At 33.2% G+C, this 72089-nt stretch overlaps 4 protein-coding genes and 2 long non-coding RNA genes across 7 annotated transcripts; 2 read left to right on the plus strand and 4 right to left on the minus strand.

Moving 5' to 3' along the window:
* The first annotated feature begins 6589 nt into the window (after positions 1–6589).
* LOC145572434 (uncharacterized) lies at positions 6590–10732 on the plus strand. 2 transcript variants are annotated; one of them, XR_014096849.1, is made up of 4 exons: positions 6590–6748; positions 7400–7455; positions 8188–8419; positions 10513–10732. It is a non-coding gene; the product is annotated as an uncharacterized LOC145572434 (long non-coding RNA). The 2 variants fall into 2 exon arrangements; XR_014096848.1 differs by lacking the exon at positions 7400–7455.
* Positions 10733–20273: 9541 nt separating this feature from the next.
* On the minus strand, positions 20274–21588 carry LOC145572435 (uncharacterized). The gene is made up of 3 exons (XR_014096850.1): positions 21271–21588; positions 20768–20883; positions 20274–20466 (listed from the first exon to the last, which is right to left on the minus strand). It is a non-coding gene; the product is annotated as an uncharacterized LOC145572435 (long non-coding RNA).
* Positions 21589–24703: 3115 nt separating this feature from the next.
* On the minus strand, positions 24704–25387 carry LOC145571208 (protein FAR1-RELATED SEQUENCE 1-like). The gene is made up of 2 exons (XM_081630278.1): positions 25166–25387; positions 24704–24988 (listed from the first exon to the last, which is right to left on the minus strand). Exons 1-2 carry the CDS (start codon positions 25385–25387, stop codon positions 24704–24706), a joined length of 507 nt encoding a protein of 168 aa, XP_081486404.1.
* A 1288-nt stretch (positions 25388–26675) lies between these two features.
* LOC145570545 (uncharacterized) lies at positions 26676–33507 on the plus strand. Its single transcript, XM_081629668.1, has 12 exons — positions 26676–27037; positions 27542–27757; positions 27915–29066; positions 29346–29468; positions 29700–29881; positions 29976–30207; positions 30305–30514; positions 30771–30899; positions 31041–31109; positions 31826–31948; positions 32634–32684; positions 32788–33507. The coding sequence occupies exons 1-12, from the start codon at positions 26801–26803 to the stop codon at positions 32962–32964; spliced, it is 2901 nt and encodes a 966-aa protein (XP_081485794.1). The 5' UTR covers positions 26676–26800; the 3' UTR covers positions 32965–33507.
* Positions 33508–33635: 128 nt separating this feature from the next.
* LOC145571209 (expansin-A32-like) lies at positions 33636–35830 on the minus strand. Its single transcript, XM_081630279.1, has 3 exons — positions 35677–35830; positions 34319–34625; positions 33636–33965 (listed from the first exon to the last, which is right to left on the minus strand). The coding sequence occupies exons 1-3, from the start codon at positions 35828–35830 to the stop codon at positions 33650–33652; spliced, it is 777 nt and encodes a 258-aa protein (XP_081486405.1). The 3' UTR covers positions 33636–33649.
* Positions 35831–44845: 9015 nt separating this feature from the next.
* Positions 44846–46159, minus strand: LOC145572437 (zinc finger protein ZAT5-like). The gene has a single exon (XM_081631411.1). It carries the CDS (start codon positions 45918–45920, stop codon positions 44934–44936), a length of 987 nt encoding a protein of 328 aa, XP_081487537.1. The 5' UTR covers positions 45921–46159; the 3' UTR covers positions 44846–44933.
* Between the last annotated feature and the right edge of the window lie 25930 nt (positions 46160–72089).

Raw genomic sequence — 72089 nt, forward strand, 5'->3', positions numbered from 1 at the left:
CATGTCATGGAGGTACATGATGAGGTGAAGATGGTCATTGTGAATGTCTTCGCTTGTAAGTCTGGGAAGAAGAAGGTGAGGTACCACCGGGTATCTATCTACGGTAGCCAGGGGGATACCCTGCCCCTAACATCTAATTTTCCCCTTGGATCCATTATAATTGTGTGGAATGCTCTTTTTGTTCATCGACCATCCTTTTCGGAGACTTTTGAAAAGATTTTCACCCCTGACATTATTGTAGTCACAGAGGCTCGAGCTGATACGTCGATGATCTACTACATAAAGGAGCGACTTTAAGGTCTGTACGAGGTCGACACCTTCGGAACATAGCTTACACCCCTGACATTGTTGTAGCTACGGAGGCTCGGCTGATACGTTGATGATCTACTACATAAAGGAACGACTTCAAGGTCTGTACGAGGTCGACACCTTCGGAACCTACAATGGGTATAGTGTTGTTCTGCTAATCTGGGACAAGCAGGAAGTATACCCATAGGTGAATCAAAGGGGTAACCACGGTTATGGTCACCAGCTTGGGGTTGGCATTCAGGTAAGTCCTACTCTTTAACATACATTTGTATCTAATTTTTGAATTCAATTTTCAATGGAGTTTAAGATTATTTGTTTTTTTTTTAAAAAAACAAATTATATAATTATTTGTTATTTTTTTCCTCTTAAGTCAACACTATTTAATTATTTGTTTTTTTTAAACAAATTATTTGATTGGTTTTTTATTATTTTTTTTATTTTTCTGTTTTCCTAGTATAAACGAATTCGAGATCCAAATTAGTATTTAAGGCTTTAACTTAAATTTAGTGGCAAGATTTTAGATTCAATTTAGTTTAGTCACATGCTCTACCCCTGTTTCCATTTTTGGTTTTTGAAATCACATGCTTAAATTTGGTAGCAAGGTATTATTTATATATAAGTATTTGTAATTAATTGTTATCTAATCAGGCTGGTGCTAAATCCTGTACTCCTCCACAGTATTGCCTCTTGTTCCACCTGGTATTCCGACAAGGGCTTGGATGAAGACCCCTCTTCTCATTCTTGAAACGAGGACATCTCCGATGGCAGTGGCAGTTCGGCGGAGATCTAAGCGTGTTGGATTGGACTTGTTGACTGCTGTGGGCTGGATTTCCACTCGGCTTATTATAAGTTCATGTTATGGGTTTTCTTTGCTTGTTATAAATTAAACTTTATTTGTGCTTCACTAGTATTATGAACTTATGTTTTTACTATGTTTTATTAAGAATGTTATGTTATCATGGTTGTAAGAACTACTTAATGGCTATGTTTGTGAATGTTATTGGTGTTTGTTATGTTATTGGGGAGTGAATTATTATTATTATCATGTTTGTGCATTAAAGTCTTAATGATCAAAATACGGTGTCTCATTATCATGTAGTGATTAAATTGCAAATTCATTATCTCAATGGTACCCTTTATATTCACAGTGGTACCCTTTATCTTAATAGTGGTACAATTACCATTCCAATGGTACCCTTTATCTTAACAGTGCTACCCTTTTTCTTATGTGCTACGATTACCATTCCAGTTGCACCCTTTTATCTTCACAGTGCTACCCTTTACTATTATTGTGGTACCCTTTACCATAACACAAGTACACTTACCATTCCATGTAATACTCCGTACACTACTACATTTTCAATTAAATGCAACGGTTATAGAACATCTAATGCAACGACGATTTTATTTCCGTCGCATTATATAGGCCTTATGCAACGGTTTATACTGATGTATGTTTATTGCAACGGATAATGTAACGGCTGTAATATGCCGTCGCATTAGGTAGTCTAATGCAACGGCTATAAAAGCTAATACAACGGTAGAAAAGCTTTACAGGTTAGCGCTCAAAGTTTTAAGGTTTCCGCCTCTTTTTTTCCGAAAATTTTGAAACCCCGCTCCAATCTAAATCTGTAAAAATAAAAGAATGAAAAGAAAAGAAAAGGAAAAAAAGCCATATATGCTCTTTCTTCTTCTTTAACAAACAAAACCCCATTTCTGCTCATTTACACAAATTGATGAGAAATGCGGATGAATAGCTAGAGCTTTTTATTAATCCCAATTTCTTCAATTGCTTTACATAATTATTTAATCATCTTCTTTTAAGAATTGTTTCCAATTTTTCTTCTATTTCCACTTAATAGGTTCAAAAATTAACCCTAAGTTGTTCAATTTTTTGCAATTAATTTTGAACAGCCACGGCACAGCGACGAAGATCGGCCAACTTCTTGTTTCTATCACCCTTAATTCTATGTTGCTGGTTGGAATCCTCTCTCGCTGCACTCAATTCTATGTTGCCTCCATCTACACTTCCGACCCACCGCCGTCAACCCACGGTATGTTGAGAAATTATCCAATTTACAAAGTGTGTGTATTTCTAGATTATAGTTTAATTTTTCTGGTTTTTGTTAGTTTTGTTTGGATAATTAAAGTTGCCTTATTTGAAAATTATTTATTTGTGGCTGGTGATTATTATTAATTTGTTCCTATTCAAAATTTGACAATTTGGGGATTTTGGGAAACTAATTATAAAACAAAAAAGAAAAATAGAGTGGGTTCATCCTATTTAGTTCTTTGGCAATTATAATTTGATGGGTTTCTATTGAATTTTGACAATATGAGTTTAATTAGTGCTTAGAAAAAGATAATTTGAACTACTAAAACTTAGTTTGGTCTTTTACCCTCTGACTATTTTTGTGCTTGTCGTTTGATGATGGAGTTAAGGCCTTTAGAGTAGTTGCAATCATCTAAATACCAAGGATTATTCCATTGTTTAATGCTTTATTTGAGTATTCCATTGTTTAATGCTTGATTTGTTTAGTTGGTTTAAAGGTATATGAGTATTGTTGATGTTTTAATTGGATCTTTTGTTATGGTTAGATATATATATGCATCAAAAATGCATTTTGGATTTTTGTCATTTAGAGATCGTATTTCGATATATTTTGTGTACAAGGTACAACACGAGGGTCCTTTGTTGCCATCACATTTAACGCAGATGTTAAATTGACATTGACTTAAACTCGACTCATTTCTCGTTTTTGTGGTATTAAAACTTGACTGCAATTGACTATTTCTTTGTTTAGACTTGGTGCTTGTATTCCTTAATTTGACAATTTATTTGGATATAATAATATGATAACTTAACTTTCTAACTTGTCACTCACGTCAAGAAAGATTAAAGTATCTACAGTGTGACATGCTATGCACCAATACAAGAGATGATAATGTTACACCAAACACTTTAAAAATTAGGAAAACATGCCTCTATAAGCTAGATAAATAGGAGCATCAACACGACAACACCTTGATGAAATAAAGATATAATTTCACAACACTTGAAACCATATCAAAACGAAAATATCTATCCTTTTTTATTTCTTTTTTTGGAATGAATTGAAACTTTAAATACAAGGGGAATATTTTGTACTTGTGGTTGAATATTAACAATCTTTGTATGAATTTTTGTTGATAATGGAGGTTTGATATCTAATGAATCCATAGTTCCATATGAAAATTATTGTAGGTAAAGGTTAGACATCTTATCATTTGCATTGCCTTAGCTTGTTTATACAGAATATGTATCTGCATGCATGTCAAGTCTGTAAGCTGTCTATAGATTTTTTTGTATAATAAATCAACTGGTCCGACAAAAAACTCATGCCCTTGAACAATCATAGAGCGATTTTCCTACAAAATTAAGAAAAGGTCATAATGCTTAGAACAATTAGTACTTGCTAGAAGATACTTGAATTTCTGAATAAGTAATCTTTAGCTTGTAATGATTATAGATACCTAATGCCAAAATCTTAGATTTATGACCAACTAACCTGTTGCATTTTTTTCCTATGTCTGTTACTAACTTAATATACTTTTTACTGTTAACAATTTCAAATTTTGTTTGGCAAGGGAGTAAATCTTTCTTAGATGTTTAGCAAGGGATTAAATGCAGATAATGTTGTTCCAATGGCAGTACAAGCATTTCATACCGAAGCTATGATGTAATAAACGCTGCTGCCATCCTTGGAATGGTCTTTAACTCAAATGAGATTAAAAGAAAAAATTTTGATACGTTTTTTGCGTGTTTTTAAGTGACTATTATTCTGAATCTATTAATTTTATATCCCTTTCAAATTCAAGCTTAGACTAGCATTCAGGAAGTAGTTTACCTAACACCTAATCTATTTATGTTATACCTCTTTCACATTCAAGCTTTGGCTAGCATTCAGGAAGTAACTTACCTCACATTCACAAAGCCTGCACTAGTGCTCTTCAATAAGTATTTCTCTACAATGTATTTTGTTATCTCATTTTGTAATTGTTTTAATTAGTTCTCAGATCTTAAGTTTGTTACATAACCAAAAAGTGGTAAAGATTAGAGATCGTGCAGTGGTACACAAGTTTAGACAGCAAGGGTCGCATTTATGAGCTGTAGTATATCAGGTAACATTCTGGCCTTGTTCTTCTGTTGAGACTTGTACCAATTTCTTGGTTAAGCTCTGTGAAACTATACATGAAGTTACTGATGGGATGAAGGATCTGGGGCTGGAAGTTAACTAGAATCATTCCACTTTTCGATACTCCCAACGAAATAGTAACGGGATTTGATCTTGGTATTATAGCATCAAAATGCTAGCAGGTTATCCATATTCAGAGTACATTTAATTGCGTTCATATGTACAAATAATTTAATATATAGAGGTAATATAGGCAAAGTTTTAGATTTTATTCTGAACTTGATAATTTTCTGATATGACATGTGAGTAATGCTAAACTCTGCAAAATCCTAAAAAGTAAGGAAACAAATTTGTGGAAATTGGAGTAGTGTCAACAATGAAGGAAGCTCAGATGAAGGAGTTGGCTGACATAACTATTGAGAGTGAGCTGACATAAGTATTGTGATAGTTTTGGACCTTTTGGTTCACCTATTTGTCACTTGTTCTAATCAAATGGAATCCAACTCTTGAAAGTGTACAAGAATACAACTCATAAATATGCATGAAAAAATAGGGAGTATTATAATATTCTCATTCTTGCTAGCATTATCATTGTGGATACTCAATATGCATTCATGTGCTCCATTTTTGTATGATTTGTGTTCCCTTCAAAATTTGATGCTTATTAAATATGGTAATTTATCAATTCTTTTATAACTTCATTAGTGTAAAAGTCAATGTTCTAGTTATGTCAGATCACCTCATTCATTTATCAAAATTATTATGGCGGTTCCTAACTTATATTGATATATAGTGTCTATCTATCTTATGTATGTATATATGTTATACCTATTTGATAATCTCTGATTGTTAATGACATTTATTTTAATATGCTTCAGAGACCAAGTATGAAATTATCCAATAATTGCAAGTCAAGAAACGCCTATGTGGAGTAGTGACATATACAGCTTCAGATCTTATCTTCTCAAGGCCTCTTTTTAATGTCATTGTGAGAGCTGTGCTAATATGTCAAGAGATCTTAATATCTTATTTCTTCTTGTGTTTTTGTCATACTATCATCCCTAAACTATTGTTAGAGTTATGTTTTGATGCAATAAACATGTAGTTTTAAGTGATGTTTACTTGTAATTTATTTTTCTACGTACGAATTTTGTATATACTCTTACTTTTTAATGAAAATTCTCTTTATTGTCATATTTTTATAAATTCATGTATGTATATATATACAAAATATGTAGGTTCATATGTAAAAATAATAATAATAATAATAATAATAATAAAACTAATAATAATAATAATAATAATATATGAATTGTTGTTGCATTAGGTGGTAATTATATATGAGACATATACCGTTGTATTAGTTTCATCGGTTGCATTAGGTGTCAATTTTATCATAATTATTAGTCAGTAATCTATTGGCACGGATAATTAATGTTGTTGTTTCAGGCATTGAGCTAATGCAACAGATCACAGATGCCGTGGCATTAGGTGTCACATACCGTTGCAGTAGACCTACTGCAACGCCAGTAGATGCCGCGGTACATGGCCGTTGCATTAGGTCTAATGCCACGGATTTTGACGCCTAATGTAATGGATTTGGGGGTTGCAATAGGTCAAAAATGTAGTAGTGGTATTATTATGCATTTTTGTAAAGTATTTAATCATTACAAAATGTAATTTAAGGGCTCGATTATTTAAATCAAATATTTTAAAGGGCTAAAGTATTTTATTTATAAAGTTTTATAAAAGCAAATTATATTTTGGGTCAAATGTTTATTAATTATTTGGGCTCACTTAAAATATCGTATGTAAACTAGTCCTACATACTCTTATTGGAATAACTCATTTCATTTAAATAAGTCCAACCCTTTATTTGAACTCTTGTGGTAAAATATTTTATAATTCAAGCCTATTTATTTATTGAGCCCAAACTTATACCCTACTCTCTATTCTATAAATACCTCTCAAAACCCTATAATTTTCCCACACAAAGAGGCTTAAGAATCAAATTGGGGTAAGTATCATATTTTCTTTTTTCTTTATTTTTTTTTTTTTACCTTTTTCTTTTTCTCCTTTTCTTTCCTTTCCTCCTTCCCTTAACTTTTCTTTTGTTTTTCTTCTTACGTGAAACCATGTTCACGCATGGTCCTTCACGCAGCCCACCTTGCTGCCACGTCACCCAAGGATGCCGACGCCGGCCACCTTCGCTTCCCAGCCACCGCCGACAACCCGCAACCAGCCGTCGACCAACCCCTCCGGTGGTTGTTTCTCTCTCCTCCTTGTTTTTAATTTAATTTTTGTATTATATATATATTTTTGGGTATTGATTTTGATTGTTAAATTATGATCAATATGTTTTAAAATTGTGTTTTAATCATTAAAGAGTATAAATTTAAGATTTTATATTGTTTTAAATTATGATTTTATAAAGTATTAAAAGTTAGGGTTTTAATTATTAAAGTGTTGATTTTTAGGGATCTAACTTGTAATTGATTTGGGGGTTTTATATACCCATTGATAGTAAGTGATAATAAAGCTTAAATATTGTATCTTTATGGAGTTTTGATGAGTTTTTAATTAAATTATATTGCTGGAATTTCTATTTAAGCACTACTTTTGTGTGGTAATAAAAAGGGTTTAATTACCCATAAGTAGAGAAGGTTTTAATTGGTTTTAATGAAATTTCATATTTATTTGAGGGGTTTAAACCTTAAAAAGTGTGCTGGAACTTTTATATAAGCACTATTATTATGTTTTTAGTTTGTGGTTTTAATTACCCACTTAAAGGAAGAGTTTTAAAGGTTTTTAAACCAAAATTTCAGCTTGTTAGAGTGGTTTTAAAGTGCTTAAAAGTTGCTGGAAATTTGAGTAATCAAGGGAGTAATTGAGGGTTTATATACTTGGTATTGTAGGAGACTTTAAATTGAGTAATTTCTAGCATCTTTGCTAGTTGGAAAGATGATTTGAGGTACGTATGCGCGTAGGATATTTTAATTGTGCATAGTACCATGTTAGGAAGTTAAATTGGAATCAAGTATGAGATTAGTATCATGTTAAGTTGTGTTGTGATACTTGAATTGATTGATTGGTTATCCATGTCTTATATGTAAGCATGTGAATATATTGTAATAATTATTATGAACTTGATACAAGTTGAAAGTAATTGAATCATGTTATATTATTTATTATTTATTATCAAGAAGGCATGATTTTAGTAAGCAAGACTTATACATGTTTAAAAGAGCTAAAGTTATATTTATTAAGCATGATTCATGATTTTATTCTCTCCTATTTATTATTGGAGTTGAATCAAGAAAGTTAGTTTATTTATTTACTCACCCACATAGTTGAGGTCGAGTCAAGAAGTTAGTTTATTACTCACTCAAGTAAGTTGAGATTGAGTCAAGGAAGTTATTAGTGCATTTTATGCATCTAGGTAGTAATCGTGCAAAACTAGGCAAGGAACCTTAATTAAAATAAATAGTATGTGCTCACTAATTAATTCAAGAATTAATTGGAAGTATGTGTTGATTATTATTATGTTTATTCTTGATTGATTGGTTGGAGTCTTCACATGTTAAATTGGTAAATCACGTAAAGTGTAAGGGGATACGCACCAAAACTCTTGGAACGTATTTACCTCGAGTATGAACATATGGGGGGAGTTATGGGGTTTTATATTTAACCATAGCTTCTACAGGGGTACAGGACGCTGTAGGGAATATTTCAAGCATCTCACACTTGAGCCCCACTGTGATCACACACTTAAGCATGGTGGCGTCCAAAGGGAAGGAAGCTAGAGCAAAAGAGTCGCCAACAAGTTTTAGGAACTTGTAAACCGTTCACAGGGTGAAGGTTACACCTCTTCATGATCCATGAGATCGCTAACTCCATAGTGATCTGGAACCATGACTGGATATTCAGGGATGAAGGTACAAATCCAACCTAAAAGAGATTGAACCTACCCCTAAAAATAGGCCTGTACTTTATTCTTCTCATATTCATGTGCGCTTTCTGATTAACATACAATCAATATATTAACCATAAGCCTGTTTAATCTATGTTGGTTGAATATTAATGCACAAACAAAATTATTATTGGCGATCACTTGAATTAAAATCACATTAGCCTAAATAAAATTATTAATTATCTTATTAAGCGTGATTACAAGTACAAATTCCCTTTAAACCTGCAAGAGAGGGCGTGATCAAGCAATAACAATAATATGAAGCAACATAATAATAATGACACAACAATCATCATCACAAAAAATAATATTCTTATCAAAGCATAATAATATTAATAGCAAGATCCTAGGCATGATACTAACAAGATTAATAACAAACCCTAGTATGTCATTAAGCAATAAAAATCAAAGCTTTAGCCCTAACATAATACTAACATGATAGAAGAAAATAAGAAGAAACCTAAACATGACACTAGAAAGCAATAAATAACATCCTAACATGATAGAAGAAAATAGGAAGCAACCTAAACATGACACTAGAAAGCAATAAATAACATCCTAACATGATACTAGGAATTAATATAATTTAAGCATGCTCCCTAAAGATATATAACAGTAAAACAACTTACTTTGTTACCTCGTATCTCTTTCTATCAAAACAATACACACGTTAGTTACTTCAAGGAAGATATTAAATCAAACAATTAATTTAAATAATTGAAATAGGCATTTGGGACCAAGCCCTCAGAAATTATCAACCTTTCACGTGTAGGGCGAATGCAACTTTGAATTGGCTAGGTGTATCTAGAACTCGTGAATGCGGTATTGTGTTTGTAAAAGGGTTAGGCTAGAAAGAGGGAGAGAGAATAATCTATTGCTTGAGAAAGATAAGAGAATTAGATTGTTGATGATTGTGAATGAATAAAAACGGGGAAGTACGACCCTATTTATAAGGAAAAAGGGAACCGAAACGATCAGATTAAGATCGAATTCGATTCGGAGTAAAACTACTCCCATCGCAGCGCGACAGGGTCCATCACGGCGCGACAGCACCATCGCGACGCGATGGCTCTGTTGCTTCGCGATGGTTCACGCGCTAACTCAAAGCCGTACAAAGTCCTTAATCTAGTTAAATTAGATTAATTAACATCCGTACTTATCTTTTAAAATCAGATTTAATCTTTCAAAACACTTGTTTTATTCCAAATAAAATCTTTATTTTTCTAAAAGATATAATTATTAATCCTAATTCCACTAGAATTCAAAACAACCTTCTAGATTATTCTAGAAAATTAAAATCAATCCTAATGATTTAGGAATAATAATTAATGGGCCCTCCACTTGATCATTGAGCCGTATATAAAATTCATTTCGGGCCCAATTTAGTATTTTGGCCATAACTTCCTCATTATTCATCGGAATTGGGCTTATAATATATCATTGGGAAGCTCTTTTCGAACCCAATCCAACTACACTATTATTGGACCCTTATCATGGACCAAACTAAACTAGACTAGACATTTTCCATAAATAGAGTACAAAAAGAAATATTTTCGAAAACAAAAAGAAGTATTTTTATTAAAACAACCGCATCATAAAACTTTTCACATTTCACCTTGTTCGATAATCAATGACGTGAAAGATATTCATCACTGGGTTTGGTTTTTGGGGAGACACAATCAGGTGTCTACAGACGCTGTATTTTCTTTTATTATTATTTATGTGCTGGAATTCCGTCACCAAGGTGTGACATAGTAGTTGCCAATTGGGGGTGGCTCCCTGATTGGAAGCTCCATTTTTAATGGGCTCTTTTTAAGGAAGGAAACCCGTTCAATGCGTAATTCAAAGCTATATATTAATAAATTAAAGTAGAGTCATGAGTCAAAGGTAAGTTGACTTTGTGTTGTATGACAAGCATGTTTTATTTATTTACTTATTGTCTATTGCTAGGTTATTCATGTTAGTGTGATTATTCCTATTGGTGCATATGTACTCAGCTTTTGCTGATTCGTACTTTTGTGTTTGTGTTTGGCTTTTCTTTGTATTGGCCCTACTAAGACCCATTTTATATGGCGAGTAGTGAGGTTGAAATAAAGAGAAGTATAGGTAGAAGGAGCATATCAAGCATGATGGGATTGAGCGAAGAGGGTTATATGTTTCTTTGTTTATTATTTATTGTAATGGATTATTTATGTAATTGTGACACTAATATTAATTATTGTTTTAACATTTTAGTTTGGTTTTTAAAGGCCTTTAAAGGTATCAAGTTAATGATTTAATGTAAGTTGGTTTTAAAGTTGAGTTTGGTTTTATTAAACTTTATTTTATTTGAGTTTTTAAAAGTTAGTCTTCCGCTGTGTGACTTTGAAAATAGCCTTAGCCGTTATCACGGTGGCGGTAATACTTTAGATATTTCCTAAAAATGAGTTTTACGTAGAGTTAGAAGGTATTTTAAAGAAAGGGAATTTCCAATGTATTACATTCCAGTTATACCCTTTATCATTACAGTGGTACCCTTCATCATTTCAATGGTGTCCTTTATACATTCAGTGGTACCCTTTATCATATCAGTGGTACCCTGAAACTTTTATGATATAGTGAATTGAATTAACCATAAATGTTTAATGCTACGATATTCATCAACCTTTCAACTAATACTAACAACGGCACACTTGTTAAACATTTACTTGGAATTACTTACAAGGGTAGAAGGGCAATGATTAAGTCATTAACCTTCAACTTATTACTTATTAAACAATTACTAAGAATTACTTTGAAGGGTAGAAGGGTAGAAGGGTAATGATTGTGTCATTAACATTCAACTATTACTTGAGAACGGCACAACTGTTAAACAATTACTAAGAATTACTTTCAAGGGTAGAAAGGTAATGATTGTAATTTAACATCCAACTATTACTGAGAATGACACAACTGTTAAACAATCACTAAGAATTACTTTCAAGGGTAGAAAGGTAATGATTGTAATTTCACATTCAACTATTACTGAGAACGACACAACTGTTAAACAATTACTAAGATCAACAAATATTGCGATGACCTTAAAAATAATTATTACTAATATTGGAATAATTAATTTGAATCCCTATTAAACTACAAAATCACTACAACCCTTCTGTATCTAAATGGTACCGTTTATTGCTAAAATGGAACCATTTACTATTTTAACGGTACCCTTGATCAATAATAGTAATTACTTGAATCCTTATTAGACTTTATCATCAGTAGTACCCTTCGATATCTATCAGTAGTACCCTTCGGTATCTAAATGATACCCTTTATTATTACAGTGGTACCCTAGACGAATAGTAATAATTTCTTAAATCCATAATATACTTCATAATCAGTAGAACCGTTTATTATTAAAGTGATACCATTGATTATTTCAGTGGCACCATTTATTATTCCACTGGTACCCTATATTAATTCAACAGTACCCCTTGGTTTCCAAATGGTACCCTTTACTATTTTTGTGGTAATATTTATCATTTCAATGGTACCCTTCAACTTCAGAGATATAGTGAATTAACCATAAATGTTTAATGCAACGATATTCATCAACCTTTGAACTATTACTTAGAATGGCACAATTGTTAAACATTTACTTGGAATTACTTACAAGGATAGAAGGGGAATGATTGTGTCATTAACCTTCAACCTATTACTTAGAACGGCACAATTGTTAAACATTTACTTAGAATTAATTACAAGGATAGAAGGGTAATGATTGTAATTAACCTTCAACTCTTACTTATTAAACAATTACTAAGAATTACTTACAAGGGTAGAAGGGTAATGATTGTATCATTAACCTTCAACCTATTACTTAGAATGGCACAACTGTTAAACATTTACTTAGAATTACTTACAAGGATAGAAGGGTAATGATTGTAATTAACCTTCAACTCTTACTTATTAAACAATGACTAAGAATTACTTACAAGGGTAGAAGGGTAATGATTGTGTCATTAACCTTTAACCTATTACTTAGAACGGCACAACTGTTAAACATTTACTTAGAATTACTTACAAGGATAGAAGGGTAATGATTGTAATTAACCTTCAACTCTTACTTATTAAACAATGACTAAGAATTACTTACAAGGGTAGAAGGGTAATGATTGTGTCATTACCTTCAACCTATTACTTAGAACGACACAATTGTTAAACATTTACTTAGAATTACTTACAAGGATAGAAGGGTAATGATTGTAATTAACCTTCAACTCTTACTTATTAAACAATGACTAAGAATTACTTACAAGGGTAGAAGGGTAATGATTGTGTCATTACCTTCAACCTATTACTTAGAACGACACAATTGTTAAACATTGATTTAGAATTATTTACAAGGACAGAAGGGTAATGATTGTAATTAACCTTCAACTCTTACTTATTAAACAATTACTAAGAATTACTTACAAGGGTAGAAGGGTAATGATTGTGTCATTAACATCAACTGTTAAACAATTACTAAGAGTTACTTTCAAGGGTACGAATGTTGTGATGACCTTAAAAATAACTATTACTAAAATTGGAATAATAATTACTTGAATCCATAATATACTTCATCATCAGTAGTACCCTTTATTATTAAAGTGGTACCCTTTATTATTTCGGTGGTACACTTTCTTATTTGGGTAGTAACCTTTGGTCTCAAAATGGTACCCTTTATTATTTCAGTGGTACCCTTGACCAAAATAGTAATTACTTGAATCCCTATTATACTTCATCATCAGTAGTACCCTTCGATATCAAAATGGTACTATTTATTGTTTTAATGGTACCCATTAGTATTTCACTAGTACCCTTTAGTATTGCAGTGGTACCCTTTATTATTTCACTAGTACCCTTCGGTATTAAAATGGTACCCTTTCCCATTTCAATGGTTTTGTTGACCAATAATAGTAATTACTTGAATCTCTATTATACTTCATCATTCAGTATACCCGTCGGTATCAAAATGATACCCTTTATTATTACAATGGTACCCTTTCAACAATAATATTATACTTGTCAGATAAATGCTACACATGTTTATTAGGAAATACAATTATCTTTTGATAAGAACACCTTAATAGCATTGCATAAATATGCAAATAGTAGTTTGGAAATTACATTATCGCATACATAAGGAAATACTAAATAGTTTCTTAGGAATACAAACCATACTTAGGGATTAGTAATCTGTGACATTGGAATTTCTACTATCCTAATAGTAAGCTACCAAAAGTCACTATCATCAGTGTCCCATCCATCTGCTGACTCGTCCCCCGTTTTCATTTCGAACAACTGCTTAGCGTACTCTAACTTCTGAACATACTCAAATGGGTAATCACTATAGTTGAATGGCGCAGCAGTAACTAGTTGAAGTTGAGTCGTCTTATCCCACCCATTTTCAGCTAGCATTTTGGATCTGAAGTACCTTCTTTGATCTGGATCAGTTGCTATATATCATCTCAATCGGGTCTTCATGAGAAAACTGCAGCCACTCGAATGTCAACTCGTACTTTTTTTTCTTCTAAATAAATACATTTCCGTCCCAATAGAAGAAGTCTATATTTCTCTCCGTCGGTGCAGTTGAATTTAAGGGCATGATCGGCAATGGAATACCAACACCCAAGGCAGTCAAACAATATAAAGAAGCGTTTCAAATATACACAATAATTGGGAAAGTTGTGACACTCGTTCAGCCTTTTTTTCAATTGTCTCAAGTCAAAACTTAAACAAATTTTTGAGACATGGAGCAAATACCACATAAAACAGTAAGCCTCTTTGCGAAAGTGTCTTGGCTTGCCAATACTAAATATTGTGAAGAAAGGGTAGTTCGGGTGAAAGTTAATACCTTTGATAGGATCAAGTACTCTTCTGTAACACCCCCAAATCTCCCTCTACGGAAATACTAGTATCATACGTATGATTATACCGTAGAGATAGACTTAGGAGTGTTACCGCCGCGTGATTACGCAAGGCTACTCAAAATACTTAACTCAATAACAAAACTTGCAGCGGAAACTCAACTTTCATTTATTAATACTTATAAAAAGTGTAACATTGAGTACTCAAAATAAAGACGAGACCAACATTCCTAAACTAGGTGAAGCAAATCCCGGGACTCTCATATGCTCATTCATGACTCCACTTGAAAATAGTCAACACTGCTTATCATTACTAGAAATAAGGCGAATCAAAACAAATAGGAAATACGGATTAGCAAAATATGCTAAGTACGATAAATGCAAGATAATGTAAACTCAATTTATTTGCAAACATGCTTTCAAAACTAATCCAATAGTAATCCAATAATTCCAAACTCATTATTCCAAAATCAATTCCAATGATTTAATAATCAAAATAATTAATAAAACCAATTCCTTTTAAATCCAATTCCTCACCCAAGTGTGCACACCCCCCAAGCTAGTCTCCTTATATTACAAGACTATTCTTGAGGAAAGACCCGATCATACAAAGTCTAAGGCCTTATCAAACCAAATCTGCATAGTGGGATTACTAACATGCTTGTAAAGCTTTAATTCAATAATAATCCAATAATTCCTCCTTAAATAAAATAAACCTTTATAATAGGTTAAATCAAAACTCCTTTTTATCCAATCAAATCATGCTTTCAAAATCAACCTTTTAATAAATACTTGAGGATAAAATCTCATATTAATAACTTTTCAAAATCAATAACTCTTCCTTTGAAAACCCTTTTATTTAATTCAACAAACTTTTCAAATCAATTCCTTTATTTAAACATGATAAGTAATTCAAAACAAGATTTAAAACTCAATTATACAAAATACTTTTATTAAAACAAATATTAAAATCAATACCTCTAAACATAATTTATTTCATAAATCATAATTCAAATCAATTTAATTCAATCATCATAAAATCATTCAAAACATGTTATTCAAACCAATCACTTTCAAAGGTATCTAGCCACCTAAACGTACCTTGATTCCGAATATCAATCAACACTTTGCATTTTCAAAGTTCAATCATGAATACACATTGCAAATAACATAACCATAAGGCTATCACAACATAAACTCAAATCTAATGTGCATGGACTATAAAACTCGTTTAAAATAATACTTTAATAAAAAAAATTATAACTTTGAAATAGGTATTTATATTTTAGAAAACTAACCATGAACAAGATAAAGGAATAGGATTAAAGAGAATTGAATTTTTGTTGGAAAGAATAGGCAGAACTAGGGGTGTGCAGAAATGGACCTGGACCGGAAAACCGACAGGGATCGGATCGGAATTGGACCGGACCGGCTGATTCCAGTCCGGTCTTCGGTCCTCACAAATTGGGGATTTCGGGTTTCCGGTCCAGTCCGGGTAAAAACCGAAATGGACCGGAAAGTGTATTTTTTTAAATTTTTGGGTGAAAATTTTAAATTTTATGTTTAAATTTCTAAAAAATTTAAGTACAAAACTTGTAATTTATATATTCTAGGTGCAAAATAGGAAAGCACGCAAACAAAAACAAGACGTTAAAAATGTATGTATATATTTAAGATACTAAAATGAAAAAAAAAAATTAAAAAAAATAATGTAACCAACCGGTCCATTCCGGTCCAAAATCGGACCGGACCGGAATAAACAGGTCTGGACCGGAACCCGGACCGGTTGATTACGGTCCAGTCCCGGTCCCCAAAAAATTCGATTCCGGGTTCCGGTCCATTTCGATCCCGGTCCGGTCCGGTTTTGGACCGTTGCAAAGCCCTAGGAAGAACTTCCAGAGGCCATAACTCCTTCAATATAAATTTGAATTGGGTGATTCTTGAGCCTAACCGCAAGGATTTTTCGAGAGGAACAATCTTCCGTGAAACATTAATACCCCAAAAACTGGCCAAAAGTGCCCGAAAATTGGTTTCAAAGGTACACGGGATAATATTTGTATGAAAAGAGGAGAAAAAAAGTATGAAAAGGTTTAGGGAAAAGAAGAATAAGAGAGAAGAATAAGAGAGAAGAAGATAATTGAGTTTTGGTGTGAAGAATATGAGAGGTATGAAGGGGGTATTTATAGGCTCATGAATGAAAGAATTATGGTAGGAGAATGTAGAAAGAATTATGGTAAAAAGAATTAAGGAAATTACTTTGAGAAAATAGTTAAAGAATTATGGAAAGTTTAATATTAAGGTGACTAAGAATAATTAATTTAAGGAAGGTGTGTTGTCATGAAATATAATATGGAAAAAGAGATTACTTGGAGAATAATCAAGGAAGATATAGGGTAGAAAAATAAGATGATCAAATCTTTGTGAGATGGAAAATAAGAATTAAGGACATAAGGAATTTGAGAAAGATAATTAAAATACAAAACTAACAAAATAATTAACCCAAAATTAGCATATGGTGGCCGAAAATATTGAGCATATCTATGCTCATATTTTCGGACCTCCACTTATAGTTTCAGGGAAATATTTGCTAGATTTTAAGGATGAAAAATGATTGCGTAAATAATATATTTTGTATAAAATAATTAATTAGGAAAATACCAATTATTCACTATTTAATTTCACTAAGAAAATCAGATTTTCTTTACCAAGAAAATCCGAAACTTCCTAGATAATTATTTAGGAAATTCGGCTCTTTTAATTAAAATATAATTTTGTTAATATTTGAAATATATATAAATAATCCGGTTTTTAAATATAATAAATCTTATCCAAAATCCATAATTGAGTTTTAAAATACTTTTGGCGCCAAAATTCAAATATCATTTTGGCTCTAAAATTAAATAGTAAAATAAATTACTAAAATACCCTTTTTAAGAGAATACTAATTAATTTCAAAAAAAAAAAACATTTCAAAAATACGGGGTATTACATCCTCCCCTTGCAATAGTTGCTAGTTGATAGCCGGTCATCAAACTCTTGTAATGTATTGGCATGCGGATGTTCCGGATGACATTATTGAGATCGTTAAGACCGTTATTCTTCAACTTCCCTACCATTCGCAAAAGCCTCTTCCTCTTCTTCTCAGCGCGGCTGTTAGCTGCACCCCAAGCATAAAATACATGTTAGTATCAACGTTACAATTAAGATTAGTGGTTTATTTGGAAAAAAAAAAATTACCTTTGTTCCCCATTTGGTCCCTTTCACAGCTCAACACCCAAGTAATGTCACTCCGTATTTGTATCCTACCACTACAGTGAAAAATCCTGCCATTGCATATATATATATATATATATATATATATATATATATATATATATATATATATATATATATATATATATATATATATATATATATATATATATATATCCTCTATAAAAGGTGGATTGGGAAGTAATTGTGATAAATGCCGTTTCACCTACCCTGTGTACCCTATCTTGTTATATTATTTGAATTTTTCAGATTTTGGAGAAGAATTGTTACTGGCTTTGTTTTTATTTTGCTGTCCATTTTTAATCACCCAAATTTAATGGAGCTTGCCTAGAGCCAAATGCTGAAGTGTTGCTGTTTGCCAGTTCAGATTTGTTTTCATCAAACTATAAACACCAGTTAAACATTAAATGATTCCAACTATATTCTTTTTTATATTCGTGTGTTCCTTTAAAAATGAAGATAGATATCCATAAACACATTGGCCTTCTTATAGGTACTCTTGACAATAACATGTTGCTTTATGAATACAGATTTTAAGGGATTCTCTTACATTGATAGGTTTACTTTATAACATGTGTGTCAGTAGTACGATTCACACTTTCAATCCATTAAAAAATTATGTCAGCGGTGTCAACTATTCAGATTTGATGGGATTCTTAATTCATTACTTTTAGACTAGAAGTGGTATTACGTGTAAGTATGGTCTAGGAACACGAATTTGTCATTTTATCACGAATGAAATATATTCACAATCCAATGGTGTTAATAATGGTAATAAGTGGTATGCACTATATACACACTAAAGTCAACTATCCACATACTAAAGTCCACTTATAAGCATTAGTGGAAGGCCTTGTTCACACCCTAAAATCTACGTTTAGCCATGATTTTTGGAATGCCATGAACACTAAATTCAACTTGTTGTTTACTATTTACATTCAGAATTCAAAGATAGATTAAGTGTTCGGATGACTTTTTGCGCTAAGAATTAGTCATGGCTCGCTATAAAAACCCACATTTCAGTTCGTTAATTATTTCATCATAACATTCTTCATCTTTTCTTTATTTCATCACACCGTTCTTTTTCTTTTCATTAAGTTAGCATAACTTGTGTTCACAAAAAATGGAGTATGAAGGTCTTCTATGCACTATAATAACATTCAAGAACAACATGAACAACCGACTGGTAAGTTATAATATGAACATTCATCGGTATACTAACATTCATTCCTATACTAAAATGCCAATTTCGTTTTTTTTTTAAAAAGTGATTATGTTACGATTGTCATTGTATAGGCACTTATTGCAGAGTGGAGACCGTTAGTTCGTCAATCTTCCGATACCGTAAGAGTTATGCGAGGTAATCGCGGGCGTGCGTGGGATGTAACTATCCTTAGGGTTGATGTTCCATCTACTTGACCAATGATTCTTCAAGGAGGAAGGGATACATTTGTTGTGGATAATGCCATTGTTGCCGGTGAGATTTTGAAGTTCTATTATGCTGCAGGCGGGTTATTTTACGTTCGCATTTATACAGCAGAGAATGAGGAAATGCTTACAAATGCAAGTGCCCTATAGACTTACAAATCGTTCGCGTTATATTGATCTTGTATTCTCGAATAATGTTTGTTAAGGGGAGAATAATGCTTGTTGAGGGGAACTTGTTTTATTATCCTGTTTATATTTCACATAATAACAACGTTGTTTGATGTTTAACTCGAAATATAGTTGTATGTTTCCGCACAATGTCTCTATGTTACTAGTGGTACCCTATCTAGTTTCAATTGAAATATAATTGTATGTTTTCGCACAATGTCTCTATGTTACTAGTGGTACCCTATCTAGTTTCAATAGTACCCTACATTATTCCAATGGTACCCTTTATGGGAGCAATGGTACCCTGCAATGGTTCCAATGGTCTAACCCTTGTGAGTAACCCTTCATGCTTTTAGCAATACCCTTTAACTTGATAATGGTACCCTATACTTTTGTAGTGGTACTCTTGATTTTTATAGTGGCACCCTTAACTTGTTAGTGGTACCCTTTACCTTTGTAGTGGTACCCAGTAATTTGATAGTGGTATCCTTGAACTTTGTAGTGGTACCCCTTGAACTTCCCTTTAACTTGTTAGTGGTACCCTTTATCTTTTAGTGGTACCCTTTAACTGGAATTTTAAAGTGGTTCCCTTGAATTGATTAAATGGTTCCCTTAATTTGATTTATTGTTACACTCACTCTTTAATTGGAGTGTCATCTCTTAGTTTGATTTATTGGAAAACCCTTTACACTCTTTAATCGAATTTTAATTGGAGAGCTCACTACTACAAAATTGGCCAAAGAGACCATATCAAAATGGCCAAAGAGAATACCTTAGTGGTGGTCTCTAGCTCACAAGTCTCTTTGACCTAAGAAACCACTTCATCGACCACATATTTAAAATAGATGGTCTCAATTTTTGAAAATTTGAGATCACTTATTTAAAATAGGTGGTCTTAGTTTTTGGCACCTTTTTCAAATGGATGAAAACTGAGACCACCTATTTCAATTAAATGGTCTCTTTCTTCTTTTTTTTTTTTAAAAAAAAAAATTTATTTTTATTTTAATATATACTCCGCTTATGATTTCAGTCAAACAAAAATACAATTCATTAATACGAAAATTATACACATAGTTTAAACAAAACCAATCCTAAAAACTCATTAATAAGTATTTGAGTACAATCAATATTCTATCCAAATTTATACAAAAATCATACTTAAAAAAACTCAATAGCGCTATAATCAAGGCCTTCTAGTATCTTGTGCAGCAACCTCATGCCAACCAAATAATTCAACAAGCAAAATAATTAATCTTCACTTTTTATCCTGAAAAATTTTCAAAGAGATTAAAAATTAGCACACAATTATTAAAAAAAATTATACAAACTTGTAAGTAAAATTACACTAACCTAGAAAATAAAATCAAAATTTAACGCCTCATTGTATATGATGAAAAATTCGATTTTAAGAACAGTAGAATATAGAACTAACATATTCTGTCAAAAGCGTGAAATTAAGACTTAAGTAAAAAATAAAAATAAAATAAAAATAAAAATAAAACCCTGATTTGAACACTCCCAGAAATTAAAACAGATCCAAAATCAAACCAACAATAAATTGAACTTACCAAAAACTAGCACCAAATTGACGACGAATCTTCAACAAAAACTATCTAAAGCAGTATGTATTCAAGTTGAAAATTCAAGCAAAATTGTCCACCACTTTCTCATTCTCCTCCATTTCCTACAAAATCAATCAAACCCCATAAATATTAACACAAACCCAGATTCCAAAATCAAGGAAATTGAAAAAAAAAAAAAATCACCAAAACATCAAGATTGTTTCTCAGATGTGTCGAGGTCATCGGAGAGACAGTTGAGGTTTCCGGCGGACCACCGTAGAGTGACGGTGACGGTGAAAATCGACCAGAAAACAAGCAATTAAATGGAGACTACATATATCGACATGCAGAAACCCTTAAAACTCAAAATAAAATTACCCAACAAAAATTCGAAAAAAACTTAAATTCGCATCGAATTATATATACAAACACCAATTAAACCTCAACAAAGACGCTCGAACCTCAACAAATTCAAATCAAACCAATCGGAATACAAAAAAGGTACTTACTTGGAAGAAAATTTCTCGCTTGGTGAAACAAAAGGGAATTAACAATAAAAACCCTAAAATTTTGATAATTTCGAAAAATTGGGGGAAATTAAACTTTGCCCTTGCTTTGCCGAAAACAATCACATCAGAGCTAAGGTTTATTTCTTGGTTGATGAAGCTGTTGAGAGAAGAAATAATAGAGATGAGAAAGATAAGGGGCAGATTTGAGAGGAGAAAGGGGCTGAATAATACGAATTGAAGTATCTATCTGTGTATTTTAGGGTTTGAGCCTTTGAGGGAGGGAGGAGAGAGAAGGAATCCGTGTAATACAATTTTATTTTATTTTTTAAAGAAAAAAAAGACCATATATACAAGAGAAGTGGTCTCTCCTCTTTTTTTAATTAAATAAACAAATAAAAAGAGAGACCATTTATATAAGAGAAGTGGTCTCTCATTTAATTAATTAAATAAACAAATAAAAAAAGAGACCATTTATTCAAGAGAAGTGGTCTCTCGTTCTTTTAATTAAATCAACCAATAAAAAGAGAGACCATTTATTTAAGAGAATTGGTCTCTCCTTTTTTTAAGAGACCATTTATTTGAAATATTTGGTCTCTTGAAACCAAGAGACCACATATTTAATTAATGGGTCTCTTACTTAAGGTCTCTTTGGCCAATTTTGTAGTAGTGGTTTATCGTAATTCTATTAAAAGGTTCCCTAGATAAATTAAATTAGTAAATAGTTGTAAATTTTTGATGGCCCTTAAAATTTGGGATTTCTTACAGTTTGTATGAAAAAAATCAGGGTTTTGCAATGTAATGTCAAAAGATGGCCCTTACAATTTGGGCTTACAATAAATGACCCTTTCTCTAAATTTGTATGACAGACAATGGGGTTTGCAATTTGACCTTACAATTACAAAACATGACATCAAAATTAGTCACTTAGCATAGTAGTCTATTTATGTGATGCATGAGAGGGTGGAGTCACCGGCGGCCGAGGTCGAGGTAGTATAGGAACGTGGCCACCTTGTCTAGATGAGGCAGCTGATAATGGAGAAACAGGGGTTTGCCATCCATAAGTTCCTGAAGGGTACTGACCCATGGGAAATTGAGGATATGGAACATAGTATCCCTGACGAGGAGAGATTTGGGATCCTTGAAAGTTTTGACCACCACCGACAGCCGTAAAGTACCTTATAGAGCCGTCCCCATCCTGCAATTGAATGCCACCAACACATTGAGGACTGTGAGGAACCATATTATTCATCATCTGCATATATATCTGCATATATGGTGCCTGCATGTAACAACATATTAAAGAAATTTATGTATTCTCCAAGTGCAAATGACATACCAGAGAAGACAATGTTCTATAAGGATAATTGAAAACAAAGACGGATAATTAAAGGCCCCGCAGTTTAGTGATTACAGCATCACCCTCAACGGTGTCAAGAAATGGAAAAGTCAATGACCGCACTATTTTGGACAGTTAAACTATAATAAGAAGACCACAAATAGCAAGCAATAGATGAACCGAAGACGTACTGTTGCAATTGGATGGAAACAAGAACACTAGTACACCACCATCTTAGTCCAACCAGTTGAAACAAGAACACCACCAACGGTCGGCAACAAGCAAATATGTAAACAATTAAGGCAATACTATTCAGAATATGTAAAAAGCCTACACAATACCAACATAGACACACCAATATGATGACAGACTGACAAGTATAAAAAATAAGGCTACTCATATTCAGAATATGCCTTATTAGTAATAAGGATTGAAGGACTTGAAGGAATACTTACCCCATTTGAGGAAGTTTGAGTTGTTTGGGCTTCTAAACCAGCCATGTCATTGCGTTGTGTGTTCTTGCCTTATGTGTTCTTCGTTGTCTTGGCCTTCTTCTTTGGTTTCTTGAGAAATGACTTTTACCTCAAATCAGTGGTGCGATGAGCAGGCCTCTTTGGTAAGGGTGGGTATTTCACATGAACATCTTGCTCTTTAGCAGCTACCCTATTACCATCATTGCCATCACCATGACCCTCACAGCTACCTTATCTTAGAGTGATGGGGTTGAGTCCTTTTCTTTCTCCATACAAACCGAAGATGGTGTTCCTACATCTTGACCACTTTTTTTCGCAAGCATTGCTAACTTCTCCTCCACTTGCAATTCAACTAACTATAGTGCTTGCATCACCACTGCAGTAGTTTGAATGGAACTCGAAGCTTTCGAACACACCATACCAAACCTGACCATCATTTTGTTGTACCTACACACTTCCTCAATTTTGCTTGGGTCATGATAGCATAATTTCACCCTTGTGTGCTTCCGTATCACATCTTTCCTCCACCTCCGGAGAATATATTTTTCTGGTATCTCATAGTAATTATTAATCTCATAAACCCTTATGATGTGACGATAAATAATCCGATGACACTTAAAGTGGCGACAATCACTAGTTACGTGCTTGGTTGAATTGTCAAATGAGAGCTTGTACTTTCTCTTTCTCTTAGACGGCTTTTCTTTACACGAATTTTTTGGCTTGTACCACACTCTATCCTCCACAATGTGCTCAGTTACTATGTCAGAAACCCGATTTCGATGGATCTCGCTTACATAAATTATACGGCTGCACTCTCGTTGCACCTCCTTAAGTTTTGCATCCGTATAAATCTTCTAAAATATCAACTCAGCCGGGAAATCAGTGTAAGCTTGCCTCAAATACCTATCATTATTATCATCCGCCCTTTTCTCACTTGTGCACCTAACTTCCAAGGCATCACAATATCTTTCCATAAACTCAGACAACATAGTATGCTTGCTCAAATACCCATCAAAAAACCTGTGAATACTCTCAAACCGTTGAGTTGTTTTCATGTCGGCCCAAAATAAATGTTTCACAAAAGCAGGCACCTACATATTGCGTTCTTCATACAACCCTGAATAAATTTAAATACAACAACTGAATAGGGTTTACACAGTTCACAAAATCTAGGATAAGCTAGGTATTTTATGCACCAGTTAAGGGAATTATGAACCAACTAACCAAAGATCTACATTTGCCAGCTAAACAAGCACCAGAAGCATATGAACATTCTTTCGTTCAACTCAGTTTTAATTACATGGAAAACCAAGACCCTCCAACTCAAAGCTACATAATTCAGATATCCACAAAGCATCACAATTTCCACAGAGCATCAACATCATACTCACAGACTAGTTCAGATAGTACCAGCATAGTCACAGAACATCATAATTAATATTACAACAAGAATATAAACATCAAAATATAAGCAATAGCACATCATACAACCACAATATAAGCATCATAATATAAGAATCATCACATGTAATCTCATAACACACCATCATAATATACAAGGATCATAATTTATCAGAATCAAAATTAGCAACTACAATATAACAACAGTAGAACAACTGTGATTCTATTTATAACGAATAAAGAAGATGCCTTCAAGCCATTCATCATCTTCAATTTCATGCTTCTTGATTACTTTAGGCCAATTAGCCTCAAACTTTTCACAATCAAGACTATCATAAATTGCATTCTCGAGATCATCATGAATTTCAGTGTAATTACTTAGCTTCCCAAGCTTCTTGGCAAATTTTTGGGTGATGTGCCGAATACACCATCGATGAATGGTTCCTTTCATAGTCACTTTCAATGCTTTCCTCATTGCCGGATTTTGATCCGTTAAGATCTCAACAGGCTGTTTTTCACCCATACACCCCAACCAATTGGAGAATACCCATTCAAACATTTCTGCAGTCTCACGGGACACCAGAGCACATCCGAACAAGACGGTTTGACCGTGATGGTTCACCCCCACAAAATTACAAAATAGGAGCTTATACTCATTGGTCAAGTAAGTTTAATCAAAACATACGACATCTCCAAACTCCTTGTATGCAACTTGGCTCCTAGCATCAACCCACAATACATCTTGGAGCCTACACATATCATCCACACGATGGGTATGGAAAAATAGTGGGTTATCATCCACCATTCTTTTGAAGTAAGAAAACATTGCCTTTGCATCACCTTCCTCAAATAATATTTTCCTTTGCTTTGCAACCTCATCATGCAAATCCTTTTGAGTAAATTGCATCTCCTCTCAGCCATTCCTTTGACGGGCCATACAATTGTATATCTTTGCAATGGGAACACCCGCCTTGCGGTCATTGAATACTTGTTTAAGAATGTGCGAGTTGTTGGTTTAGAACTTCTTCCTAAACTTAGTGATGTTCTTGGACTTCCCCGGTGTTGGCAAGTGACCTTTATGTTCTAGAATGACTGAATCAATTACCTAATCACCACCTTCGTTCAAATTTGCGCATAATTTCACCAGGCATTGCACTTTTTTGCTTTTTCGTTTTACGCAAACTTCGTCACATATTTGTGAATTTGGAACAAAGCGTGACATCAGTTTTCTTGCTTCTCCTACCAGGTATACCATAATATTCACAAGTCCATGTCACACTCCGCTTGTCCTTGGCATTAGATCCTTTCCCTATTGTGGCTCCACTTGAACGCACTACACCGAAACCTTCTTGTTTCTCATAATCCCTAAAATATGAGTCTATATTTTTCCAACTATCAAAGATCATTCCTGGTTTAGGTGGAGAAGGGAAGCCTCTACATTTGCAAACTCTTCGATCTCGAAGCTTGTAGCCACACGACTCTTTCTTTTGGTTGGAGTCTTGTATGACTCTTCACCAACATTAATCTTCAACGAGTAAATTAATTCAAATATTTATTCAAACAAATAAAAACTACAGCCACTACCATGAAACAAGAGTTTGGTTGAGAGAGTGTTTGTAACAAAGCAACAACACATAAGCCAAACATGCAAAAGTTAATTAATACTTATATCCCTCCCCACAATGCCCCTACACAGCCCACTAACACACACAGACACACAAACACACACTACCCTGCCCTACCATATAAAAAACACACACCTTGCATAGCCATCTGCCCTACCATCTAAATCATACACATATTGCATGCCCTAACATCTACCACACAGAGCACAGAGCACAGAGCACTGCCTACTAGTTAACACACACAAAAAGCACTACCATATTCAAAACCTAAACTTTGAATACATTGAATAAATTGTGACCACAACTTTAACTATGACTTTCCATTGAAAAGTGATGCTTGCAATGCATCCCCAAGGATATGACACAACCCAATACAAAGAATCCAATACATATAGTAATAAAGAATCAAATACATACGGTAATAAAAAATCAAATACATACACACAGTGATAAAGAATCAAATACATGGATAAAGCCTGGCACGTGTGAATCAAAATGAAAACAAAATTGTTTCCGTTTGGAGCACCGATTTACACTAATATATCGGATGTTATTAAACGCAAAACCCCTAAAAGTCTAAAACCCTTGAATTTTACATAAACATTCAATTTTTGTCAAATTCAGAACATACAAACAGAGAAGGGCCGACAAGCAAAGCTTGAACCCAAAAACCCTTTCTTTACTCGCCGGAAAAAATGGTGAAGTCGTACCTTCGCTATGAACCAGCGGCAACTTTCGGGGTGATTGCTTCATTGGAGTCCAACATTAGCTACGACAGCTCCGGCAAGTTCCTTCTCTCTCCTGCTCTTGAGAAGGTAGGTGTTTGGCAGGTTCGTCAAGGTGTTTGCTCCAAGACACTCTCTCCTTCTGCTTCTTCTCCTGGTCCTTCTCTTGCTGTCACCTCTATTGTCGCCTCCCCGGCTTCCGCATTGGTAATTACCCTCTTTCTTTCTCTTTGTTTATCAATTTGATTGTGTTTTTGAATTGGGTTTTGGTGGATTTGAGAGAAATGTTATCTGGGTTGAGTTATTTGATGATTTGTTGTTCAGTTTGTTTTTCAGAAATGGTGTTTTATTGGGGAAATGTTATTGCATTTGAATTGGGTTTGTTGTTGGAAGAAATGGGTATTTTATTTGAGTTGCTGTAAGATGATATTTTGTTGTTAATTAATCGAATGTGGTGGGTTTTTCCAGTTTATAAAAAATACTAAGTATGTATGTAGGAGCTATGTCTTGCTAGTATGATATTGATGTCAATAAGGTATAAGAAGGTTGAACAGAAGTCAGGAACAGGATGGAATTTGAAATCGTTGATGGGTATTAATCGGTTTCTATATCCTTTGTGGGGAGGGGGAGAAAATGAATGTGTTTAGCTAATGCTGATTTGATAGGTTTGCTCTGGTTGTTCTTCATTTTTGATAGTTTTTGTTCTTTCAGGTGGCAGTTGGGCATGCTGATGGCAGTATAAGAATATGGGATTTGAGTAAGGGAACATGTGAAACAACATTGAATGGACATAAAGGAGCTGTTACTGCACTTCGTTACAATAAGATTGGATCGATGTTAGCGTCTGGTGGAAAAGATAATGATATTATCTTGTGGGATGTGGTTGGCGAGACTGGCCTTTATCGTCTTCGTGGGCACCGTGATCAAGTTTGTACATCACTCTTTTATCTATTATTATAGGATTGATACTGGCTTATGTTTGTTCATTTGATTTCTTTTGAGAAATGTTATGCTTTTTGTCGTTTGATAGTCTCTGTAAGCATTGATGTTCATGTATTTACCCTGTTGGTGTTACAATGTTTAGGTGACAGATCTGCTTTTTCTCGATTCTGGAAAAAAGCTAGTCAGCTCCTCAAAGGACAAGTTTGTTAGAGTTTGGGATACTGAGACCCAACATTGTATGCAAATAGTTAGTGGTCATCATAGTGAGATTTGGTCTATAGATAGTGATCCAGAGGAGAGATATGTGGTAACAGGCTCGGCAGACCTTGAACTTCGATTTTACACTGTAACCAAGCATGATTTGGGAGATGGAGAAATAGGTAGTTCTGATCATAAGGATTCTGTAGACAACGATCTTTCATCAGCTCGTAACAAGTGGGAAGTCCTGAAGTACTTTGGTGAAATTCCGAGGCAGACCAAAGACCGAGTTGCAAATTTAAGATTTAATAAGCTTGGTAACCTTTTAGCATGTCAAGTGGCAGGTAAGACAGTGGAGATATTCCGTATGTTAGATGAGGCTGAGTCCAAGCGCAAAGCTAAGCGCAGAGTTCATAGAAAGAAGGAGAAGAAAGACAAGAAAGAGAAGAAAGAAAAAGATCCCTCCAAAAATGTGGCTGAGGGTACAGATATTGGAGATGGAAAACACACTTCTCTAGAGGAGAGCAGTCCAACTATTGTAGTCTCTGATGTCTTTAAGCTTCTTCAAATAGTAAGGTCTGGAAAGAAGATTTGTTCCACCTCTTTCTGTCCAATCAATCCAAAGAACTCCTTGGCCACATTAGCCTTGTCACTGAACAATAATTCTGTAGAAATATATTCCATAGGAAGTGATTCAAGTACACAGACACTGGCTATTGAGCTCCAAGGTCATCGTTCTGATGTTAGAAGTCTTAGTCTCAGCCCGGATAACTCTCTTTTACTGTCAACAAGTCACAATGCAGTGAAGATTTGGAATCCCAGTACCTGTAACTGTCTTCGAACTATTGATTCTGGCTATGGACTGTGCAGCATGTTTGTTTCTGGTGACCAGAACAAGTATGCACTTGTTGGGACTAAAGGTGGAAAGATTGAAATCATAGATGTTCCCAGTGCTACATGTGTGGAGGTAGTGGAGGCTCATGGAGGCTCTATTCATTCAATTGCTAGCATGCCCGACAAAACTGGTTTTGTTACTGGTAGTGCAGACCATGAGGTTAAGTTCTGGGAGTATCGCCGATTGAAGAAGTCTGGTCACGTGAGTTCCCTGTGCTCTTCATCTTTTCCATTCTTACCTTAAAATTTCATCTTGCCCATCGTGATTGTCAGTTGTTATCTTGATAAGAACTTTAGGTGTAATAGGACCTTTGGATAAATATTCAGTATGTTTGTTTTTGCTGTTCTCGCGTATAATTTTATTTGTTATTACAAACATGTGATCTGCGACTGAATAAGTTACCCTGTAGTGTATATATTTGTGCAAACCAAGCTGCCTCTTTTCTTGTTTGTATAAAGAAGTTGCTATTCTTACTCATAGGACTTGGAGCGCTTAACAGTGTCTAATGTGAGGACAATGAAAATGAATGATGATGTTTTGAAGATTGCACTGAGCCCAGATGCAAAGTATATTGCTGTTGCGTTGTTGGATTGCACAGTAAAGGTCAGTTTGTCCTGACTCTTTTATCTGCTTGTATTTCTAAGTGCAAGCTTACATAGTTATTTTTACATTGCTTATCGAATAGGGTGTAAAATTTGATAGCATCTTTGCATCTTCTGTGCTTTCACGTTATCTACTGATTTCTCATTTGATATGATCACCCCTTTATTTTTATGAGGCCTTCCTTGCCTTATTAGTCGTTTGTTATATTTTCTGATGTGTGAAATTTTCTAGGTCTTCTTTGCGGATACACTGAAATTCTTCCTTACACTATATGGTCACAAATTGCCTGTATTATGTATGGATATATCATCTGATGGGGATCTGATAGTTACGGGGTCTGCAGACAAAAATCTAAAGATTTGGGGTTTGGACTTTGGTGACTGCCATAAATCGATCTTTGCCCATGCTGATAGGTACTTATCTTAGCCTATTTTGACAAAACACAAAAGGCATTTTATAATTCCCTGGTGCTTTACTTGACTAGTGAGTCTCTTTTTCCTGTGGCAGTGTCATGGATGTGAAGTTTGTTCCTAATACTCACTATGTATTTAGTGTTGGGAAGGACCGGCTTTTGAAGTACTGGGATGCTGATAAGTTTGAATTGCTTTTAACTGTTGAAGGACATCATGCTGAGATATGGTGTCTAGCACTCAGTAGTCGTGGTGATTTTATTGTCACGGGATCTCATGATAGGTCCATAAGGCGTTGGGATCGCACTGATGAACCATTTTTCATTGAGGTACTCCTCCATATTGGCCACTTTGTCTGATGATGAGGCTTCTGGAAAGCTTTTAGTTTCTTTTTATTAATTTAACTGTCATCAACATCTTTTGTAGGAAGAGAAAGAAAAAAGGTTGGAGGAGATGTTTGAGGCTGATCTTGACGGTGCATTTGAAAATAGACATGCCCCGAAGGACGAGCTTCCTGAGGAGGGTGCTGTGGCATCAGCAGGAAAGAAAACTCAGGAAACCTTAACTGCAACTGACTTGATTATTGAAGCACTGGATTTGGCAGAAGCTGAAACGAAGCGTATTGCTGAATATAAGGTAATTGTACTGTCAATGATATGTTGATTAATTTGCATAATGATCATTCAAAGTACATAGAATCTTGCCTTGCAAAACATTTGCATGGTTGGTTCACTGGCTATGCCAAAATTTACAATGTCAAATGTCTTTTTCTTCCTAAGTTAATTGTCTTCTTTGTATTTTTCTTTCCCATGTGTATTAGTGAGTGAATTTATACAGAATTTCAGGAAAAATTGAAATTAAGTCATTTGATTTATTAAATTGTGATGTACAGGAGGAGAAAACAAGGGGGGAAATGGCCAGGTTTCAGCCGAACATACTTATGCTTGGACTTTCACCCTCTGATTATGTTCTTCGCTCAATTTCAAATGTCCGGCCCAATGATCTGGAGCAGACTTTACTTGTACGGACACTTCTGATTAACTTTCAGATCTGCAGTTTATATTCTGATGTTGAATATTTTCCCCTTCACCAAAGTTTGCGGTTGTTGGATTCTGCCAGTGGGTATATGGTTTTCTTAACCTTCTTTTTGAATTGATTGCAGGCAATACCATTTTCTGATGCTCTAAAACTGCTTTCATATTTGAAAAATTGGACCTCAAATTCTGAGAAGGTCAGATCTCATTCATACTGATACATTCCTATTAGATTGTTTATATCTCATTTTATTGAATGTTCTTTGTTTCTTGGGTCATTTATGCACATTTTAGTTTCTTGGGTCATTTTTGCCCATTTTGTAGACTTAAACAGTCAGAAAAAGGCGAAGAACATTTTTTTGCTAATATTAAATGTTAATCTGTGGTTGCTCATTGTTTTTCTGCTAATGTGTATTTAACTGCCTAGTTGTATTTTTGTTTTTGCACGTTGTACATGTATATGTCAAACAAGGTTATTGACAATATCTTCTGTTTCTAAGTTTATGAAAATTTTGTACAGATTTCCTTATTTAATTTTTTTTAGATATGGAGTATTGATTATATTTCCTTAATGTTCATTGATTGTTTAACCCCATCAAATTCATCATTGTGAAGAAAAGAGGACACCAAAGGTATAAAAGAAGATATTAAGTCTTGTGATCATGTTAAGTGCCCAGTAAACAAATATTTCTTCCTTTTCTCTTCACACACAGTCACACACACACAGTCACACACACACAAGCACATATACTCTTTAATCTTAATGTACTTGATGATACTTGGAATGTAATCATGCATCTTGGAACTTTGGAAGTATTTTTCTCTGTTTGTTGTTAACCTCTTTCTGTGAGGAGGTGCACATTGGAAGTCAATATTGAGGATCAAACATTGACGCCACAAATTGCAAATGCAGGTTGAGCTCATTTGCAGGGTAGCAGTAGTATTGCTGCAGACGCATTATCATCAGTTAATAAGCACACCTTCTGCAAGACCAGTGTTGACTGTTCTTAAAGATGTCCTGCATTCAAGAGTGAAGGTATCCTATGATCTAATACTGTTGATTCCTGCAAGCTTTTATTAATGTGTTATTTTAGTGGGCTCTTAGCTTGCTCTTCTTATTTTCATTCTGTTCATGTATTTGTACTCAAGTATGTACACATTATAGTTTAACTACTGATTGTTGATGAATAAACTCAGTCCTGGTCACCTAACTTGGGTGGTAAAGTTATCAAAAATTTGCATAGCCATTGAGTTCCAACCTTGTATATGTGCTGCTTGTAGCCAAGTTGAGCAGTATAGTGACTTTTGAGTGTTTTAGGAACTTTTATGATGCCTGTTTCAGGAGGCGAGGCTTCCCCCTTTCCCTCAGGCTTGCATACCACCGTCGTTTCCTATGCATCCCTGACATAGCAAACCAACCTGACCCAGACCTGAACTTAACCTGAAATCGACCAACTTGACCCGAAAAAAAAAAGGGATTAAGATGTTACTTTTTATGATTAACTAATTTACTATAGACCTGTATATGACCCGACCCAGCGTGACCTGTCTCAGCCCGAACTGAAAGACTCATCACCCAAATAATCCATTTGGCACCTTTGTATATGCGGAGCTATCAGCTTGCCCTTTCTATGGTATTTGGACATTGAGAGTTTTAGATAATCTGGTTATTTGTTTCTTCTTAGTAAATGATGCTTATCAATATCTAATTTATGTATCAGGATTGCAAAGATACTCTTGGCTTTAACCTTGCTGCAATGGACCATCTCAAGGTATGTATATTCGCAATCTTATCTATTGAGGTCACCATTATGCTGACACTTGTGCAATAAGCATGTCAAGCAAGGAAACTAATTCTTTCATGTGCTATTTCAGCAACTAATGGCTATGAAGTCTGATGCACCTTTCCGTGATGCTAAATCAAAGTTGCTGGAAATCCGTTCACGACTTGCAAAACGAAATACTGGAAAAACAGACACGAGAGAGGAACGGAAGAGAAAAAAGAAGCAGAAACAGGGAAGTGATGGGCATGCTTGGACTGTTGTGCGATAAGGGCAGGATAAAGTCCGGTAGAAAAGTAGCGAATGCATTTGTGCAAGGTAAGTTAACCGCATGCCCCTCTGAACATTCAAGTATTCTTAGGGCTATCCTATGCTGTATGGGGAATGTTATGAACTGAAGACATCTCTTTGTACGGTATTCTGATGTGATGTTAAAGAAGACGGAAAATTGAACTTGGCACTGATGATTTGGTGGGTTTTTGGTCAACATTGAGTTTGATACCATACATATTGTACTGGGAGGTTTAAGGCTTGCATGGCAATCGGACTTGTGGGATTTGTGCTTATAATACACAAAGGACAAATCTATTCACCTGCATATGTGTTTAGAGGAAATCACCCTCAAAATGGAGTAATGCGAGTGACACAGAATTGAAGTACTGCATAAGTATATGCGCAAATATTCTTCTTCTAGCCTGAGTTTTATTTATATTCAGTTTTTGCTTTCTCAGTTTCTCACTACATGAATTCACGTCATCGTGTATATATTGAGATATTGAAGAGTTTTGGTGCTAAATAGAGCATATATTTTTTCCCTTTTTCTTTTTTCTTTATTTATTTAAATTTTGCATGCAAAATTATAACTTTAGAGCAGATAAACTAGTGATTATATATCAGCGTCAAACTTCAGAAGGAATTTGGTGTTAGCTGGTGAAGAGCGTAAGCTTCGGCAAAATTTATCTGAAGTTCTTGCCTTCGTATGTCTGACCAAACTGCCAAGTGTTTGGGACAACATGCCATGAAGTAGACTTCTTGCCATCGCTGGTTCTGACTCTGAAGGTAATTGATTGCCCTACGTAATTGTCATCGCTCTCCCAGTTTTGGCCCCAGTTGCGCTTCATTGGTTTAAATGGCTTACCCTTATCTCCCTTTATCATTACGCTTTCTACATCTCCTGCATCTGCGACATTCCATATCAACACCAGCAGGTAGTACGGGTTTGAATGCGGAGATATGCTGAAACGGATTCCTCCTGTTCTTATGCATGGAACCCTGCATGTCATGCATAAACATCCGATTCAGTTACTCTGATTCTCTGTTTCATTAGTTTTGCAATATGGAAGGAAAAAAAAAAAAAAAAATTGTGGTAAGTCATGTATCAACTTTGCAGCTTTACGAGCTAAATAAAGTAGAAAATAATTTATATTTTATGAAAATAAAGCCAGTGTTTGAAAGTTCTCAAGCAGATTGATTTCTTTTGAAGTTTTGTAAATCACTTCCTAGCTCATTGCTTCATGAATAGCGACTCAGCAAAAATGCAGCGTATGAGGAGTTAGGATTCTTAGGATTTAGGATAGTGTGACAAATAATTCCGAAACAAACAGAGTACTTCATGAGTTACAAACCTGCGATATTTAATTGGGACAACGCCAGCCTTGTACTCACCAATTTGAAGAAAGGCTGGTTGAGTGAGATCAAAATGCTCCTGGGGAGGGCTGCACCACCCTCCGTCAGGGCACCAGTTGTTGCCGGTTATGGTGATGGTGGATGCACCAGCTTTGCAGCCCTTTGCAGGCTCTTCACAACTGAGCTCATAACAAGAGCCACAAGCTGCTCCATTGTTGAACAATGCTGTGCTTATAGCTGCAGTTTGCACTCCAAACCCCCCTTTGCCTTCTTTGGTTGTTATATCTCCATATCCACACGCTCCTTCTGTTTACATTCAAATTAACTTGATCAACTTTCATATACTCTATGCAGATACGCTCACTCCTAGAATTAAATTTTAAAATAATATTGATAGATCTTATTGACCATGTATAAATTCATATCGGAGGAGAGTTTGACCACATACAAGTCCAATATGATTTTTCCTAAAACCAATTTATAATGAGAGTAATAGCTTACTAATTTTAGGTGTTTATATTTTTTCCTCTACTTATTTGATGTGGGACAAATAATATCATCTTACGTGAGTTATGTTCCTTTTTGAAAAATTAAATTGTTAACATTATTAGGAACAATAGCCTTATTATATAGTACAAGTTATGTTCCATTTAGGAAAAATCATACTTGACTTATGTTCCTTTTGAAAAAATAATTGTTAACATTTCCTCTATAATCTTTTATTCTGAAACATCAATAATAATGTCATATTGAATTAATGCTTAACATTTCATTTTTCATTTTAAAGAGAGAGAGAATTTCATGTAACACATATTTTCATAGAAAAAGGTTGTTCATTCTCATATAGCTATCTAAATTCACCTTGCATGCGCAATCTATGAACACACATGCATATTTTTGTACTCAACGGAATCTAACTACTTCCTCCGTTTTTTAAATATTGCATCACTTACCTTTTAAGGAAGTTTCACAAATATTGCAACTAACATATCCATTTTTAAAAAGAAAATACTTGTGTTCACACTACAAATACCTTATATACTCCACCTTTTAACACTTGATTCTTTATAGTTATATTTACAAATCACATGGGCAAATTTGTACTTTTACCTTTCTCTCTCTCTCTTTTTTTTTTATCCCATTATCAAAAAATTTATCTCCAACCCATGCAATATTAAAAGAGCGGAGGAACTATATAATTTATAAACAATAACAATAATGACGAGACTATTAAAATAATCCTTCCGTTCTCTATAAAAACTTCATGCTTAGCTTTGGAACCTTTTGTAAAACAATTATTGTTTAAATAGAATAACTTATAGAGATGGAAGAAGTAATAATATGAAGAACTAATTACCAAAAGTTCCCGAGCCATCTGGGCTACCGTAAAAGGTAGCCCTACCGATTCTCCACGGACCAGGCCGGAAGTTTGGCCTCTTGGCATGAACATTAGAGACAAACACCACAAGAAATAACACGGCCAAAATGTTGCCTAGAAGAGACGACTTCATCGTTGATGGCATAGGATTTTTTTTACCCGTAAATGAGGCAAGGATGGTTGAAATAGCTTCATTTGCTATTTATTTTTCTTGTACTATGATTTCTTTATATAAACGACTCTAAAATTTTGCTATATTCAGCTAAATTTAGTTAAAACAACACATTGTTGGTAAGCATGTTTTAGATCAGCCTTTGTTTGACCATTATTATTGCTGTCCATCTAAATTTAAGCCTTTTCATGCATTGCCTAAGTTTGAATGTTGAAATTGACAATTTGTAATATCCCAAATAGTTTTGAACAATGCTTTGATGAATTGTAATTATAAATAAAGGAGCAAAACTCTAGAAAAAAACTGGTTGAACTTATATAATGATACTAGTTACAACACTGCTTAGATGGCACTTAGACTACCATATAAGTAATGTGCAAGAGGCGTTCTACGCAAATACCTAGGATGTAAAACAATTGTTCCATACTATTGAATTTTTATTTTTTATTTTATTACTACAGTATTACGGAGTTTTATTATTTTTGCAAATACGATTATGGAAGTTATTGAATTTGTTTAATGGAAGTTATAGGATAGGAAGTTACAATGGAAATTGATAGATTTTTTTTTTTTTTTTTTTTTTTTTTTTTTTTTTTTTTTTTTTTTAAAGTTAAGTTAACAAAAGTTGAGGAATAGAGTTTGGAATGTTTTGGATAAAAGTTGAAAAAGAGACTCTTAATAATAGATAAAATATGCATACTAAAAACTATAAAACATTACCAGGACATATAGATCGAGTTTGTATGGCAATTGCAATTATTACATACGGAGTATTGCCCTTTCCACACGGGCTAATCTGGCTCACCATCATATTAATGTTCTAATTTTATATCCTTTTTGTCAGCTTTGTACTAAGACTCGAGATCACCTTTTCTATTTCTGAAATCTTGTTCAAACATTCTGGAAACATGAAACTACTATCAACTAGTTGGGATCGTTTCCCCTTGATATTGGTATTTTTTTGTTGTTTAAAACTTTGACAAATTTCTATAAAATGATATGTCTGTTTCTTCCTTGTATACTCTATCCCGAGTTCAGAAATTTTGTTTTGAATGGACAATTAGGACTTATTTAGACTCTCTTGAGACTACTCTTATCTTTGTCAATCCTTCGATTAATGTCATTCATGTAGCTTGGTCCCCTACTCCCGTTGGTGGTGTTAAAATTAATTTTGATGGATCAATTTGAAATAGGTCAGGTGTTGTAGACTTTGTTATTAGAGATCACCTTGGCAACAATATCTATTTGGTAGCCGCATGTTTAGTTTAAGAACGACTTCTCCCCTAATTGCCGAAGCTATGACTCTTTGGAATTAGCTCCTTCTGGCCCATGCCCATAAGTTAACATTAATTGAAGGTGATAATTTGTTTTAAATTTAGCAAGGTAAAGCTCAGTGCCCCTAAAAGATTCAACTTTTAATGGTGTATGTCAACGAGTTCCTTCGTCAATTCCTGTATGTGAAGTTCAATCACATTTATTGATAAAGCAATCGAGCAGCAAATTATGTTGTTTCGTTGGATCATTTTATGTAAACCTATCAGGATACAAACCCTTTTTAGATAGTAATTTGTTTTGCTCTTTTGACAGCATGGAAACAATTTATTAAAGAAAAATACACTTTAATAATCTCAATTATGGACGATTTACTTTAAATAATCCCAACTAAGGTTTATTATTTAATAATCCCAACTATGATATGTGTTTGCCTCCAATAGTCCCAACCGGTCAACACTAAGTAAACGACTAGTTATAACATGTTACCATGACACGTGTCAACACATAATTGGTCCAAAATTTTTTTTAAAAAAAAAAAGGAAAAAAAAAACCCAGATTGCTGACCCCTTAACCTCCACCACTCCAAGTCTCAACCTACACCGCACCAAATAACCTACATCACCATCCCCTGCTCCCACCAAATCCCAACAGCAGCCCATCATGCTGCACTTCCTCCACCACACCTACCCTAACTTCGCCGAAATCCTAATTTCACCCCCTAACCTCGCCAAAAAAAGGTCGGCCAACCCCCTTAACCACCGAAAATGGCCGACCGTCCTCTAGCATCCATTCCCGACCCTCGAAATCACCCACCTAAACCCCCTAAGCCTCAATTTTCTCCCTCCTACATTTTCTCTTTCTTCCTCTTCCGCCCACCATTGCTGCGATTTCAATTCTTCATCGTCCTTGAGGCGGATTTTAGGTCGCATTTTGTGAATTCAATTGCGCCGAAATCGAACTCAATGAGCATTCGTCGTTCGTGGTGGGAGCTTCACTTTTATTTTCGGTGGTTTTGGGGGTCGAGGTGAGCTGGGTGGTTAGTTTTGTGGGTTGGAAATGGGTGACAGAGGTCGACCGGCCAAGGTGGTTGTGGGGGGTTGGTCGGCCGGTTTCCAGCGAGGTTAGGGGTGGGGTTAGGGCTCCGGCGAGGTTAGAAGGAGGGAAAGGGTGGCTGAAATTTTTAGTCTTTTTTAATTTTTTATTTTTTTTTAAATTTTGGACCATTTACGTGTTGACACATGGCAATTAAAAAGAAGTGAAAAAGAAACTTTTTCAGTAGGTGGTCATTGAGACCATTGGAGGCAAACTGGCCCTATCATAGTTAAGATTTTTAGATAATAAACCTTAGTTGTGATTATTAAAAGTAAATTGCCCATAATAATTGGGATTATTAAAATGTATTTTTCCTTTTATTTATACTAAACTACCCCTTTTCTCCAGCAAAAGGTGATAGGTTTTGGGTAGTTTTTACACTATATTTACAAGTTTACAACAATATATATACCCATTACCTATGGCTACTAGCCAATATATGGATTAGTTTTGAAAGGGCTTTTTTACCCTTTTTTTTTTTTTTTTTTTTTTTTTTTCTTGGGAAGCATTTTTTAACTTTTATATACTTGTTCTTTCTTAAAAAAATTATAGGATTAAATTATTGGGGAAAAATTAAAATAAATATAATAGAGATGTGTGTGTGTGGAGAGAGAGAGAGAGAGAGAGAGAGAGAGAGAGAGAGAGAGAGGGGGGGGGGGGGGGTGGGGGTAGGGGTGTTGTTCTTTTGAGAAAAGGTCAAATGAAGTTGTATACGAAATACTAAATTTCTGACTTATGTGAACTTGGCCCAATAAGCCATTATCCAATTTGGGTAACAGTAGGTTTCCCACTGGCCACTACCCATCTCTAAGGGTCATATTTGAATGTACATAGTTTGTATACTAGCCCAAGTCATTGACCAAAATTAATGAGGCAAATCTAGCACCTGACCAATAAGCATTTGATGATTGTCTAACATGGTATTTCACTATTTTGTAATTATTAAAAAAAATTGCAATAGAAGTGATATTGGGTGGTCAAATAAAACCATTAGACATTTATGTGGTGTAACTGCTCGTAGAGTCGTAGAGGTATTAAAGATATTAACTGCTCGTAGAGTCGTAGAGGTATTAAAGATATTTCAAGAGGTACTCTAAAAATTTTCAGTGGTACTCTACAAAGCTCCCAATGGTATTATAAGCTAATCAGAGCATTTTTGTAATGCTCCTTTTTCTTTCATCCATATGCTTTTGCCATTCTTTTTTATACGAGTATTAAATTCAAATACTATCTTCATTTCACATTATATATAATAATCGAATATTTTGTATCTCATAAAAATTATCCAATTGTTACACATAGTGTGAAGCGGAGGTTGTATCAAAATTTCTATGTACCCTTGCTAAATGCCTAACGGTTTAGGCGTTAAGACTTCCTCAAGATTATTTACTAATATGGAAATCAACAAAACCCATTTTGATGACCCTCACTCTCCGGATGATAGCCCAATTGTTTTTTTTTTTTTTAAAGTCAAATTTAAAGTTTTGACTCGGCCATAATTCTTATTAACATTTTATAAATGAATTTATCATATGAGATTTTGTTGTATTTGTTTTAAGTGTATACATTTTTTTTTAAAACCAGTTTAAGTGTATACATTTTCAATATCAACTTTCTAAAAATTTTATGTGTATGAAACTAAAGATATTACGATTTAAGATACATCTTATAAGAGTATAAAAGTCAAATAAAACAATTTTTAAGAAATGAATGGAGTATTCTAAGGCGACTGAAAAATGAGAAAAGCCGTTGTAATCTTATCAAGAGTAACTACATTTCCTTGATGATCGTCTCACAACTACATCATCCACTCCTTTTTACGTAAAAGCCCATACCATAGTGTTATAAATTAAAGCAGAATTTTGTTGCAGCCATTATGTAATCAATTCCAGTAAAATTCCAATATCAAAATGTTTGTAGTACAACTGTCACACAAGCTCCTCAAAATGAGTTGTTCGTTCCGAAGACATTTTTAACGCAATTCTCGCAAGATAACTTTAAAAAGTACAGATATATGCAAATCTTTAAGACTTGCAAAATCTAGCTTAGGACTATATATAATACGAAGTAATTTAATATATCTTCTAATTTGGTGTTAATTTAGATATAGCTAGAAATGTATAATAAAATTGATAATGCGTGAAATGGTGTTTGATTCAAGGTTAATTTAATTTAATGTCAATGGCCAGATTCAACAAAAGGCCTTACTCGGGAAAAAAAGTTGATATAAAATTGTTTTTGGCTATGTTTCTCCATAGCTAAGTTCGAGTCGATTACAATAATTGATAAGGTGAGGGGATGCCCCACTTTCTCATAGTGAAAAACAAAATTTGTTTCTCACATGTCATTTTCGTAAATAAACCAACAATTTTATTCAATTGTGAAGCCCACAATAATGAAAAAGATGTTGATTTATTTACGAAAATGCCCCCATGAGAAACAAATTTCGTTTCTCAATATGAGAAACGGGGAATTTCCATTGATAAGTGTTTATTTTTCTGATAATTAATTCAATACTTATCAATCAATAATAATAAACCTATACTAAAGGTGAATCTCAAATGACACATGTCATTTTGTAATAAAATATTTTCCCGCCTAATTTTACATTCCAAAATTTTCTTTTTCCTGCAGTTGTTACTAAATCTTACCATAACTTAAATTATCATTTTTAAGGATAAGTACATACACGACATTTCATTGCCTATTTCATTAACTATTAATAACAATAAATTTTCTTTTTATATTACAACAAATCTAAAGCTGGAAAAACATTATTCAATTAAATCAATAATTTATAAAATTTCTACTAATCAACAAATAAAGAAAATGTTTAAACTACAATCAATTTTTTTTTAAAGATATTATACATAATGATTTCTTATAAAATTAATATTAGTACTATAAATTCAAAAGGCGTATGTATCAATAAATTTAAAGTTTAATTATGATAATCTTTGAATTAATAAATTAAATAAAAATAATAAACCTATACTAAAGGCGAATCTCAAATGACACATGTCATTTTGTGATAAAATATTTTCCCGCCTAATTTTACATTCCAAAATTTTCTTTTTACCGCGGTTGTTACTAAATCTTACCATAACTTAAATTATCATTTTTAAGGACAAGTACATACACGATATTTCATTGCCTATTTCATTAACTATTAATAACAACAAATTTCCTTTTTATATTACAACAAATCTAAAGTTGGAAAAATATTATTCAATTAAATCAATAATTTATAAAATTTCTACTAATCAACAAATAAAGAAAATGTTTAAACTATAATCAATTTTTTTTTTAAATATTATACATAATAATTTCTTATAAAATTAATGTTAGTACTATAAATTCAAAAGGCGTATGTATCAACTAATTTCATTAAAGTTTAATTATGATAATCTTTGAATTAATAAATTAAATAAAAATCTTAGTACTGTCCGTGCATGCACGGGATGTACACTAGTACTTTTAGAATTTAGACCCTAGTTATCGTACATAATTTTCCAAAAAAATTAAATTTGGAGATTTGAGATGAAAAGGCAAGTAAGAATATTTTGTATTGGTTCCCCGACAATTAAATATATTATGTAGACATAATTACAAATATTTAACTTACTCCGTATATATTTCACACTAATTTCACTAAAGATCAAGAATTTATCTCATGCGGCCAAATTTGATTCAAACAACTTGCTTACAATCGCTAACCCTTCAAACAACTTGTTTACAATCGCTAACCCAATCACATAAGCGTGTTTATAGTATATATAACCACAAAACATAATTAAAATTTTTGCTATGTTGTCTCTTATTAGCATATCAACATCGAACAAAGAGTGAGATCTAAAAGAAAGATAATAAAATAAAGAATGAGTCATAAAAATGAATAGGAGGAGAATAATAGCACGTGGGAGTGCATTAATTCCTTGGATGAAATCCTTAAGAAGGTACTAGGCACAACTAATCATGAGCTAATTATAACTTAGTCCTTTAATATTTTTAATTAAAATCCTTGGATTAAAGTCTAAAAGTTGCCTAGAAAAAAGCTTTTGAATTATTAATTTCTTTTTTATAGTATGTTGATGAAAGAAAGAAGTAGACATAAGAAAGCAAAGGGTGCAACTTTTCCGTCACTTAAACGAACAAAAAGACGTGAATACAGAACCTAATTCGTACCACACCATCACTTTTGGTATCTATCTACTTCTCTTTGCTGTTATTCTATAACCAACTCTAACCCAACCTATTCTCCCCACTCTCAACCAACATTAATTTTAACTTTCATATATTTATATAAAATATTTTATGTTGTTAAGATTTACTAGAATTTGATGTACATATTCTCCCCACTCTCAAGTCTATATTATGCAATTTATTATGTGATTAATTTAAAATACTAACATGTCATCGAAATATGATTTTGTAAGAATATCCCACCACGTTTACATAATATTGTGCACGTAATGATGGATGAAGATATATAAGCATAATCAGCAAATTTGAGTATGTAGACTAACGTGATTCACTAACAATGACTTTGCAATATATGCGAGAGGAAAATTTTATTGATCTTAAGGATACATAATACAAATTTTATATTTAGTGTATAGACTAAAAAAAAAAAAAAAAAAAACAATTTAGTGTATCGTGTGGGTTGAAGCCCAAGATCGATATATATATATATATATATATATATATATATATATATATATATATATATATATATATATATATATATTTCAATTATCTTATGGTTAAAACCCTAGAATTGAATTTATACTCTATTGCACTTCCTCACATACATATGAGTCATTTGAGCTTAAAATGAGGATAAAACCTATTTAGTAGAGATGGATGATATTGTAGAAATCTTTCATTAAGGACTTTAGAAGTGAAATTTTATTAGTTTAGGTGTTCATCAATATAATTAAAATAGGAAAATCTTGTAAAATTCACAAAGTATTTAGATAATTGATTTAATGTAGATAGAACCTATATATTATCAGAACTAAAATGTATTTATTTTAATGCACGAGATACGTTTTTTTAGTGTTTAGAGAACCACATGGGCTAGTGATGAGAATCGATCCCAAAATCACCTGAAAGCAAGAGATAGGGAAGTTCTAATCACCTGAGTTATCCCTCACCCTCAATATGGATATGTCCTTGCCAAAAATTAATACTAATTATGTTTTACAATGCATGCACTATTTTGAAATTATATTTTTACACCATTTATTTATAACTACATTTTTGTTGTATATGTATATATATTTATATAGAGTTGTTTTGTGCTGCAAAATAGAAGTTAGAAGGTGATGAATTGATGATGCTAGGAGATGTGAGATGATATGGTGGTGGAACTTGTGGACGTAATCTTTGTTATTGTTGACAGAATTTCTGATTTTTTTTTTCTATTTATTTATTTTTTGGCCGTAATTTAGGTGCTTAAAATATCATTAACTCGTCTCGCTATTATTGAAAAAGACTAAACTACTTACTTTGTTCATTGAGCTTGAATAATCTTATCCTTTCTTAGTCATTGTGTCATACATTTCAACTTTGAACGTTTACGATAAAAACCTTTTAATTACTAATTTACTATATTTAGCTTTGTCATCACTCTTTGTTGTTGCTCTTTGTTAATAAATTGTACTTGATTAGTTAATTCATTGGTTTTTAATACACAACATATCTCCTTGATACTAATAAGCGAGAAATTCAAGAAGATAAACCTAAAAACTAATTAAAACATTTCCACTTATTGATGTTAAATTATTTTGTTTGTTTATTTTCTGTAATCTCTTTCTTAAGGGTGTGATAAGAGGACTTTTGTTGCGGTAATAAAAAAAATTAAGGATGTTTTTTCACTAAAACAATTATTTTTTTCTCGTACTCTTATAAGCTACTCCGTATCACAAAATGTTGAAAATTAACACTAAACTTTGAAAATGTACTAATTAGATTTTCAATTCAATTTGCAAAACTCATGCATTGAAGTGATTTAATTAGATGATATATAATCTAATTTGAAAATGTGAACATTAGTGTTTTCTTTTTAAATATAATCTAATTTTGTTTGTCAACACGTACAAGACTAAAATGATGTAGTGTATTACGTATTACTTAAATGTAAACAAAAAAAAGAAGTATAATCAATTAAAATGAGCTACATAATGTGACTTAAAATTCTAATACAGATAGTTTACAAATGGTAATGAGTTGCATAGTCGAATAAATCTTGTACATTATGAGTAATAACAACGTATTATAGTCTAAAATCTTGACAACTAAAATTTGCTAGTTCACTTCTAAAGAAAAAACATAAAGGAAACTAAAAACAAAGCAAAAAAAAAAAAAACAACTAATTTGCTTGTACTTGCTTCCTACACATTGCTTACAGAATAAATAAGGAATATAAACATTTATGCCACTTTTTTGGTTTGTTTTACCAAATTTTCAAGATCGAAATTGATACAAAAGAATAAACGTTTTTTTTTTTTCATATATTGTCAGCAATTTGGATAAATACAAAGAATCATATTGAGTTGATCAATGAACAATTATAATGTTTAATTAAGAACAATTGAATTGTGTGTATCTAATGAATTCACAAGTATAATATAAAAAAGTTAAAGAAAAATTGTCTGGCTAAAGTAAGATTTCCCTTAGTTTGCAATAATAATGATCAATAATGACAATCCACCAGCTGCGAAGCCGCGGTGAACACCAATGTTTTCTCATTAGACGAGAACACGAACTTCGAGGATGATTCCCTTTGTTGGTGTTGGTGATGGTGGTGGTGGTGGTGATGTTCGTCTTCTGGAGCCGGAAGATTAAGGTCTAAGGACAAGAGATTTCGCGTCATCTTCTCGTCCTTGACATTGCTATTGGCTAGTGTAACGCTTCTTGACGGGCTAGGGATGGTTGTCGTTGATGTCGTGCCAATTGGCCTGTGCCGTCTCATGTGACCACCTAAGGCTTGTCCTGAGGAGAACTCCGCGCCACATATGCCACATTCGTGCACCTTCGCTTTATTGGTATTAGTATTATTATTAGTACTACTTGTACCAAGGGAAGAGTTGGCAATTTGTAACGAGAGTGTCGTGCCATCGTCGTTGAAGTGGCGATCGTATTGCTTGAGGCCGTGGTGGTGGTGGTGGTTGTCGTCGTTGTTTATAAGGGAGAAAATAACGGAGGAGGATTTCTTGAGCTCGGATAACGCGACTACGTTACTCGTCTTAGGTTTCTTGTGGCTAGCTCTATGACCTCCTAGTGCTTGAAACGAGGAAAATGTTTTGTTACATGTCTTGCATTCGTAAGACGACGTCGTAATTCCATTGTTACCCTTTTGGTTGGTACTTGTATTGTTATTGTTGTTGGACCCTTGAGCAAGAAGGATCAAGCAATGAGCCATGTCCTCTTCCTCCTCAGACGAAGGGGCGGAAACAGGAGCCACCCACTCCTCCGACGTAGCAGAATTAGCACCTCCTTCGTCGGTGGTGGTGGCCGAAGACATGGTCAAGGCTAAAGGAGACAACGGCCTCGGCCGCTTAGTCCTCTTACCCTTAATCATCATCATCATATTGTTTGTATGATTATTGATCATATTATCCTTCTCACCGACGACGACGTTGTTGTCTCCAACAATGGCTTCTTGTTGATGGGCAACCATGCTCCACTTAATTAGTAATCAACAAAGTTTGTTAAATTCTTCGCCACCAATTTCAATCAATCCAAAGAACTAGAATAATTGTAGAGAAGATGATGGGTTTATTTTAGAGAGAGAAGAAAAAAAGAAATAGAAAGAGAAAAGAGTAAGTGAATTAATGGTTAGAAGAAGAGGTGAGTTAGGCTATAAGTAGAGAAACCAAAGGAAAGAAAAAGGGTAGGGTGCAAAAGGCGTTTTGTTTTTGTTTTGAGGATTATAATGTGAACTGATCAATAACCGTAAATTTATGATGTAAGTTTATACTCCAAAATAGAATATTTTTCTTTTCTCTTCTTTCTCGCTCTGAGAAAGAATAATTAATGATGCAGACGAGATTCAATCCTGATTGAGTAAAGACACTTGGAGAAAATAATATACGAAGCTTAAGATAGGAGAAGTGTTTATATAAAAATAGACGGCGTAGTATATAGAATATAATAATGAGAAGAAAGAGAGTACAGTTGGAAATTTGGAGAGAGAAAGAAGAAATGGTAAGTGCGAGGAGGGGAGGAAAGGGAGTGAGATTCGGTTGGCTTTCAAGCAAACCCATTACTTCTCCTCAACGACTTCTCGTCTGGAAGTTTAGAGTGCAAGCCTGGAACCCCACGGATTTTGCGCTTCTCCTACTTTTTTCTAAATCAATTTTGAACTATTTTTGTTTTTTGTTTTGTTTATTTTAAGTAGTGCCACTTCTCCACTTCCTCTTATCATTAACAAACTGTCAACAACTTTGGGTTTTTACCAATTTCAGGCTTCTTTATATAAATTTCAAATTATTACAAAGCTATAAATAGAAGGTGGTGTCAAAAAAAAGAATAGAAGGTAGTAATTTTTAACGTGCTTGTATTCTGTACATGAGTTGTGTAAGTGTTTATTGAGATACATCATCATGGAATTTGAAATTTGTAGTAGCTAAATTTAATCCAAAGAAGTAATTTACATTAAGGTCTATGATTCAATGTAGTGTTTTGGATTAATGGTCAAGTGATGAAATTTATAATTAAATATTTCATCCATTTTATTTAATCTACACACGCATTGACTTTTTATACTATTTACACTTTTCATTTGACTGTATATCTTTTGTGACTTATATTACATGCTATCTTGTTATATATATGTGCTAGGACTGACACCAAATCAGGCTAATGAAGTGCAGTCCAAAAATCCAAGTCGATTTTGATCAATTCTAGAAATATTTTTAATTTATATATGAATTTACTATAATGATATGGAAAATATTAAGGGAAAAAAAAAACACCGACGCAAAAACAATTGTTAATATCAATTTTGAAGGCAGAATATAAAAGAACTAGGAAAAAAATAAAAATTAAACATATTTTAGGAGAAATAAATCATTTTTTAGGTTTTTATTAATGATTTTTCACAAAAAAAAAAGGTCTGATATAAGATTAATTACTAAGAGTATTTGACCAAAGAAGACCATACTGTGGTCGGAAAACTAAACATCGAATCAGTTCTCTTGATCCATTCCATTTTTCTAGTGTAGACCAATTTAGATTACCCCTATTATGAGTTATATTATTGATCCAAGTTGTCATGATTTTCATATAACACAGTCAAAAGTTTATTTAAAATCTTCCAAAACATATGACAATTAAATTTAAATTAGATAGTATATTGTTATCAAGCTATATTTTTCAACTTATTTTCACTTATTGAAAGAAAATTTAGATTAAATAAGAGCTATTAAGTTCACATAAAATTTTAGGTAAAACAAGTTCTACTATTTTTAAAAGAGAAGTTAACATAAGTTCTAATAAATGTTAAAAAGGGTTGCCCAATCTCCATTTAAAGCCAAAATAAGTTTAATTAAGGTTAAATACTTTTTTTTTTTTTGAATAGTAATTAAGGTTAAATACTTTTTTTTTTTTAAAAATAAAATTAAGGTTAAATACTGTGTCAAAAAAAAGGTTAAATACTTACATACACTCAAATTAGTGAAAATCAGAAAACAGTTCCCTAGTCCTTCGTTATTACGTGTTTTGTGATGTCAATTAAGTATGGTCATATATGTGCAACTGTAATATAATATTACATATACATACATACGATCTTGTCCTAATGGAGTTTCGTTGTGCATAGAGAAATGCAGACAAGGGATAAGGGTGTAATTACACGTATATGCATATTCTGAATTAAGAGTAGGACCATTGGGTGATTAATACTACCATTGGATGATCAAATACTACCATTGAGCATTCAGTGGTACAACATATGTATGTATTGGTACTATATATGCATTCAGTGGTACTAACTACGTGTAGGAATAATATCACTAAATAGACAATGGTATTATACAAGCTTTCAGTGGTATACTTAAAAGTGATCCCACTTACCTATCTCTCTCTTTCATGTACTTTTTAATATTTTTATATTTGTTATGCATTTGCAAATGCATAACAAAACTGCATTATTACTTCCTCCATACTTCAACATAAAGTGACCAATAATTTGGTGGTGAAGTCTTAAGTAGTATGAAAACAATGTTTATTTCATTTCCTACTCCACATTAAATATTTTAATAGAGGGGCCAAGAAGTGAGACAGCAATGTAACTACGACTTGAGTTTAACAAAGTCCATTCAATTCATACCATACACAAATATATGAAATAAATCATTCTAATTGGTTGTATTCACTAACTATATTTGAAAACAACGTCCAATATCACAATACATCAATATCACAAATATAAAATCTTAATAAAATAAAATAAATAAATAAATAAAGAAGAAGAAGAAAGATGAATATATAACTATGAAAGTAGAATTTTACAAAAATTGAAAGTGTCTATATAAAGTAAAACATAAATTAAGAAATAAACACTTACTTTGGGTTAAAATTAACTATAATTATTAAGTACTTTTACCAATATAATCCGTACCAATTCTTTAAGTTGCACTTAAATCTAAGTTGATTCATTAGTTAAACAAACAAGTCGGCCATGTTGTCTCACCTTTAATTAATTTTAATGAAGCTCGTTTTCTCAAGTCCACTCAAATGCCTAATAATTTGCTATGATTAATGTATCTCATGTGTGAATTATACAAAATGTGTGTCTACTTTAAGTTTAAATTGACCTTCGATTACTGTATTTTAAGGATACAAATAAAGTCAATGATCATAGATTTATTAATTTATAAGGCAAAAAATGATAATTGTACAACCATGATTCAATTACACCATATGGAAGAAAATTCAATGCACCCAAATAACTAAATAAATAAGTTTGAGTTGAAGTTGAACATTTAATTAACTTTGCATAATGTCAATGTGAATATACTTACTAGAGTGATAAATTTGTTAGTAGATTTAAGCTCTCATAGTTTCTTTCCTTTTTTTTTTTTTCACTAGAATTCATTAATTTCTAACGATTATTATTGACCAATCCGAACTTCTCTTAATAATCTTCCAACAACGAACGTTTTTCTCGATGGCTAAAACTAAATTGTGTTAGTGATATGTATTGTTGAAGTGCACATGAAATTATTAATACATTTGTTCTTTACTCTAACATATGAAAATTAAAGCAAGAATTAGCTCCACGAGTAACGATTTAGATTAGCAACTTTAATGCTGTTTCAATGATTAATATAAGAGGGGGGTGTTGAATTGTAGTATGACAGATTTGTCAAACATTTTGTGGAAATAAAAACAAGTAAGCTAAAGAAACTGAAAGTGCAAGAGAGATTTTACGTGGAAAACTTCTTGGCCCTACACAAGAAGCAAAACCACGATCACATGGGATTTTAGGAAAAGAATCTTCACTAAAATAGGGCAATGGCCTATTACAAACTAAGACTCTAACTTCGAGTTTCTCAACGAACCCAAAGCCCCGAGGAACAAGTCACCCAACTTGTTACTCTTCTCTTCTCTTTCTCTCTTTCTCTCTTCTCACTTCTCTTTTCTCTTCTCACTTCTCTTTTTCTCTTCTCTTTCTCTCTTCTCTTTCTCACCAAACAGAAGTTCACTCAAACTTCCCAATTTCCCAATACAAGAGTTCACTCAAACCCTTATAAATTCCCCAATACAAGAGTTCACTCAAACCCTTGAACATTTCTCAAATACATATGAAAGATAGATGTACGAAACTGATATGTTGGACACTTTGAGACATGTAAGGAACTGACTCACCAACGTAGAAGACATAATATATTTCTCATGAAAAACTATTCCACTTAAGTGAGACACTATATGGAATGACTCTCTAAAGTCAGTCAATTTGGAAAGAATTAAAACGTTCTATTTATAGAAGATTTAGAAAACCCACTAACTGCCCATGTTCCTTATGATCAGGAGTGGTCCGAATCTTTAGGCCCACGAATAGAAAACTAATCCTGATAATAAGAAATAATAATAGGTCAATTAGTTGCTCCACGACTTTCTTAATAACCTCCTTTTTCTTAGGAAAGCAATTAGCACATTTTACAAATTCTACCCACAAGTTCCTTGACGACCAAGTCCTTGTGCTAAAAGATAGGAGTTTAAAACAGACTTCTTTAAGAAGATAAGTTAAAATAACTAACTCGTTCATTAATTTAACTTCACATATAGACCAGATTCATTTTGTTCCTTAATAAACAAAATCTCAACTAAACTCCTACTTTTAAGGTAACCACTTTGAAAAACTTTTTCCCACGATTTTGACTACAATAAAACCAGATTTTATTTTTAAAACTTTGTTTTATAAAATAAAATCATTTTAGTAATTAGTTTATGAGAAAACTAAACCCCTAGAAACTAGGAAAATAAATCTTTTTGAGTAAAAGAAAATCAGATTTTATTTTAAAAACTTATCTTTTATAAAATTAAATATATTAAGAAATATTAGTACCAAGTCAAAACTAACTTCCTATAAAGTAGGCAAACATAGTTCAATGACTATTTATCGTGCTAAACTGACTTCTTGTGCTGTGCAAACTCGTGTTCCTTCTATAAACGGATTCTAGATTGACTAGTAAGGAACTTATTGGTCATCAACACTAAGTTCCTTACTGACTGAAGTTCCAATGTAGTTCCTTAGGCTTGTTCCAGACAATTTCTCTTGTCCAACATACTTACATGATTCCTAGAAAAATATACTCCTATTTTTCTGTCTTCAGATTCTCTGATGAAGCTTCTACTCCGATGCTTCTGTTCTTGTTAAGGAACTTCTCTTCTCTGGTGAAGCATCTACTCCGACACTTCTATTCCTACAAAAGAAGTTCTCTTCTCTGATGAAACTTCTACTTCGAAGCTTCTGCTCCCGTGGAGGAACTTCTCTTTTCTTGTTCCCCCTAGGAACTGCTGCTCATTCCTTGTAAAGAACATCTTCTCATTCTTCTTAGGAACTGCATGTAAAGTCTAACAATAAGTTTGTATGATTAGACTTCTTCTCTTTGTGTTCCCCTGAGGAACTCAAGCACGATCCATACATTGTATGTAGGGAACCATCTTCAAAGTTGATCTAACTAGTACTCAATCATATTCATGCTTCATGACTTGTTCATACACATCTCAATACACATATTACTTAGATAATCATCATTTGTTCAAAATCATCAAAACCTTATAACAATTTCCCCCTTTTTGATGATGACAAACAAATGATGCTTATCACAAATTAAACAATAGAAGATGTACATATATTTGACAGGATAAAGTCGTATCTCCTAATCAAAAGAATTATCTAAGTCCTCTAACTAAAGTAGATAGGGAAGTAGGGTCGAACCACAGGGAAACAAGTCAATTTATTCCTAATTAATTAAAATAATCTAAATTATTAAGTAACCAAATTGTTGTTGTAAAAAGAATTAAACTAAGGAGATTAAAGTAAGGAGAAATCAATTAATAAAGACCTAGGGTATAGGTTCACCAATAAATAATATTCCAGGGTAAAACATAATAATTAATCATCAATGCATCAATTAACCAGATCGTAAAGGGCTTTCGCTACGTATTACAATCACAGGGTTAATATACCGGTATTAAATCGCATATCTCGAATCTTGACTTAACCATTTATAAATTAATCTGCCTATTAAAATTAAGCCTAAACATCAATTCTCATCTCTCAAATCTCGAATCAATATTGCAAAACTCATACAATTGAACCAGGCCTAATCTAATTGCATAGCATTAAACCAATCAATTGGAAATTAATCAACCATTGACAATCAACAATAATAAATTACCCCTTCATATTATTTATGGATTCCTGTAGACACCAAATTTTGATCCCCTATTTTCCATACTTTCTTTTTTTACTTTCAATTAACTAATAAATTTTGTGTAATTTCGTAATTATAATAACAAATTTAATTTTGCTAACAACAACCGCAATAATTAGACATAAGAGACAAATTCAAGTAGTGTTTATTTATAATTTTGGAGTATAAAAAACCCTTACAATTTGTATTCCTAATCTATGAACAAAACACGATGTTAATTTGAAGCACAACTCGAACCTTGTACACTCCGTGCCGGAAACTTCAAGTCGTCATTTATTCATGATTATGAAAATCATTAACGCCATCAGTAGCACCACTAACGCCATGATCAAAGCCAAATATAAATTAAGCATTCGAAAATGCTCCTCGAACAGAGAAAGGGCTTGTCGGTTTTGGTTGCCGGGAGCCATGGAAACCGAAGAGGAAAAGGCAAGGGGTGTGTTTTTGGGTAGATAAGAGGTGAATGGTGATTTCGGATAAGGGAAATCTCTCTTTTATAGGGAGTAAATCTTATCCGCATTTTTATCATGTCCCAATCGTGTAATCTTTTAGTCTAATAATAGTAGTAAGTTTATCTTTTAAAAATAAAATAAAAACAATGTTGTTACTACTGACATATGTAAAAATTATTTCATTTGGCATATCATGGTCAGAAGTATTAAATATTGACCCTCTAATCCGTATAATTTTAAAACCGCGACCCTTTCTATATTATCACTTTCTAACCCCGGATAAAAGTTTAGTACTACTAATTTTATGTATCCTATTGTTATTGTTATTATTCTAATATTTTCAATCGTCTTTTTTTTATTTATTTTTTTTTAAAAAAAAGGGAAAACATAAATCACAAAAGACAAATGAGCATACTTTGATAATGCAAAAGCATGCATTACATTATCAAAGCATGCATGTAATGCATGCATACTAATCAATTACCAAGGCCGTAAGTCACGGCTCCCCCTTTGTATTTTATTTTTATTTTTTTTGTTTTTATTTTGTTGTTTAACTTCCTTAATTTTAACTTGTTTTAATCCCACCAATTTTACTTTGTTAATAATGTACTACTACTCCATTTTTCATCTTCTTCCTTCCTTTCAAATCCTCACCAAAACACCATTACAGCTATACCTTCATGACTCATCTTTTCTCTGTTTCATACACTTAGAAATAACAAGTGTAAGGTATGCATGTAATTTTCTTCCTGAATAATGCAATGACGACAATATTCGACAGTGAAAGAGTGGCTCTAAGCAAAGATACCTCTGCCATCACCACTCATTTGATATGTCAAATCCATGCAGAGGAAGAAAATGGTAAGCCATGGTTGTAATTTAGCAATGAAAATCAGAAAATGGTGTGATATGACAATACGTTGTATCACTGAGCGGTGTTTCTTCCTAAATGATAAGGTGATATGACTATCCACAATCAATGGCAAACAACATTTTTCTCCTTGTTATTTTCTGATAAGTGGGTTTTGTAATAGTCTGATTTTGCTATGGTAAGTTTGAAATACGAAGAGTAAGTACAAGGAAATACACTCTTCAAAGGAAAGTAGTACAAATAATAATTGTATTAAAGTTATATTAGTACTTTTAATTATTTTTAGTCATTAATAAATATTGTCAATTATTCAGTCAAATTAATAATTAAGTTTTGCATGAATTAGTAGGCTTATTCTATTTGTCCTCTACCTCATTAAGGTGAATTTTGTTACAATTTTTACCTAGCTCTTGTATTCTTATGTATTTATTTAGTATAAGCAGTATATTCTTTGTATTTTATATTTTAGTTACCATTTGCTTCCATATATATACCATCCACTCTTCACGAGAAAATATAGAGAAAATATCGAAGAGAACTGCTAAAAAAAAACTCATAAAAGAAGTCTAAATTATTTCGGCACTATAATTAGATATAAAAAAAAAGTAATCAAAAATTTTTTATTTTAAGTATATATGTATATATATATATATATATATATATATATATATATATATATATATAGTACAAGAGCTTGGCCTCAAATTACATCGATCTTATTTTGACACTACTTTTACTAATTCCTCAAGATAGCTACCCAAAGTCAAAGGTAATATTTTCTTTCCTTTTATTTGTGATTTCCAATTATTTTTACATACACTTACTAACTTTTCTACTTTTGTGTGTTCCATAACCTCATAGGGAACTATACGTGCCGGTTTCCTAATTTGGAAACCAAGTAGAATTTGACCGACCACGAGTGAGTTCGAGAGTGAGTATACGTGGTTTGTTTGATTGTTCCTCTTGTATGTATCATCATTATTTAGAACACGAAATGGAAGCAATGATAATTGTACAAAATGCATAAGGAAGCTCTAAAGAATTAATGATGGAATTCTAGCAAAGTGCCATTTTTTACCACTTTACTTTTTATTATATAAAAAATCGTTTTTCATGATAAAAAAAATAAAAATTTTACAGTATGCTTATGTATTTGGGAGTGTATGAGACTTGGAATTTTATAAAAATAAATTTTAACCAATCCACAAAAAATCAAACATTAAGGCTTAGTAACACCACAAATTTCTTACTACAGGTCTGTCCATGTTCCAATTTCGACCAATATCCTTTTTTACTAATAAAATTTAAACTGACTATCTAGAAAGTAGATTCCTCGAGATTTCTAAATTGGGGTCACACGTTCTCATAGGATGAATACTCCATTTTCTATGATTTTTACAAAACAAGGTATTAAAATATTAAACTGGTTTGAGGCTGTTTTTCCCAACTAAGGATACCTTTTTTATTTGGCATATCAAATGAGTTCTAAAAAGGGATAATTTCCTACAGAGCATCTACATGTTTGTTATTAATGTACCATTAAAAGGATCATCCCAATTTTGAAGTACTTTGACCTTTATCACCCAATTCCCCATAAACGTCCCAAACTGGAGTGATTTTAGAGAAAATTCATTATCTCTTAATTCAACCATTGGATGGATCCCAATTTTTGATATGTTATAGTAGATAGGTAGAACTTTCCAAGCATCTATCATATGCTCAAATCCAAATGTTATAAAATAAGTTATGATGCCCGAAAGTTTAGGGAAACTTGAAACCCTTAAGAACTTTAAGGAAGAAAAGAATGAACATTATTATGTAATTTGTGTCACCCTATTATATATACCTCTGGTAGATATTCTCTCAAAATATTTTAGGTTAAGTCATTTGAGGAAGCTATAAACTGCTCATACCTCAAGTTAATATTAATCTCATCCAAAAAGAGACACATATGTATCATCTTAAGACTAAATCCTTTTTTTTTTCTCAAGTCTTCTTCATATCCTATGGTTATTTAAAAGGAATACTATAAATAATTTATTTTGGAATAGAATGCCTTATACTTTTTAAAGAACTTTTGTTTAAGCTTTAATTCCATCACCATTCGAAAGAGAAAAATTTCCTTATGCATTTCTTAATAAAGAGACAACTAATTTTTAATTAAGTAAAATATGGCTTTGCATGCTTGTATCATTTTTATTAATAAAATAAATCTTTCGAGTTATGGTTTATGGCTTATGTTCAAATAAGAGGGTAAAATTGAATATTCAATCATGACAGGTTACGAGATGATCTATTTGCCACGAAGGATTATACTTTTACACTATATTTGGATAATAATAGTGAAGGGAAAGGGAGGGGAAGGAAAAAGAGGGAAGGGAAAAGGAGGTAAGGGGAGGGAGAAGGAGACCTTCCATTTTCCTTCCAAATCTCTCTAACAATGGAAGGTTTTAGTTTATTAAAAGTGGAAGGAAAATGGATCCTTCCAATTCCTTCCCTTTCCCTCCTTGCATTAGATATCCAAACAAGGGAGGATGCATCCGTCCATTTCTCTTCTCTTCCTTTCCCTCCATTTCTCTTTATCCAAACACAGGGTTAAAGTTTCATTATCTCTGATAGATCACTTACGTAATCTAACATGATCAAGGTTTTCAATTCACTACTTATCATTTAGATTTAAGCCATATGAAATGTCCATTTTGCATGAGTCAATTTCATACAATCCAAATACATTTCCTTTGTATTCCTCTTGATTCATACCAAATAAAATTCCCTTTAAGCACACTCAAATAAGCCATACAATCTCTTTTCAGAAGTTGGTCAACCCTAAGTAAAGTCGTTAATTGAAACGCATTTTACAAACAAAAAATCATTCTCCTCAAAGAAACTCCTATGGTGTCGCTAATTCTAGTGACTTCCTCAACCTTGATAAATTGACCTCCATCTCGAAAGCAAGATTGCTCAGCCTCATCCAAATGACCCTATACGGATCGAACAACCCTCCCAAAAAAAAACCCTTCTCGAAACCTCGTATGAAATCTTGACCATGTATAAATGGACGTTTGTAAGAACTACGTAGGGTTTTGATCCGGGAGTGGATTCAAATCCCACAATGAACGGTACGTAGGGCAACATTAATGCTCTAACCCACCATATCTCGTAAGGTTTAATTCACTTTTATTTTACATTTGAGTGTAATTGACAATGTGGAAACTTTCGTGTTTCTATGCATTAGTTTAAGGAAAATCATGTGAATAACCATAACCAATTAACAACGTACTAGTAAGAGCCTGTTCATTAGAACAGAGGAAGAGACGAGTTCCAAACGTTCGATCTTCCTAACTTATACCCCGTACCTAGATCTCTAATTTCTTAAGACCATACTTATATAGTGCCTCACCTAATGGAGTCAGTGTCGTTTTCTATTTGAAAACGATCATAAAAAAGACCGTCTCTATTCGGGCAAAAATAGAGTGGCGACTCTAATTTCTTTTTTAGTCAAATTATCGACTTATGTGGGATTTTGACTTCTATTTCTAATTAGTCAAAAATGGATACCACAGACTGGCGACTCCACTGGGGAACTTTTTTTTTTTTTTTTTTAAAAAATTTAAGAGGTATAAACCTGAAAATACGTTGCCTAAATAAGAAAGCATATATATATATACATATAAACTTTTATGTTATATAATGCTATTGATTATGGTTAGTCGCATGAAGTATTTCATTTTTTTATATATATCATGATTTATGTGAAAATATGTGTCTTTGTGTATGCTTACATGATCTGCGTCCGCACACGAGCACCGACTTTGTCGTAACCTAGGCTCTGATCTGCTAATTTGCGGTGTTCAGAGAATTTAGACAACTTATAATGAATTAAGGACGTAAACCTGTATCCGTGCGTTAATTACAATCGGCTATACAGGAATGTTCAACCTCGAAATAGGCCATCTGGTTAATTATTATCTTAAATGAGTAATCCTCTTAAATTGTGTGTTAGGACACATAGATAAATGCATGCTTGATTTTATTACATGTTCCTTCGTTTGTAATTATTACGATTCATGCATGTCTAATCATTTTCATCTTCCTTACATAAAGTTTTTTTTTATGTGCACAAGTTTTCATCTCCAACTTTGATTGTACCATCTCTTTAAAAGCATTACATTCTCTTTTTAAAGGCATCCCATGCTCAAGTTTTTTTTTTTTTAGTCATTTTCTTTTTTTAATCTGACCATTTTATCTTTCTTCTCCTTTTCCTATTAAAACCACAATAAGATTAACTTATTCTAACTGGAAAATCACCAAAATCCCTAGTGCTTGACCTAGGCTATGAAACCTTAGAAGATAAGTCTTTCAAGTCCCTAAACCGCGGAGGTAAAGGAAAAATGATTTCAATAATTCCCAACTCGATAATTTTTTAAACCCTTGTGATCCTTCTTAGCGTCACCCGCCTTCAATTAATCGTGAATTTCTGTAATCATAGAAAAGTCTCTTATTGTTATCCTTTCTTTCCACTAATAATAATAAAAAAAATAATAGAATCAATTTTTTTTTATGTAAGAGATGCTTATTCATTTTCCGCTAATTTTCATTACATGTTTATCACCACTCAAACTATTGATACTAATAATGTTCTTATATGAAATGACAGGTATCATATTTGCATTTCAAACAATATGGGATTCAATGCACCAAGGAACAAGCATGGAAGTAATGGAGGGCGATGGACATCAATTAACCCCATTTGCTTTGAAAAATGTGAATATATGAAGGATATGTATTATCATCTCAAAACACAAGGGTTCATTAAAGCAAAACATTATAATTGTATCTTGCCATCTCCCAAAGTAAACATGGGGAAATACTGCTCTTACTGCCACGACTATGGGCATGATATAGAAGGTTGCTTCAATGTGAGACATGTGGTGCAACAACTAATTGATGACGAAAAGATCCTAATTTCAAAAGGATGGATCCTACCTATATTGTCCTTCACTAATGTTGATTTACCAAGGGACATCAATTTTAGCCAACCTTTGTGTGCTACTTTGGGGTGTAATTATCGCCGGATTTCAAGCATTTTGGTTGATAACAGATCAAATTTTAACATTTGCTCCAAAGAGTCCTTATGTAAGTTAGGACAAAAAAGTGTGCCTTTGGGAATTTCTAATGCAATCATAATTACACATGATCACATCCCGAGAAGGGCAATAGGGACCATTAATCTGCAACTACGACATGAAAATTGGTTATGTGATGTAGAGTTTCAGGTGGTTGAAGCTCTTATCAACTTCTCTCTTGTTTGGGAAAACCATGGCTCCACGACACTCAAGCTATTGCTTCTACCCTTCATCAGAAAGTAAAATTCTCAACACCTAAAGGAGTGATGATTATCCACGGTGATATACCAGTGGCAAAAGTGCCCCCAATATATTGCAACATGGTCAAGTCAATAGAGAACCCAACGCTTCAACACAATCAGCTAAAATCCCGAAATAGGGGCAACACATTGTCATTATGAGAGCTCATCTCTAGCTCACAAACTCATCGAGATGCCCTCATTCAGAACCTAAAGACAACCACCATTGATCTATTTGAGGAATCAACCAACATTAAAGTATTTATGTCTAAGGACATACTATGCAATCGAGAATACACTCTTCCAGTAATCGAACTAGATTTTGCTTTCCTAATGGAAAAAATATCTAAAGATGAGAAGGATCGTCCTACCTGAACATGAATCTTAAGCTGGTGTTTTATGTCATGGGAATAGGCTCAGTGAATCTTCAATGATTCGCCAACATCAAACCAATCATCAAGTGTGGACATTCATCGAAGCTGATCTACCTCCAAACCCATGGCATACACAAGAACTACATATCACGCTAAGACATGGACAAAACTACATAAATCACATACTGGTCGACAATGGGTCTGCATTAGACATATGCTCTCGAGAATTCCTTTCGTTTGGGCTATACCGATTCTTATATCAATCCTTTGTCTTACACAATCCTTGGTTTTGATGATACGCCACGAGAAGTAACTGGGTACATCATTTCGTATTCATTTGCGTAAAACGAAATTCTTTATTCATACTTTATTAACCGAAGCACCAGTATTAGGGTGATGGTACAAAAGCTAGTAAGGACCAAGTAAAATTTTAGTGGATGGAGGAATTTTAAATTCTTCATGATGACCCCAGGGGAACCTCTGACAGTACTCAGCAAGAAGTAAAGCCCCTTTAAGATCTCCTTGCAAGAAATTTCGTACACTAATTTCCCAATTGTGTGAACACATCATCTGGAGTACATCACATAACATTAACTCAACCTCTGTAGCGGAGATGTCTAAACTAGCCAAGGCTAGATTATAAATGCCAACATCTACGAGCACTTCCAAATACTTCACTTGTAGCAAACAAGCCTTTTCTAAACCTTGTTGTAGTAAAGATAAGACAAAAAGCGATAGGCCAGGCCCTTTAACTTTAGAACCAAACCCGACCACCCAGTTTTCCGCAGCATTTCGTAATGTGAACCCACCCCTACTTTTAAATGCACCATCGGAGATGACTGCAAAGGAGAGTGTATGAGGTTTTGAGTGCAGCCAAGGATCAGTTGTTTGCGCCTTTGAAAATATATCCATTAAAGAAAACGGACCCCTTTGGCCTATTGTCCACAACGTTTCAGGAATCGTGAATGAAGGAATTCTAGATTCAAGTAATTTTTGGACGAAACGTTCTTTATAATGCAAGTAGCTGGACGGCCCACCCATTGCGGTCTTTAAGCGACCAGGTTAAGCAAAATCTAATAAATTTAACCAAGCTTGGTTAGCGGATTTTTGAATCAGACCCTTCCCTTCTCGTAATGGAACCTTGAAGAAAGTCCTACGATGTGAAACATAGGCAGATAAATTTATTGAATCTGCAGTTATTTGATTCACAGAAAAGAAACATGTTTTGCTCCACAAGAATAAGATTGGTGGGAGAGAGCCAGAACCACGGAGAACCGAAAATGTTCGGATACCGAAACCCTTAGCTACATTTTCACCTATTTTAGGGTCAGAAAGAAGAAGTGCAAAACAAGTTGGTTGGTATGTTTTGAGCAGCATGAGGAGATGACCATTGGGCTGATCTCAAACATCACACAATAACAACCTTAGTGCCCTATGGCTTGTAAGGTTAACAGGTGGTGGCAATGTCGATCTAGAACCCTCTCCAGAGTTATAAGGAAAAGGGAGTGTTTTATGACTTATGATGGCCAAAATAGAATAAGTCAAGCTTATAGGAAACTGTAGACTAAGAGACATGGCTAAAACCGTAGTATTCGCCACGAATAGAACTAAGGACTCTAAAGGATCACTCATACGAAACATTTGGGATAAATTTGTAGGGATTTAGATACTCTAAGCGAAATTTCATGAATCATATTCATAAGCATCTAATAACCAAGATCAATGCATAACACATAAAGAATAAGTAATTATACCTTTGAAGCGTGATTCCACGTATGATCGAGCAAGAACAAGGGAAACAAAGAACCTCAAGTGTGATTCCTCTACTTGGTCCACGAGCACGGATTAAACCTCCACTAATGCTACTTAGCTGCAATTGAACCCTTCAATTGACCTTCTACGGAGAAGAGAGAGCAACAAACCAACCATGAACCACCACAAGCCACCACATGAACCACCACAAGGGGGTGTCCGTACGGACAAGGGGAGGAGAGAGAGAGGGCCGTGAGTGTGAGAGAGAGGATTAGGGTTTTGGGACTTGGTTGCTTGAATTACAATTAACTGACTTGTCAATTGTTATGTCAATCTAAGTCATGGATGTTATTTATAGATCACATCTCTAAATAAGAGTCCATGTTAAGCCCAAACTCCTATTCCTAATCAACCTACTCTAGCCTAACACTCTATATGGTTTGTCATAATCTCATGAGGCCCATTAATAGGCCTCTAACTTGTTTAACCCAATACTCTTGTTGTTTGACCTCATAGGATCCATTCCAAAGGGCTTTGGACTATTTGACTATCCCAAAGATCATTTATCATAATCTAGCAATAGACAATGACGATCCAAAAGAACGAACTTATTATCTCCATAATAGTAATCCTTGATATATCTAGTAATTGCAGTTATCAAAGACATAACTCCTTCAATCTCCTACTTGTCTGAGACAAGTGCGCAATATTCAAATTCCTTAATTCAATTTGTGTCAATTTGATAATATGATTGCATCTCATGTCGTGATCATATTAATCAACAAATCTTTTCTTGAAATCTGAGTTAGAATTACAAGACAAATGATTACTATGTAATCCATTTGAGCACGGCCATGCATTTTCTAAATTCTCCCTCTTGAATTAACCAGGAAACATCCTTTATAATCTCTAGTTACGGAAACACGTTTGAATGTACCACAGTCAAATCAATTATTGAATAGAATCAGTGTTCCACTCATGTCAAAGGAATCCACACATATATCCGGAAGCTCTATACTTGAACTTCAAAGTAGGTCTATAGTTCGATCATGCATCATACATGCAAATCCATGTGATTGACCGAGCTTCACTACGCTCTGATAGCCCATGAAACTGCGCTATCCAATCAATCTTACATGCTAGTCCTTGTAATGAAATCATTTATGTCCACTTTAATGATTTCGAACTAGGAACTTAAATAATATATGGATTTTGTTCACCTGTGGGGTTTCATTCACCAGGTCATCAACTTAATGAGCCCATCAATCCATAATTATTTTGGATATTTTATTTAATATCAAAACCATAATTAAATAAGAGAAATAATGAATTTTTGATTAAACATAATTCTGCAAATGAATGTATTACATATGTAATAAGTTTTTCTCAAAAACTAATACAACTTAAATTACATCATTTAGCTTCTATCCAGTTGCACTAGCATGTTTCTCATGCTTAGGCAATGGAAGGGGTTTAGTAAGAGGATCAGCTATATTCTCATCCGTATGAACTTTGCACATCTTGACATCTCCTCTGCCAACGATCTCTCGAATGAGGTGATATTTCCTCTGAACATGTTTGGATTTGAAATGTAACCTTGGATCCTTTGATTGAGCAATGGTGCCATTGTTGTCACAATGCAACTCAATTCCTTTCTGAGCACTTGGTACAATGTCCAAATTAGTTAGGAATTTCTTTATCCAAACAGCCTCCTTTGCTGCTTCAACTGCAGCCAAATACTCTGATTTTATTGTAGAGTCTGCGACAGTGCTTTGCTTCAAACTCTTCTAGCTCACTGCTCCTCCATTCAGATAGAAAATGTACCCAGATTGGGATTTGAAATCATCTCTGTCTGTTTGGAAACTCGCTCCGTATAGCCTTTGACAACCAATTCATCTTCGCCGCCATATATTAGAAACATTCCTTTAGTCCTTCTCAAGTACTTAAGGATGTTCTTGGCAGCTGTCCAGTGTGCTTCTCCTGGATTTGCCTGAAATCTGCTACACATGCTTAAAGCATATGCAACATCCGACCTTGTACAAATCATGGCATACATTATCGACCCTACTGCCGAAGCATAAGGTACAATAGCCATACGTCTCATCTCGTCTAGCGTAACCGGACAATGAGATTTACTGAGCGTAACGCCATGGGTCATGGGGAGAAATCCTCTCTTGGAGTTTGTCATCTCAACCCTGTCAAGAACCTTATCAATAATATAAGTCTCTTGACTCAGTCTAATCATCCTTCGAGGCCTGTCTCGATGGATCTTGATTCCCAAAATGTACTCGCGTTACCCAAGTCTTTCATGGAAAAACAACTCTTCAATCATTCCTTGACTGACTCAAGCATTGGTATGTCATTTCCCATGAGCAGTATGTCATGAACATACAAGACTAAGAAAACCACGCTGCTCCCAATGGACTTCTTGTATACACAAGGTTCCTCTTTGCTTTTGAGAAAACCAAACTGTTTGATCGCCTCATCAAAACAAAGATTCCAACTCCTTGATGCTTGCTTCAATCCATAAATGGATTTCTGAAGTTTGCATACCTTTCCAGGATCTTCTGGATCTTCAAAACCCTCAGGTTGTGTCATATACACTTCCTCCGTCAAGGAACCATTCAAGAAGGCGGTTTTGACATCCATCTGCCAAATTTCATAGATGAAAAATGCAGCAATCTCTAGAAAAATCCGAATGGACTTAAGCATATCTACTGGGGAAAAGGTTTCATCATAGTCAATACCATGAATCTGTCTGTATCCTTTTGCAACCAGTCTTGCTTTGTGGATGTAGGCATTTCCATCCTTGTCTGTTTTAATCTTGTAGACCCACTTGCATCCAATGGGTTTTACCCCATCAGGCAAGTCTACAAGGGTCCACACAACATTTTGAGACATTGATTCCATTTCGGACTTCATGGCCTCAAGCCACTTATCTGAGTTGGGGCTCGCAAAAGCTTGCTTGTAGGTTGTGGGTTCTGTAGATACCAAATTTTGATCCTACTTTTGTAATTATTACTATTATTATCTTTATTGTTTTCGTAAATAATTATTATTATTTTTCTAAATATTTTTATAAACTTAATGACGTTTTTTTTTATTATTTAAAACAAAGAAAACGAGTAATAATAATGATTTTTATTCATAATTTCCAAAATACATGTTACAATTTGTACTTCTAAGCTACTAAATTACAAAATACTGAAGTACAACTTACATCACATGTATTTTTACCCCGCTCCACCGAAGTAATTTTCGGGCTTTACTTGTGGATTAACAAGTAAATTAATGCAATTATTAGGAGGACCACTAGTCCCACAATGTACATGAAGTACACCTGTATCATCCTCATGTATTCCTCAAAGGTGAAGACAGGCTGATCTTCCTGGTTGTCTCGAAACATGGTGGCCGAAATTAATGGTGGTTTTTGTTTGGTTTTTTCGGGTAAGGAGGGAGATGGAAGAAGATAAGAATTAAGTGGTGAGTGGAGATTTTGGATAAGGGTAATTTTCTTTTTATAGTAAAAGTGGGTATTTGATATCGTATTTTTATATGCATATGTGTAATAATCGTATAGTATAAAGTACAATATTTTTGTCTCGCCAGGGGAATATGTCATTTTCTTTATAAACAAGCATTGTTTACTCCTTTAGAGTATAATAAGTATATTGGTATGTTCACTTAGACTGTTCAAGTTTTTTATCTAGTGATTTTTGCGATTTGTGACCAGTTTACCTATAAAGTCCGCTACTCTAAAGACTTATGCCCAACCAATGTAGGGAAATGACAAATATTCCCACACCTAAAAAGGTACTACATGTTGTAGTGCTAAAGGGACCTCCTTTTATATACGCTTGTTAAAATGTCATTGTCTTTTTATTCCACAGTTAATACTTGTTCCAATAAATACAAGTTCGGATCAAACTGGTCGATATTTATCTAGGAGTTGTATGGACGAGAGTAAAAGAGGGATACATATGTATAATTGTGTATAATTGTGCGTAGCTTTAGATGAATAGTTTTTTTTCAGCGTTAATTTAGGATCGTGTTTCATTGTTGCGAATTATAACCCCTTCGCTGCATTTATTCATCCATTTGATAGTGGATCCATGCATGGCTCTAACATCTTCCTTTTGGTTGTGATTTCGTTTTTTGTTTTCTTTTGTTTTCCTTTTTGTTTTCTTTTTATTTTTTATTTTTTATCTTTTATCTTATTTCTTTTTTATTTTATTTTATTTTTTTTTATTTTTGCTATGACTTGTTTATTTCAGTCTAGTTTTCGTATCCTTTTGTCAATTTTGATGAACATTGTCAATAGTGAAATAACGTTATCTTTTTTTTATCCCCCGCGGTTAATATTGTATACAATAAATTTCAATTTGGATCAACTATATCAATATTTATCTGACGCTAATTGGGACAACTAGATTTCATACGAGTCACATATTGCATATCACTATTCAAAACACTATTTGACACTATTCAAAACACTATTTGACACTATTCAAATAGTATTTTCTGTTACTTTTATTTTGCCAACGTGAATTTGGTGTTCTGTTTTATTCGTTTTCCTGTTGTTTTGATCTAGTTTTGTATCTTTTAATTTTTTTTTCTTACGACCATGATAAATATAAATTTGTGTTTTAGTAGAGTGAGGCAAGATAAGAGTTTACCCTTTTTTTAAACGGTCATTCGGTTAAGGGAATATATTTTACTCTTGACTACCTTAAATTTATGTCGGATGACTTAATATTGTATGATTTTACATGTGTATTTTCACTTTTAACCATGTCAATCTTATGATTTTATTTACCTTACTTTATACTTTTAGTAAGGGTTATTGTTTGTAATGCTCGTATTTATAAGATTTTGTCGTACGGTTAGATGTTTCTTTGGCAATTTATATGTACTGCCTAATAAGGGCAAGGGTTTTTTTATTTTTTTTTTTTATTTTTTTTAAGATCTAAAAATATTTTGTCCAACCCTACTAGTATTGTTACCTAATTTCTTTGTGTAACTTTCAGAGCTGACATCTTAGGGAGATGTTTATTTTATAAGTATTGTTTTAGTACCTTGGTGAGTATAAAAGTCACTAAATAAATTTAAGCACTCTGCCATACGTATATCATGTGAGTATTTTTGAGTTGTGACATGACTTGGTTATATATTTTCTTTTTTGTAATGCCATGGCATTTTAGGACCTTTTTATTCTATGAATATTAGAGTCTGATTTAATTACGGTTTTCTTTATTTTATCAGTTTAAGTGTTGCAAAATAGATTAAGTAGTTTGTTACATATAAAATGAAAAACTTAATATCAAGATTCCCATTATTACCAAAATCTTGATATTTACCTTTATAATCCTCGAATTATATTTTATTTATTTTTTTTAATTTACAAATTAACCCGTTTATTTTCCTATAAATACCCCTAATTTTCTCATTTTAACACACCAAAATTTCCTACAAATTCTCTCTCTAAAAATTCTCTCTAAAAAATTCTCTTCTAATATTTTTCTTTAGTTAAAATCTCTCTAATTTAGCTTTATTTTTTTAGTTATTAGCTTATTAAAAGCATCATACAATTAAGTTGTTATTTTATTTAAGTATTGTTATTATCTTCAATTCCGATAAAAAAAATATTTCAAGTTCAAGTATTGTTGTTATTTTCATCTTTGTTAAAAAATTAGTTAATTATTTAAGTATTCCTATTCTATATTAAAACCAAAAAAAAAGTTTATTTTTTAAGATTTAGTTTTATTTTCAAGTTTATTTTCTATAATCAAAATAAAAAAAAAAGTTCATTAGCTTTATTTTGCACTAGTTTCTTTTAATATCTCAAAATTCCAAAAAAATATCACTTAGTCTCTTTTATTGCATTTTAATTAAGGAGTTATCATCTTTTCATCCTTGATAAACAAAAGAGGTTATCCAAAAAATTGCTACATCTAGCTCAAGGTATTATCTTTATTCCTTTCTTAATTTCCTGTTTGTTTTGATCTAAATTTGTATCTTTTTTTTTTATTTTTTTTTTCTTACGACCATGATAAGTATAAATTTGTGTTTTAGTAGAGTGAGGCAAGATAAGAGTTTACCCTTCTCTTAAAAGGTTATTCGATTAAGGGAATATATTTTACTCTTGACTACCTTAAATTTATGTCGTATGACTTAATATTGTATGATTTTACATGTGTATTTTCACTTTGACCATGTCAATCTTATGATTTTAAATGATTTACCTTACTTTATACTTTTAGTAAGGGTTATTGTTTGTAATGCTCGTATTTATAAGATTTTGTCGTATGGTTAGATGTTTCTTTGGTAATTTATATATACTGCCTAATAAGGGCAAGGGTTTTCTTTTTATTTTTTTTAAGCTCTGAAAATATTTTGTCCAACCCTACTAATATTGTTACCTAATGTCTTTGTGTAACTTTCAGAGCTGACATCTTAGGGAGATGTTTATTTTATAAGTATTGTTTTAGTACCTTGGTGAGTATAAAAGTCACTAAATAAATTTAAGCACTCTACCAAATGTATATCATGTGAGTATTTTTGAGTTGTGACATGACTTGGTTATATATTTTCTTTTTTGTAATGCCATGGCATTTTAGAACCTTTTTATTATATGAATATTAGAGTCTGATTTAATTACTGTTTTCTTTATTTTATCAGTTTAAGTGTTGCAAAACAGATTAAGTAGTTTATTACATATAAAATGAAAAATTTAATATCAAGATTCTCATTATTACCAAAATCTTGATATTTACCTTTATAATCCTCGAATTATATTTTATTTACTTTTTTTTATTTACAAATTAACCCCTTTATTTTCCTATAAATATCCCCCTAATTTTCTCATTTTAACACACCAAAATTTCCTAAAATTCTTTCTCTAAAAATTCTCTTTGAAAAATTCTCCTCTAATAAAATCTCTCTAATTTAGCTTTATTTTTAAGTTATTAGCTTATAAAAAGTATCATATAATTAAGTTGTTATTTTATTTAAGTATTATTATTATCTTCAATTCATATAAAAAAAAATATTTCAAGTTCAAGTATTGTTGTTATTTTCATCTTTGTTAAAAAATTAGTTAATTATTTAAGTATTCCTATTATATATTAAAACCAAAAAAAGAAGTTTATTTCTTAAGATTTAGTTTTATTTTTCAAGTTTATTTTCTATAATCAAAAATCAAAAAAAAAAAAAGTTCATTAGCTTTATTTTGCACTATTTTCTTTTAATATCTCAAAATTCCAAAAAAAAAATATCACTTAGTCTCTTTTATTGCCTTTTAATTAAGGAATTATCATCTTTTCATCCTTGATAAACAAAAGAGGTTATCCAAAAAATTGCTACATCTAGCTGAAGGTACTATCTTTATTCCTTTCTTAATTTCCTTAATTGTTATTATTATGCTAACTAATGTGTTTGTTTCCATGTGATGATACCAATAGGGGTAATGACGATATTAGGTGCTAAATTAGCCCTAAATCTTTCATTACTCCACATTAGAAAGCCAAGCCTATTGGTGAGGTGATAGGTTACAAAGAGGGGGGGTTAATTGCATTTTGCATTGCATCTCTTTCTAATGCATTTTAAATATGAAAGGTTAATACATTCATGTGTTTTTCTAAGATATATTTTTTAAGAATTTCCTTCTTAAAGTGAGCTTAAAGACCTAAGGAATTAAGAGTTTATATAAAGGATGTTCAAGAGTGAAGAGTTACTTACTACGTCCCAAAGATGGCCTATAAAACACTGCTTACGTCCAAAAGTAGTTCTATTTCTTTAGCTCAAGTGATAGAACTATTCAAGGGCTTTCCAGCCGTATCTCACAATAAGTTTTTTGATTTTTCTATGATTTTTAATGATTTTTTTTTTAGTTTAAGCTATCAAAGAGATAAAATAGGCACGTTTTTCGCTTAATTTTTTTTTTTTGAAAAAATTGTATTAATTTATTTTCAAGAAACTAATGGTGTCATGGAACCTATATTACCCTATATCATGTATTTATATTTATAGAACCTTAATTATTAAGAGTTTTAAGTAACTTTAATTTTATCTAAAGATGACTTCAGAAATAAGAGTTTTAACAAACTTTAATTTTTTTTATAATTTTCTGAACCTTGTTATTTCAAACCCTTTCGCGACGCAAGAATGAATCATAACTTTGCTTGTTTGTTTTAATAATTAATGATAGTTAATATGCGGTTATGGCCTCATTTCCAAACATGAGGTTTAAAATTAATTATTTAGTTGTATAAGGTTGTAACAATTATCCATCTCTGTAAAAATAAGCTTATATCCCATTAAAATTACTCGATGTATTAATTGACAATCGAATATGATTAAATAGTTTATTATTCCCTTTTATTTAGAAGTAAGGCCTTGATAGGTGTCGTGTTTTATTTGGTCAGTTCCATTAAGTCTAAACACATAGCCCTTAAAACCTTACAAAAATTACCTTGAGTGAGATTATACAGTAAACCCTTCCAGGTTCACTCAAAAAATACCTTGACCCTTCAAAAAGTAGTCAATTGGGACGCATTTAAAGATGGACACCGGCCGTGCGGGCACGGGCCCGACACGATTACGGCACGGCTGCCCACCTGTGGGCCGTGCCGTGAACAAAAATCTGGGAATCGGCACGGGCACGGCACGAGGCACGGCGGGGGCACGGTGGCCGGCCCGTGGGTCGGCACGCCGGCACGGCACGTGGCACGAGGGCACAGCACGTGGCACGACCGGGCACAGTCCGGCATGACACTCATAATTTTTTTTTATTATAGGTATTGTTGTTTTTTTGCTAAATTAATAGAATTATTTATATAAATTTAAACATAATTAGATAAATAATTTATATAACCTTAATTAAATAAAGTTGTTCAAAACGAAATATATTTACATTAACATAAACATAAATTAATAACATTATTTATATAAAATTAAGTTGTACTAATATATATATATATATATATATATATATATATATATATATATATATATATATATATATATATATATATATATATCGTTTTTTAATTTACATTTTTTATTAAAAAAAATAATAAAAAAAATAAAAAAGTGGCATGGTCTGGCTCGTGGCCCGCCAGGCACGTGGGTCGTGCCGTGGGCTGGGGTGTGCCAAATTTAGGCACGGCACGGCATGCCCACCACCGCAGCACGGCCAGGCACGACCCGTTGCCCATCTTTAGACGCATTTGTTGAATTTTCTTGTTCAAAAGACATTTTTGGTGATCACTAATCGGGGTGATTTTCCTCAACCAAGGTGGTTCATTTTACTTTTATGAGTGAATCCGTCAAAGATCACAAAAATCTCACTTACAAAAAATGACATTTATGTCAACTACCCAAATTAAAAACCCAATGGAATTGGTTACTTAAAACATGGCATCAGTCCGAACTACGAAGGTTTTGATCCGTGAGTGAATTCAAAATCTCACTATAATCGGTACGTAGTGCAACTTTGGTGCTCAAACGTACCTTATATTAATTATTATATCATTTTTTTTGTGATTAACATGTCTTAAAACTTGATTTTTAATAACGCAATAGTTAGAGTCCGTTCCTTAGAACGGAATGGAAGATGAGTTCCAGACGTTCGATTCTCTTAACCTAAACCCCGAACCCTGTGCCTTATTTATCTTCATGGAATTAACGGTTGATTTTTTTTTTAGTTTTATTTCTTAAAATTGACTGTTTTAAAATCCGTCCTTATTCGCATAAAAATAAGGTGGCAACTTTAAGTTTTGTTTATAAGTCTTATCAGACACTTAAGTGGAACCTTTATAAACTAATCTTTGTCCACTAAAAACCAGCTATTACAGGTTCTTCATTCTCCAATAAGAAGATTTCAGAATCCTCATTTATCAGAACCTCAGCAAACTGTTTATTTCTGATTCTGACAGACTTACATGAGGTAGGAGCAACAATAGAAATATTCTCTTCAACACTTTGAAGATTTTTGCAGGAATTAGATTCAAGTGGGGCGATAGGAATCTCGCTAGGTGAATTAGCTTGCTCCGACACATGATTTGTCGTATTAGTCGACTCATGCGCCCTCGCCTTTGATGTGGTGTTATCCACATCCATTTGTTACTCGTCTCGAATTTCTTCGAGAACCACTTTACTCCCACTTGACTTTGTAGAAAGAAATTCTCTTTCTTGAAAGACACCATCGCGAGCAACAAACACTTTGTTATCTTCGCGATTGTAGAAGTAATACCCTTTTGTCTCTTTGGGATAACTCACAAAGAAACATTTATCTGATTTAGGGCCTAGTTTATCGCCTTGTAAACGTTTTACATAGGCTTCACTTCCCCAAATCTTGAGACAAGACAACTTTGGAACTTTTCCAGTCCATAACTCATATGGAGTCTTCTCAACTGTTTTGGACGGGCTTCTGTTCAGTATGTTTGCAGCTATTTCTAATGCATATCCCCATAAAGTTATGTGTAAATCAGTAAAGCTCAGCATGGATCGAACCATATCAAGTAAAGTTCGATTCCTTCTTTCTGAAACACCATTCAACTAACTGTGGCATTCCTGGAGGAGTTAAATGTGAAATTATTCCACAAATAATCAGATGTTCATCAAATTCTTGGGTCAAATATTCACCACCACGATCGGATCGCAATTCTTTAATTGTTTTCTCAAGTTGGTTTTGTACCTCATTCTGGAATTCCTTGAACTTTTCAAAGGATTCCTATTTATGCTTCATTAAATAGATATATCCATACCTACTTAAATCATCAGTAAAAGTAATGAAGTAGTTAAAACCACCTCTAGATTTTGAACTCATTGGTCTACACACATCCGTATGTAAGAGGCCCAAAAGGTCACTAGCTCTTTCACCCTTTCCAGTAAAAGGTGACCTAGTCATTTTACCTAACAAGCATGACTCACAGTTCTCAAATGATTCATAATCAAATGAATTCAGGAGTCCATCCTTTTGTAATTTCTGGATGCGCGATTGGTTTATATGACCTAACCTACAATGCCATAAATAGGTTTTGTTTGATTCATCTGCTTTGCGCCTTTTCTGATCTATGTTGTAAACA

Source organism: Chenopodium album, chromosome 12 (assembly GCF_948465745.1).
Source record: "Chenopodium album chromosome 12, dcCheAlbu1.1, whole genome shotgun sequence".
NCBI lineage: Eukaryota > Viridiplantae > Streptophyta > Magnoliopsida > Caryophyllales > Amaranthaceae > Chenopodium > Chenopodium album.

Coding starts and splice junctions, on each gene's coding strand:
- LOC145571208 (XM_081630278.1), bottom strand. CDS start 25,387: ATGCAATTTACTCAAAAGGATTTGCATGATGAGGTTGCAAAGCAAAGG. Junction 24,989..25,165: donor ACAAGGAGTTTGGAGATGTC/GTATGTTTTGAT, acceptor GGTGAAAAACAG/CCTGTTGAGATCTTAACGGA.
- LOC145570545 (XM_081629668.1), top strand. CDS start 26,801: ATGGTGAAGTCGTACCTTCGCTATGAACCAGCGGCAACTTTCGGGGTG. Junction 29,067..29,345: donor GATTGAAGAAGTCTGGTCAC/GTGAGTTCCCTG, acceptor TCTTACTCATAG/GACTTGGAGCGCTTAACAGT. Junction 32,685..32,787: donor CTGCAATGGACCATCTCAAG/GTATGTATATTC, acceptor GTGCTATTTCAG/CAACTAATGGCTATGAAGTC.
- LOC145571209 (XM_081630279.1), bottom strand. CDS start 35,830: ATGAAGTCGTCTCTTCTAGGCAACATTTTGGCCGTGTTATTTCTTGTG. Junction 34,626..35,676: donor AGATGGCTCGGGAACTTTTG/GTAATTAGTTCT, acceptor GAATGTAAACAG/AAGGAGCGTGTGGATATGGA. Junction 33,966..34,318: donor GTCCCAATTAAATATCGCAG/GTTTGTAACTCA, acceptor CATGACATGCAG/GGTTCCATGCATAAGAACAG.
- LOC145572437 (XM_081631411.1), bottom strand. CDS start 45,920: ATGGTTGCCCATCAACAAGAAGCCATTGTTGGAGACAACAACGTCGTC.